The sequence below is a fragment of the Pelodiscus sinensis genome, chromosome 16 (genome assembly GCF_052426305.1).
Source record: "Pelodiscus sinensis isolate ZL-2025 chromosome 16, ASM5242630v1, whole genome shotgun sequence".
Classification (NCBI taxonomy): Eukaryota; Metazoa; Chordata; order Testudines; family Trionychidae; genus Pelodiscus; species Pelodiscus sinensis.
The window spans coordinates 1,905,840-1,974,329 of NC_143067.1; the positions used below are offsets into that span (position 1 = coordinate 1,905,840).

Below are 68,490 nucleotides of genomic sequence, written 5' to 3' on the forward strand. Positions count from 1 at the left end.
ATGTCTAGTTGGGATTCTTTTTTCCTAATGAGCATTACTTTACGTTTATCAACATAACATTTTATTTGCCATTTTGTTGCCCAATCACTGAGTCTGGTGAGATCTTTGTGAAGCTCTGCACAGTCTGCTTTGGTCTTAACTATCTTGAGCAGTTTGGGATCATCATGTTCTGGATTTGACTGTATCTGTGGGTAGAATTACAGGTGGCTTTTCTTCCCTTGTCTGAAACGTGGCGTTACTGATCCCTCTCTTTCAGGTCCCAGAGTGCCCATGTGAGCAGCCTCTGATTGGCTCCCCTGGGTCCAGGGCTTGCTGGGGTTCAGAAGCGGGCTGGGGTAGGCGCTCGGACCCTGCAATGGGAAGAGGGGACTGGTTCCTCCGCACGTCCCGTCACCTCTGGTGTGACCTTGGGAGTGCTCCTGGCTCCCCACCTGCAAACCGGCTGGGGGACACGACTCCCCTTCGCTTTGAGCTCCGCGTGAGAGGTGCGAGAGGGACCCGACGGGAAGCTCAGTGCTGAGTTGTGACGGGGCACAGGGCAGAGCTGATGCCTCAGCTGTAACTGGCATTTCTTCCCCAGGGTCTCCACGCCAGAAATAACTGGCTGCTCCCTGGCCCTCTTCTTTGCTAGGTTTAGGTCAAGCCCACTCCAATTGCCCTGGCCTGCTTCTCCTTGCACCAGGGCTGCTCTACCCTTCAGATCACCAGGGGCTAATTGTTCCTCCGTGCGAGCCGTCTCTTTCTTGGGACGGGGCAAGGAGATTGTCGCACGAAGTCTCCCCTCCGCCAAGAGCAGCCTGCGTCTCCCTCGCCCGTTCTGCGGGACTCCCCCGCATGAGCTTCGGCATCATCTTCCTGTGACCCCTCCAGGAGCCCGAGATGTCACCGCTCCTGCCGCATCCCACGGCAGCATCCCCTGAGGAAGACACGGCCCTTCAGAGGGCAGCTCTCGCGTGGGATCTGCCGTGTGCCATGAGCCGCATTCGTGGCTGGAAGGAGAGAAGGGCTATTCCCCGGGAGCTGCAGGCCCTTTGCCTCGTGTTGCAGTTGTGCGAATTCTAGGAACTGTCCGAAGGGGCCCTGCTGCGTTCGGCCAGGCACTAAGTCCAGCATTTTCCACCTGGGCCCCCTCGAGCTAGCGAGGCACTTGCTTCATTCCTAGGCCCCGAAACTAGTGGCCTGACCGAGAATCCGAACTCGTGTTTACATCACTGGAACCAATGCCTCAAAATACAACCCTCAGCAGCTGTTGCCGGCAAATTAAGGAGGGGCCTTGCTGAGCACATTGATTTCACTCACCACCCAGCCCAGTGTCCCCTGGTGAGACGCCTCCGTCTGTATTCGAAATTGACCTGAGCTGTTTGTAAATTTCCTTCTTTTACAAGATCCAGGGCATGACTCACCCAGGTTCTGTCCCTGTGGAAATTAAGGGTGTTAATGGAATCACTGCAATTTGGAACTCCCTTCCGCAAACTGGTTTTGCAGTTCTTGGGCAAGTCATGTCACAATCAAGGCGGAGTATCTGGCTATCTATATAGGTATGATCCAACCTCTCATGCTGGAGTTTTGCTAATAAACTAGACCTAGGCCGGCAGTCAGTGTTCTTACCATGAAGACGGCAGGTACCTTTGTGTTCCTAGCGCTGGCATGTCTCTGCTGCGTCTCAGGTGAGTAACTTTGGCTGTAATCTGCCCAGGATCTTAGAAGTGACACTCCGACTCCTAGGAAGCTTGGACGAAGGAAAAGGTGCTTCCTTAAGGAGGTTAAAATGTCGGCAAGCTGGAGAAATGGCGTGTCCTCAGGGAACCAGAGCAAGGTTAGGGGAAAGGTCCACCATTCTGGCTTTGTAAGAAAACTGGGGTTCTGATGAGTATGTGTGAAATCGGCAGCATGCGTGACGTTCCCGGGGTGACTGCCCTGTTCTCTGAAAATGATGGAATAACACCCGTGGCGTGTGGCTGGGGTAGGGCTAAAGTAGCTCTGCCGGTAGAATACTTTGTGGCAAGAGGACAATTGGCTGTCCAAATTACAAACAAAAGAAGAGAAGAGAAAAGAAAGGTGGTTCCATTTTTGTACATGGAACCCAAAGGCCCGAACAAGAAGTGGTTGGGGATGCTTGTATGACTTCCTGAAAACGGGAATTTTCCCCTAGCTCCGGTGGACACTGAATGTATTTTCCCAGACTCTCCTGGGGACACTGGAATGTTAAGTACAATACCGATGCAGCGGCGCTAACTTTTCTACCGTACCCCCATTCCTCGTGAAAAGGAGGCGCGGGCGGGTTCCTTGGGGGCTCACCGGGATGCCAAGGAAACAGCCGATGGCTATCAATGATGTGGCAGAGGGATACTTCTATCCTCGATTCCTAACCGCCCCTGCTGAGCCACGATCGGTTGACTTTTCTTTCAGGCAATGCCGTCCAAGTGGGCTTTGAGGAGGAATTGGAGGGAAAGGCAGTGGAGGCTCATGGGTTAGCTCGGGGGGTTCAGTGGAAGTGCGGGAGAAAAGATTTGTGGGTGAAACAGCCACATCTGACAGAGGCTGGTGTCCCTGGCAAGGTGTTGGAGCGAAGTGTTGAGAGTCTCATGCGGCTAAGCAGTAACTGAAGTGTCTTTTCTTTGCTTCTACACACATACAAATATTGCAAAAGAGAGCGAACGCATGGGGGGGGGGGGGTGCACCTAAATAGGGGTCTGGGGTGGCAAATTCTTCATGCCATGAAAAATGAAGCTCACAGATTTCATTTGTTGGGCTCCTTTGTGTACTAGATTATCCCTCATCCAATAGTTTCCGTTATTTGCAGTTAAGGAGGAAATACTTTATCTTCAATTTTCCTCAGGCTTCCTGACATTTCATGGTTTGTGTCTGCGTTTGTGTTTTTCTCATAGGTGATGCCAGCCAAGATATACAGGTTAGTCCACCTCCTGTTAGAGATGTTTCCCAAATTAGCTTGTTAACATCCCTAAAATAAAAGGCCTGGTCGACTTTAAAAGAGCCAAATGTTCCCCCCAATCATCTATACCATCCCAGTGGTGTAGAACTGAGACAAAACATCTCTCAGGATGTCTAGACTACACCTCTCTGTCGAAGAGAGATGTAGATTAGCACACCAAAATTGCTAATGAAGCAGGGATTTAAATATCCCACGCTTCATTAGCATAAACATGGCCGCCGCTTTTTTCAAAATGGCAGTCTAGACGCGGATCTGTCGAAAATAAACCCTTTTTCGACAGCTCCTGTAAGCCTCATTTTTTGATGAATACAGGATCTGTCGAAAAAGGGTTTATTTTTGACAGAGCTGCATTTAGACTGCCGTTTTTCAAAAAAACTCTTTCGAAAAAAGCGGTGGCCATGTTTATGCTAATGAAGCATGGGATATTTAAATTCTGGCTTCATTAGCAATTTTGATGTGCTTGATTTGCATCCCTCTGTCGACAGAGGAATGAAGTCTAGACATAGCCTCAGAGCTGGAACGTGCAGCATTAACAGAGGGTATAGCTCACAGCCAGGTTTTGGGATGCGTATCTGGAAATATTTGGCTCAGATCTAATGAGATGCATGTCAAAAGAGCGCGAGACACTTTTCTCATGGAATTTAGAGCTTTTGCTTCTGATCCAACCAGAGTCCCATGCTGGCGAACATTAAATCCCATAACATTTAACCGCCCTTTTTGGAATCTCCACCAATGATTTGATTTGCTATCTGAGCGGAGTCACTCAGTCCTTGTTTTACATGGACTAGTTGGCTTATCCACCGGTAAAACCCCACTTCCATATGGAGGAATCTGCCAGCATACCTAGCTGGAGTGTTGCTTTTATGCAGCCTGCATTCCCAGCCGTCGGCTGGTAAGGGCGCTGGCTGGTGCTCTAGCTTGCTGGTGCTTGGTTGCTTTGCTGAAATTCATCTCTCGGCGGTGCATCATGTGCTGGCTGCTCTGCTCTGTTAGGATAACCATGTCTGCCCTCAGCTGGGCCCTGGTTGTGCGACCTCCTCTCCCCTAGCTGCTTTTAGACCATTCCACTCCAGTGCATGAGAACTGAACATAAGACTGGTCCATCCAGCCCAGTATCCTGTCTGCCGACAGTGGCCAGTGCCAGATGCCCCAGAGGGAGGGAACACAACAGGTAATCCTCATGTGATCCCTCTCCTGTCACCCATTTCCAGACAAACAGTGGTTAGGAACACCATTCCTACCCACCCTGACTAATAGCCATTGATGGACCTAACCTCCATGAATTTATCCAGCTCTTTTTTGACCCCTGATAAAGTCCCGGCCTTGACAATCTCCTCTGGCAAGGAGTTCCACAGATTAACTGTGTGCTGATTGAAGAAAAACTTCCTCTTGTTTGTTTCAAACTGGCAGGTGGGTGAGTTGTTTGGGCCATAGAACCGCATGTGCTCATCTCTCAAAAGCGATAGGAACTGGGACGTATCCCTTTCAATAGCTGGTGGACCAGCCTTCCCGTTGCCTGCACTATGTTTGAGAAGCCAGCAGAGCCCTGCTGGAGCAGCAGCGTATGTGTGCAGATTGGCAATGCACGTTGCATGCAGTGAGGAAACCTGGTTCTCTGGACCCACTGTGCCTGTGTAGTTCTTCATATTGGCCAAGTGGCGGAAAGAGCGAACGACGGGGTAATTAGCCATCAGGGCTGGCTCCTAAGACACAGCAAGAGTGGGCTGTTGCCTCCAAAGGGCTACGGTCCTCCATCCCCGACAGAGTCATAGTCACAGAGCTGGAAGGGCCCTCACGGCAGGACCCAGCACTGTCTAGACCGGGGCTACTCAACACTGGAGATCCCAGGAGCCACAATGATACTCACAGCACATGCCGAGGGCCGCAACTTAAGTGTGGTTGCAAATACTTATGCAAATATATATGCAAATATATGCAAATAGCTTATTTCACACTGATGGGTGTGAATACGAAGATTAAAGCCAGACTACGCAACATGCAGGCCCCATTTAAGTCAGTTCTGCTGCTATTAATAAAATGCAAGTTACCCCATTTCCATTTCCACGTGTACGACAGCACTTTGAATGAGCAATGACCGTCCAGGGATTTAACTACAAAAATGCAGATCACCAGAATACCACTATACTGACTGTTTGTTTTGGCTCCCCCGCGGGCCGCGTGCTGAGCCCCATGTAAATCCAAACCACACCTTGAGCCACAAACAAATGGGCTGCCAGCCACATGCAGCGCACAGGCCATGTGTTGAGTAGCCCTGGACTAGGGCATCCCTGATAGACGTCTATCCAACTTGTTTTGAAACAGGGATAGAGATTCCACATCTTCCCTAGGCAATTTATTCCAGCGTTTAGCCACCCTGATAGGCAGGAAGTTTTTCCTCATGTCCAGCCTAAGCCTCCCTTGCTGCAGTTTAAGCCCATTGCTGCTTGTTCTATCCTCAGCCACCAAGGAGAATGATTTTTCTCCCTCCTCCCTGTGACACCCTTTTAGATACTTGAAAGCTGCTTGTGTCCCCTATAATGATAATGAAGGGAGATACCTATCTCTGAGAGCTGGAAGGGACCTTGAAAAGTCACCAAGTCCAGTCCCCTGCCTTGATAGCAGGACCAAGTACCATCCCTGACAAGCTTTGCTCCAGGTCCCTAAATGGCCTCCCCAAGGATTGAACTCACAACCCTGGGTTTAGCAGGGCAATGCTCAAACCACTGAGCTATCTCTCCCCTGTCTTGGCCTTTTCCTTTCCAAACTGAACAGCCGATGGACCCGTCTACCCGGGGGCTGTTCTAAGACGCCCGCCCAGTGCAGAGAGGAACGCCCTGTTTTCCCGTTTGCAGGAGGAGTGCAAGGAGCTGTGGCAGCTGTTCCGCAGCGGGCTCTTTCTTTGCCATCGAGATAACAACCCCGTCCGCGGCCCCGACGGCACAACGTACTCCAACAAATGCATCATGTGCAGAAAGCTGATGTGAGTACGAGAGAGAGCGCTTGCGTCAGTCGCTCACGCCGCAGCTTGTGCCGCTCGATGGGCTGTTTCCCAAGCTGCCTCTCCGGATTCAGACCTACTCTCGCAGGGCTTAATTCCCCCTCTATGCCATAGCTCCTTGGCAGAGGGACATACTGCAACCTCTGAGTCCCAGTTCAGAGAGGTTAGCTGCCAGCTCCCAAAACCGACCCCCATGAACCCTGGCACCCTTCCCTCCCACGCCAACCATGCAGGGGTAGGGGAATACAATGGGCACGCCCAGAAAAAAACCAGTGCTTGTGCTTAGCTGCCTGTTTTGCCGATGGGCCATGGAAGGGAAAGTTGCTGTTGAACGCGAGTGGCAGAAGTGTCTAGGGGGAGGAGGGGAGCAGAAAGCGGCGAGCTTTCTGGATGCAGAGAGCGTGGGCAGCTCCCTTCGGGCCAGACTCCGTGGATCATGCAAGTTAGGGCGGGTTTGCGGGATGAGAGCCGTAGGCCGTGGTGCTCTTGGCTTTCCCGCTGAGGTTGGAGCAACTCCCTGTGGCTCACTGCCTCTCTTTCTTGCAGGGTGAATCAAAGAGATGCCCTGCTGGGTGACAGAGGGAACACCAACAGGAACCTGACACAAAAGGTGAGGCTAAAGGTTACCCTGCTTGCTGCAAAGCACCCAAAGGAAGCGCGTCTTGACTGCCCTGCTGTGCCGGATCAGTGGTTCGTCGGCACAGCGCGGCAGCCATGTTTATTTTAATGAAGCGGGGATTATTTAAATTCCCACTTTGTTGCCTATGCCGAATAAACTATTTTACACGGCTCTGTCGATGGAGCCTTGTAGTCTGGACATAGCCAAAGTGTCCAGTGCTTTGAACACTCACAAGGGAGAGGGGGAAACCTGTGTCATGCAAATTCTAGTCTAAACTCCCCCAGCATAGCCAGCTGCGATCCTGAGAGTGGAAGGATGGTCCAATGGTGACAGCTTGAGGCTCAGCAGACCCTGGGTCAAATACTGGCTCTGCCACACACTTTCTGTGTGACCTTGGGCAAGTCACTTAGTCTCTGCATGCCTGAGTTCCCCATTTGTGAAATGGGGATATTGACCTGGCCCTCAGTCACAGCAGCGCTGGGCAGATAAGTACAAGAGCAATTGTGTGGCGCTCAGAGGTTACTAGTTAAGAACCTGATAGGTCTCAGAAAGCCGGAAGGATTCTGCAGCGTAATCCTCTAGTGTTGTACGTGGTGATTGTTACACCCCAGGGCAGAACAAAAGCCAGACAGGGAGTATTCTAGCAGACTGCGTTCCTTCCTAAATTCACATGCTAGAGGTAAAGCCGACTGCTCCTCTGTCAGGCGAGGCCCGGCGTGGGGTTGGTTACCTGTGGTTTCAGCTCCCCCATCACTGCGTTCCCTCGCAAGGGTGGGACGCTCTCATTTCCGCCTGACTTAGAACCCAGTCAACATTGAGGGACTTACAGGGTCTCGTTCACAGCCCGGGGTGGAGCCCTGTTTAGAAGTGACAGCCAGCGGGGAGCAATGGGATACCCCCAGAACACAGCGACTGACCTGGGCATAAAACCAGAGCAGGATGGTTGGAGGGGAGCCAGGCCGGGGTAAGATCCGCCGAGGCCCCAGGCCACGGCAAGTTTAAGAGGCCTGTCAGGGGGTGCGCTCCCCACCGTGCCTCAGTGACCCAGACTGGCTTCAGCTAGCCCATCTCTGGGCAAGCTACAGTCTGTCTGGGCCGCTCCTCACCGGCACTGGGGTATCTCTGCTGCCCCGCTTACCTGGGGCGTTGCTACCACCCTCCAAGCCGCAGGCCCCCAGCCAGGAAATGCCTTAGCCAGCGCTCCCCTAGCCTGTCCGGCCACCCCAAGTCTGTTCTCCCTCCTGGGAGCCTCCTGCTTCCTCTGCTGCCAGCTCTTCCCTGCTCTCCCCTCCCAAGCCAACTGGGCTTCTTTCTATAGCCCTCAGCTGGGCTCTCATTAGCCCTAACAGCCTCTGCTGGGGCTTTGCTTCCGGCCCCTGCTCCGGGCCTGAGTTTTGCCCTTAAAGGGCCAGTGCAGGGCCGGTGCCCTGTCACAAGGCCCCAGTGCGTGACCAAAACTTGACATTCGGAACGTCGTATTTGGAAACCCCTCGGAATCTGAGGCCCTGTGCTGCAGCTCGCTGAGTTCATGCATAAATCCGGCCCTGGAGGGCAGCGAAAGGGACCCAGCTCTGGAGACAGCAGTGGAGGAAATCCCGTGAATTCCAGACCAGCTGCAATGGCTGAATGAGAGAGGGAGATGAGGGGGCAGCAGTGTGGGTCCGTGGAGGACAAATCATGCCTGGCTCATCTACCAGGATTTAGTGGGGATGTCAGCAACAGTGTTTCAGACCAGCGGCCAGATTTACCCACCCGGCTCCATGACACCTCTTGTGGGCTTGTGCGTGCTTGGTTTGGTGGGTCGCATTGCGCTTTTCCATGGAATTGTTGCTTCTTAATCCGCGTTAATCATTTGCGCAACGTCCGGGCAGCTCGGGGACTGTTTTTAAGTTCGATTCTTATTGCCACTCCCACTGCATGTTAAAAGAGCTGGGAAAAGTGTGTGGGCAGGATCCCAGATCGATCAGATCACACGTATTTTTAAGAGGCCATCATTAGCAACACCATGTTAGTAAAGGCCCATCATGCGCTCCCAACTCAGCGAAACTCGGCATCCCTCTGACGCACCCTCCTCTGCAGATACTGGGCGTTGATTGGTATTAAATGCCCTTCTTCTTCCATTCACACCCCGGAGTTTTATGCATGATGCAATTCCTGGAAAAGAAGCCAATGTGTGCGGCGCCTCAGCCAGTAGAAGCCAGGAGCCATCTTACACAAGATGTTCTCCTCCCTTCTGCAGGCCGTTGACTGCAGTGAGTTTCTGCCCCAACTCAACGCCAAAGGAGAGCTGATCTGCACCAAAGAGAACGAACCGGTGTGCGATGCTTCTGGACATTCGCACCTCAACAAGTGTGTCATGTGTGCAGACAAGTTGTGAGTACAGAAACTTGCCTTCACGTAGCTCCAACCCAGGGCGGAGACACGTTCTCCCCGGTGGCGCCACTCCTGGGTGTAGATTTCAGAGCGGGAGCCTGTGGGACTGCGTCAGCGACACCCGTGGCACCTGAAAAGTGGCCAGTTTGATTATGGCAGGGGCGTTCATGAGCCGCCACGCACTTCGTCAGACGCATGAAGTGGAGGAAACGTGGCGGGGAGGCAGTGTCGGTAGCGTTACATCAGAGCTAATTAAACCGGACAGTCTACGGACGGACGCCAACCAGGCAGCAAGAAGGGGGACATACACACGCTCGTGGGAAAGCATTTTACCCTCCCTGGACACGCCGTTACCAGCGAGGGAGTTGCCTTTCTTAAGCAAAGGAACCTCCACACCAGACTGCCGGGGAAACGGCTGAGCGGGAATCCACGTGCCAATTGGACACCGGCAGGATGGGTCTGATTAGAAACGGGGAGTGGCTAGCTCACGCCAAGAAGCAATTCCCATGAGGTATTCTCCCCTTCTTCTCGCTGCTGGACATGGGCCGCGGCCCCCCGGATTGAACTAGCTCTGATCTAACGCTCCCCGCTCCGTATCTCTGCCGTGTTTCTTTCCCTTTGTGTCCCTCGGCCTCTGTGAAGGCGCCAGGGGCAGGCGCGAAGCAGCATGGGGCAGTCGAGTGTCAGCAAAAGCCCAGGACACATGGGCAAAGATCAAAAGGTCCCTACCCCAGTGATGGATAGGAGAGCTGGCCTGCGCCCAGAGACTAAAGGGTTAAACTCAGGTAGCGAGTGGGCGTTGGCAGAAAGCCAATGGGAAAAGGGGTTGCCTTTCCTTTGTGTGAGTGCTAAGTTAGGAGCGGGAGGCAGCAAGATGCAGTAATCAGGCAGAATTATCAGGCCTACAAGGAATACTGGGCATGGGAGTGAACTGGACCCTGAAGGACAGATCAGCCCAGAGCGCGAGTAGAGAGAGGAACGTGCGTTTAGTTGCGATCAGGGTCCCTTCGTTTGGTTTGGTTGCTCGGTTAAATCTCTCAGGGTGTGTCTAGACTACAGGGTTTATTCAAAAAAGTCGCCTTTTTTCGAAAAAACTTCCCCTGTGTCTAGACTGCTGCCTCATTCTTTCAAAAGTAAATTGAAAGAACACGGCAGTTTTTTCGACCGCGGAAAACCTCATTTTACGAGGAAGAACGCCTTTTCCCGAAAGCGCTCTTTCGAAAAAAGGCGCTATGGAACGCAAACGCCGCTTTTTAGAAAGAGCATCTTTGAAAGAGGCAGCTGCTGGACACAGGTTGTTCTCTGTGGGTTTTGGTTTTCAAGTTCTTGTGGCAAAAGAGTTTGGGTTGTCCCTTGGGAAGATGGTCACGTGATCCTTCCTGGGTCTCAGGGTTCACTTGTCTCGCAGCGCCAGTGCATCTGTGATCCCGGCGAGGAGTTGTATGCAAAGCCCAGAGAGGGAAGGTCTTTGTGGTCTCTTGCAGGCCCCCAGCTACTGCCCACAGTGCCAGAGTGGGGAACGGCCCTGACACCCCTGTTCTAGGGCAAGTTCTCTCTGCTCTTGGCAGCTCCTGGGAAGATGTCCGCTCATCTTCCGTACCGTCCAGAGGCCTTCCCCAGGGCATGTGCTATGGCAGCACTGTCATGAAGGCATCGTCTCGGTCGGGATGTAGCATGCGGGGGGATGGCGAGGAGAAACTCGGGGAGTAGGGCAGAGCCCCCGGAACCTGGGGCGTGGTTAGACGATGGTGGCATGAGGCAGCATAGACATGTTGGCGGCTGTACAGGGACCATGGAGGGATTCAAAATTGTACTAGGGGCTCCATCGGAATTCTGGGATGCCCTGACGCAAATTCTACCTGCAGCTGGAGTGCGGGGTTCCCCCGGCTCGCACCCGGCCGTGCTCACGGGGGGCGGGCAAACCTCCCGGGTCAGGGAATTGGCAGAGTTGGGATGGGCAGGGCTGGTGTCCTGGCCTCTGGGTGTCGGAGGCTGGGGGTGGGCGACAGAGGAGGGATCACAGGCTGAGTCCCGGTTCTGTCTCCCTCTGGGGCACCTGGCCTTGGCCGCTGTGGGCCGACAGGACACGGGGCTGGATGGGCCTTTGCTCTGGCCCCGTCTGGCTTGTTTGGGGGTTTTGCTCTGGCTGCGGGTTTCTGGGCGGTTTCTCTAGCGGTTTTTTGTCCCAGCTCACATCCAGCGTGGGCCCCAGGGGGAGGCAGCCCTGTGCTCACAGCCTCGCTCTGTCCCTTTCTTCCAGCAAACAAGAAGCGCAAAGAGGCGTCCTGCTGGGTAGCAATAACTCGCAGCCGCCTGTGAGTGGCGCCGGTGGGATGACCGCGAGGCAGGTGAGGCTGAGCTTGGAACCGATTGCCACCTTCCAGGGCGTTTGACACGGCACCAGAGGACATGGGCCGAGGATCTGTCCAGGGCACAGTCCTTGTTAATTTCACGACTGCGCGAAAGGAAACCCTGGTCCTTATTCTAATGCCTAGTGGCCTGGGGTTTGATTTTATTAGTTAGTTTCTTGCTGCTCTGGTAGGAGACCGATGTTCAGGTTGAAGCCCTGGTCTTAGACACTAGTTGTCACCAATGTGTGGAATACGTTTTGTTCTGTGCACCACGGCGTGTGCAGATGTGCACCAATGGTAGCAACGCAGGCTGGCGCCGTGGGCACTCTGCTAATTCGACTCTCTCCTGGGTGGCCGCCTAAGGGCTCAGCATCCAGGGAATCCGGGTTGTCACCATGCTGGGGACTCCACACGAGTTCAGAAGGCGCTGTGCCCTTCATAACCCCTGGGAGAGCCGCTCCCTAAGGCCAGTTGCAGCCTGTTTGCTGCTGGCCTGCGAGGCACGGCAGGAGCGGAGCCGGGGGGAGAGGCCCGCGTAGCTAGCAAGGCGGCTCGTGACGAGGGGTGACCTGCACCGCTAACGGCCACACAGAGACAAGGGGGAGGGAGAAAAGCGCGTGACTCCGATGGAAGCAAACGCTCGTTCACTCGGAGGCTGATTCCGCCTGCATTGAAGCCAAAGGCACAGCCCCCCCGGCTGCTCCGCACCCTGCTACCCTCGGACGCCTGAGACTGCTCCGGGCACAGAGAACCCCCTTCCCTGCTGCCTCCCGACAGGACAGGGCCAGGAGAGGGCTCTGCTGTTCCCAGGCCCCTGGGCTCGGCAGGGACAGGAGTTTTCCTCGTGCTCTGAAGCTGGGGCCTGCGGCTGGTTTTGGAGCGGTCCCGTTGCTTTTTGTCCCCCGCCTGGTTCTCGAGAGCTCTGACCCGTGTTATCCGTGCGCCTGGTGTCCTCCGGCAGGTGTATTCCCCCCAAAGCCGGTCCCTGGTCATTCCCGTCTCCCCTGCGAGGCGCCGTCCCGGCCGATGGCCCTTCGATGTCTTGCCTATCCCTGCACCAGGGTGGGTGAGACCTGCTCTTGGCATCCGTGGCCCTGCCTCAGACCGGCTGGCTGTGCAGGGCGTGGCCTGCGTACGGAGCGCCCAGGGAGAGGGAACCTCCCGCTGCTCCCAACACGAGCAAGCTGCGCTTGGGTAAAGACAACGGCATGGGTCACGCCGGGGGGTGAGAACTTCCCCAGCCGCCTGCAGCACCGACACTAGTGCGAAGCGGGTGCATTCGGACGGGACAGTGCCTCTCACGAGGGCACACGAGGAGCAAGGCCATGGTGAATCGGGCACTAGGGCTCACCGAAATCCCCGCTCTGCTCTCACTCCCAGAGCCTGCCCCGTGTGGAGTATCCCGTGCTCCGCTCCCCGCCATGTGTCACCGGACGGCAGCCGCTCTCACATTCTGACGTAACCTTGAGGGAGAATGACGCATCCATTGGAGGCTTCTTTCTCCATTAGCCCGCTGCCCCCAGAAGAGGCCAGGCAAAAGGTGGAGAACCAACGAGACTGGATGGAAGCGGCTCCGTAGACAGTTCCGTGTTAGTACTAACCAGGTGGCCTGGACACGGGATCCTGGAAGCGTTGCAGGGCCAGGCAGGGAGCAGGCGTGCGGGGCGCGTTCAGCATTGTTAGCGGCTACACTGCAACCAGCGCACACTCTGCCGCTCCCTTCCTTGCAGCACACAGGAAGGCACAACTCAGATGGCTGGAAAGTGCGGCGTGCAGCCTGGCTTCCGAGGAGAGCGCCCGGGGTCGGCAACGGCATTATCATTCCGGTAAAGTGCGCTCTTGCAGCACCCAGCAGCAAAGGAGCAGCCTCACCGCGCCTCGCTAGCTCTGGAGTGGGGCGCTGTCGTCCCTGGTTCAGGGCAGGGCAGCGGCGGCTCAGGGCCTGGCTAAGCACTCACGAAGAACGACTGTAAATACTGGGGCGGTGGCCTTAGAAAAGGAGGTGGAGAATAGGGGACATGAGAAAAGTCTAGGACGTGGCTTAGAGAAGGTAGATTCACATGGCTGGTTTCCTTCCCTGCCCTGCACGCAAGAGCAAAGACACTTTCATGTACATGGGAAGGTGGCAGATTCGAAAAGGAAACACTTTTTCACACCGTGTATAATTAGACAGTGGAACTCATGGCCACAAGAAGTCATTGAAGCCAAGAAGCTAGCAAGACGCAAAGAGACTGTATCTTTATGTGAATTCCAAGACTACCCACAGTTATCACGAATGCTAACACAAGCTTTGGAAGAGTTATAAAACACCAGGGCTCCAGCTATCAGGGAGGAGGAGAACTCATGTGAGGGACACATTGCCCCATCTGCCTGCTGTGGGGTTCGTAGACCTTTGCCTGAAGCATCCAGTGTTGGTCATTGCCAGAAACAGAGTCCTGGAGTGTATTGACCGGAGTCTGTTCAAATCGGGTGTCCCCTGTGCTCCGAGCTGCTGTGAGCAGCGCTGGGTTATGAAGAACAAGCCATGCTGGAGACAGCTCGGTTATATTTCCTGACCCAATTTCAGATCGATGAAAAGGTCACAACCCTGGATGCTCTTACAAATGAACTAGCATTGGTTTGCACACGCACAACGGCCAATATGGCCCCATGAGCCGTGACCATATGAACTCACAATACTTACTTTTTGATTGTTTTTAGTGTTGCTTGCTAGGCTCCCGTCAGGTTTCTGGTTTTGCCCTCTGGTGGGTGCTGTCTGTCAGATGAGACAGACGTCAAATCCTGTCCCCTTATCGTTACAAGAGGTCAGGACTGAAAACACCCAGCCGTTTCTTCTCCAGCAAACTTATCTGCAACAGTCCCCTGACATGCTCTGCCTGCGCAGATGAAATCTGATACATTCAGCTCGAGCTGGGGAGGCGTTGGCTGCTCTAATAAAGGGAGACCTCCATTGGCGGGTAGCAGAAGTAGACTGTTATCTTCTTTAGGTGAGCCGGATCCAGAGGGAGACCTCATACATCGAAACGTGGCCTCAGTGTAGATCAGAGGAGCCGTGGAGGGCAGGGCTGTTGTGTACAACGCTCTGCCTCAGTGGTCAGAATCGGCCGCCTTGCTGTGCGTGCTCTCAGACACGCGTCTCCGCGCCTGAGGAGCGTGCCTGAAGATGCTCCTTCCGGGGGACTAGGGCTCAAGTTCTGGTAAATCACAAAACACCGTCTCCCAGGTAAAGATGCAAAGACCCGTCAGATATGATCTCCCCTCTTTTTAGGTGGACTGCAGGCAAATTCCGCATGGGATCAAGGGCGGAGCGATTCTCTGCCAGAATTCCTGGCAGCCGGTTTGCGGCAGTGATGGGAAGACCTACAGCAGCAGGTGTTCCCTGTGCTCGGAGATGCAGTGAGTATGAGCAGGGCCAGTGCCAGTGAGGCGCCAATTTCCGCCCTGGCTCGTGCGGCGTGGCCCTCGGCGCCTCGCGCTGGAACGCACACAGAGCACGAGATGCAGGATTTACACGGTGGCCGGCCGGGGCCCAACATCTGTACACGCTTGTGCTCCACACCCTGCATTTCCCCACCCTCGTATCCCGCCCTGATACCAAATGGCGGGACTATCTAAGACCCGTAGAGGGTGGGGAACCCCGGTGGGCCAGCGTCTATTCCGATCTAATTCCGCGGCCCATCGGGGACATCAGTTGGCGGCTCCTTCACGGAGCCGTGAGCACGGGCGTGTACTTGGCGCGGTTTACCCTCATTCCAGACACCTGCCCCTTCTGCGGCGTGAGGGAGAACCTGGCGCACGCCTACCTCGAATGCGCCAGGTTGCAGCCCCTATTCCGGCTCCTCCAGAACCTCTTATTGAGGTTCTGGCTGCACTTTTCCCCCCACCTATTCATCTACGCACACCCTATCCGTGGCCCACAAAGTCGCGAGACCTCCTCGTCAACCTCCTCCTGGCCCTAGCTAAGAGCACCATCTACAATACCAGGAGGAGGATGCTAGACGAGGGGGTTCTCTGCGACTGTGGGGCCTACTTCCGCTCCTCCCTTGTGTCACGAATCCGAGCAGAGTTCCTCTGGGCGGCGTCCACTGGCTCCATCGACAGCTTTGAGGAGCAGTGGGCGCTGTCCGGGGTTCTCTGCTCGGTGTCCCCATCCGGCTCCCTTATTTTGAACCTCTAACCCGCACTCCTTGATCCTTTATTCATTCTTTGTCCCAAGCAATTAGTTGGACATGGGTCCAGTGTCCCTCCCATAAGGCTGGGGAGGGGCTTTTAGAAGTGGGCGGGCTTTGCCCGCCCACCATCCCATGTTTTCAAATAGACCCTCCCAGCCCAGCGAGGCGGAGGTTTAAAAGTCCTCGTACACTCGGCAGCACCCGTGGGAGGCAGGTCTCCTAGAAGGTGTCGCCTTCCCGAACCGCCTCACCCGCCCCACCCATGCTCCCCCGGAGTCCGCCAGACCCGCTCCCCCAGCCATGGTGGTGCCAGAGGCTGGGGCAGGCTAGTGGGGGCTGCACTGCACAGCCTGTTCTCCCAACACTGGGCCACACTGGCCGTCCAGCGCGGGGGCTCGGCGGCGGGGAGGCCTTGCCATGCCAGGCGGCTCGCCAGACCTTCAGAGCGGGGCAGGCTGCAGCCGTGCCTCCTGCCCGCTCTTCGGAGCTCTGGGGCTGGGGGAGGCTGCGGCTGCGCTGCCCGCTGGCTCTCGCGAGCTCCCGGGCAGAGGGAAGCTGAGGGTGCTACCCCGGGGCAGGGAGGGGGAAGGGCCGGCAGGCACATTGGGGGGGTGGGCTGGGCAGGGGCCTGCAGTGGCCACAGTGAGGGCAAGGCCTAGACTCTGGGGGGGGGGGTTGCCTCCCCAAGCCATGGGGTCACTCTCCGCCCAGGGGGGCACCAGCCACGCGAGGTGAATTTGCAACTCGCTGCTGGGAGGGGTCCGTGGCCTGGTCCCTGCCTGCCCGCTCAGGCCCTCTCTGCCTTCTGCAGGAGAACTGGGGCCCGCATCGCGCTGACGTCCGAGGGGGAATGTGCCGACGCCGCGCCGGTCAAGGTGAGACGGCACCGCACACACCCGGCAGGGGCACACAGCTCCTGGGTCTCGCGGCCACGGGCACAGGACAGAATTCCTGGGGGGCGGGTAGTGGTCGGGGCTAACGGCCCCACGCGTGGGTGTGGCGCCAAGTACCAGGAGAGTCCCTGCCCGGGAGGGAGAGGTCTCCTAAACCAAGCCGCATGGCGGAGCAGCAGTCACCGCTCCCCCGGCCTGCCCCACGGAGCCAGTCTCCACCTCTGCCCCATGCCTGGCAGCTGCCGCTTTGTCCAACAGGCCGGAGCCTGGACTCCCTGCAGGCTGCAGAGCAAAGGGGCCCAGCTGCGACTCTGGTTTAGACGTGGGCTGCAGACCCCTCCTGGCCTGTGCACACTGGCCCATCCCAGTCCCACCCCAACAGAGGGAACCAGACCTGCTCAGCTTCACACAGACCCCCCTACCCAACCCCTCTCCCCTCCCCGCGACTTCCCTTCCCTTCTCAACACCAAGATAGCCGGGAAGGGGGGTTCCCTCAGGCCGTCGCTCACGCCAGCATGCTGCTGTGTCATCCCACAGGCCGACTGCAGCCAGTACCCCCAAACTAAAGGAAAGATGCTGTGCACCCCGAGCTCCCCGATGGTGTGTGGGACCGACGGTGTGACACACAGCAGCGAGTGTACGCTGTGCGATAAAATCCTGTGAGTACACACCTGCTCTCCTGCACAAGGCTGCTCTCCCGGCCTATTTATAATTCTAGCGCTAACTAACACTCTTAGGGTGTCTCCACAGCACACTTAGGGTGTGTCTAGACTACAGGTTTTTTTCGAAAAAAGTGGCCTTTTTTCGAAAAAGCTTCCCCTGCATCTAGACTGCTGCCGCGTTCTTTCGAAAGTAAATTGAAAGAATGCGGCAGTTTTTTCAACCGCAGAGGAAGAACGCCTTTTTTCAAACGTGCTCTTTCGAAAAAAGGCACTGTGTAAAGCAAACACTGCTTTTTTGAAAGAGCATCCAGACTGCCTGGGTGCTCTCTTTCGAAAACGCGGCTTGCTTTTTCGAACGTACTGGTTGTAGTCTAGACTCTCTTTTTCGAAAGAGACTTTTCTAAAGTATCTTTCAAAAAAGCCTCTTTCGAAAGAGGCTTGCAGTCCAGACATAGCCTTAGCTCCAAATAAGCATGCAATTTGAGCTAAGCACATTGCATAGCTTACTTCGATGCTATTTTAAATAGCTTATTTCATAATTTTAAAATAACTCACTATTCTGAAATTCCCCACAACCCTCATGGAACAAGGGTTACCAGGATGTCAGAATAAACTGCCTGTTATTTTGAAATCTATTTTGAAATAACAGGCAGCTTCAATAGATGCAGAATACTTCCAGTATCCCAAAATAGCTCCACAGTGTAGACACACCCATATAGTGCTCTTCTGATAGATGGATCTCAAAGTGAGAGTCTCTCCATTTTACAGATTGGTAAAAAGAGGCACAAGCGAGGCTAAGTGACTTGTCTGAGGTCATGCAGCTGGTCAGTGGCAGAGCCAGGGATAGACTTCTGCTCCCTTGCCTTCTAAACAGCTGGTTGGCCATGCCTCCCTTGTGACTTTAGTAGAGTCATTTGAGTTGACAGGCAGCAAGCTGGGTAAAGGACTCCTCGCCTGGGTAAAGGACTCATGGCAAAATTGTTGAGGAAGTGACAGGAAGAGCTCCAAAGGATCTCACAAAACCAGATGATTGGGTAACAAATTGCAAATGAATTTTAATGTTGATAGATGCAAAGTGATGCACATTGGAAAACATCATCCCAATCCCATACGTACAAAATGATGGGGACTAATTTGCTAAAGCCACTCAAGCAAGAGATCTAGGAGTCACTGTGGAGAGTTCTCTGAAAACTTCCACTCCGCGCGCAGCGGCAGTCAAAAAAGCCAACAGAATGTTGGGAATCATTAAAAAAGGGATCGAGAATAAGACGGAGAATATCTTATTGCCTCTCTATAAAACCATGGAACACCCACATCTTGAATACTGCATATAGATGTGGTTGCCTCATCTCAAAAGGTTTAGTTGGGATTGGTCCTGCCTAGAGCAGGGGGCTGGACTTGATGGCCTTCTGAGGTCTCTTCCAGCTCTATGGTTCTGTGATTCTATGAAACGATCTATTGGCATTGGAAAAGGATCAGAAATGGGCAACAAAAATGTGGAGGGGTTTGGAACGGGTCCCGTATGAAGAGAGAAAAAAAAAGACTTGGACTTTTCAGCTTAGAAAAAAGGAGACTAGAGGGGAATATGAGAGAGGTCTATAAAATCATGACAGGTACGGAGAAAGTGAATAAGAAAAAGTGATTTAGTTGTTCCCAGCACATAAGAACTAGGGGGGTCACCAAATGAAATGAACAGGCAGCAGGTTTAAAAAGAAACAAAAATAAGTTTTTCTTCATGCAGAGCACAGTCAACCTGTGGAACTCCTTGCCACAGGATGCTGTGAAGACCAGGACTTTAACAGGGTTGAAAAAAGAGCTAGATACATTCATGGAGGTTAGGTCCATCAATGGCTATTAGCCAGGATGGGTAGGGAGGGTGTGTCTAGCCCCTTTTTGTCAGAGGCTGGGGATGGGCGACAGGGGAGGGATCACGTGATGATTCCCGGTTCTGATCCCTCCCTCTGGGGCAGCTGGCATTGACCGCAGGGGAGGTCAGGTCCCTTCCTGGCCAAGCTCCAGGTTTCTGTGATCCTGCCCCTGCCAAGCGTGTGCCGTTGGTGCCATCTAATGGCTGCTGCCCAGAGCGGAAGGTTGCCTGGAGCATGTTCCCTGCTGATGATCTCAGCCGCTGTGCGGTTTGGGCCCTTTGGAAAGTGGCCTTTCCCCCCCGGGGCCGTGCTGACACTGGCGTTTCTGCTCCAGGCCGGGGCAGCTTTTGAAGCCGTCTCCAGCAAGAAATCCTGGAAAGTTCCCGGTGGGAGCAGCACTGTCTCAGTGCTCCGGGTGGGCGATGCTGCAGACCCGACCCTCTGCGCTGTCCCGGCCCCGCCGGCTGAGAGCGCCTCTCCTTCAGAACTGCACCTGACCTACTGGAAAACAGAAACCCTGGTTTTCCTTTCCCCTCGCCCCTCCGGTGCCAGGATCCCCCGGAGCCTGACAAGCCTGTGGAATGGGGGAGCATGAGAGTCCCTGTCTGCAGCTGGGAAACTGAGGCACAGAGAAAGCAGCAACTTGGCCAGAAGGGGGCCCGCAGCTTCCAGGCTCATCTCCTCAGAGGCATTTCGGTGCCAGTGAATGGGAGTTAGGCACCCGGGAGAGTCCAGGCCCGGGTCTTTCCTTCCTTTTGAATTCCTTGCAAGGGGAACGTTCCCCCAAGCCCCGCTCGGGAGCAAAGCGGCACAGGCAGGAGCAGGCCGCCCTGCGGGGCGCCCCCCGTACACATGGCGAAGGGGGACGTCTCAGTATCTCCTCTCGGGTGCGCGGCCAGGGCAGAAGAGACCAGAAGTGAGGTGCGATGGCCCCGGGCAGCCGGAGGGAAGAGAACGTGGCTCGTGGGTGAATTAGTGCATCTCGGTCGCCTTGTGTTATTCTAACTGGCCCGTCACTGCAAGCCCCTGTCCCCCATTAGAGGAGTAGCCCGTGGTTTGATCCCAGATCACCTAGGAGAGTTAAAAGGAGCCCACAGAACCGGTACATTGGCTCTTGCAGCCCCGGGCGAAGTTGGCACCATGCCCACTTGCTAATCTTTGCTCCTCACTGGGTGCCGTGCCACCCGCCTGATGCTGTTCTATAACTCTGCCTGTCTGGGAAACCCTCCGGCGGCCTCTCTGGTTTCCTAATTGGGGGCCAAAAAATAAGAAAGACCCGGGTAATGGTCCCAGCAGCGGAGCTCCGCCGTGCAGCTGATCGCGGCTTGTGCTTTAAGGAACCTTCCTTTTCCGAAGAGAAGCCGGGGATTGAACGTTTGCTGCTAGCGGCAGGGGAAAGTGGAGAACAGAAAGTATCCGCGAAGCTGCTGGAGGCGACGGCAAAGGGCCCAGCAGAGGCACAGACACAAAGAGAGAGAGTGAATCCTGCTGGGATTGGGGAGCGATCAGACCCCGTCCCAAGGGCACTGGCAGGAACCCTGTCGGTTGTGTTCTCAAACTAGCTAGTGCGGGGCTGACTTCCCGAGAGCTCCGACTCCCACGAGGAAGGGGGGCCAGGGAGCACTCCCCTGTCTGATCTGATTCTCTGACTCCCCTTTCCCCAGGAAAACACGCTCGGAGATTGGCATCCGGAATATCGGCGTGTGCGCTCAGGTTTGTCCAGCTCTTTTGCTCATGAATGAAAGTGACGCCAGATGCAAGAATAGGGCCAGGTCTCTGGGACAAGGGCCGTCGCTTTGTTCGGTTTGTACAGCGCCTTGCGCGAAACCAGCTAGTGCATGGCTAAGGTCCCGGCGCACTACCACAGTGCGAGTAACTCACACTGGTCACGTAACAACAACAGAACATGAGTCTACCTGCTGCCCTAAAACTATGGGGGAGGGGGGAAGGAGAGAATTAGAGACTGAGCAAGGAGGTGCGGATTTAGATCTGGATTATGTCTAGGCTGGGATTCAGACTGTTTTAACCACCCATCACCCTCGTAGCTGGCGCCTTCCACATAAAATCACTAGTGATAGCAAAGTCCCCGTGAACATCCAGAGTCTCTGGAACAGCTCCCTTCTCAGGGTCAAAACTGGGGAGGGGAAGGGGGGGGGGAGGGGGCTGGTGGGGATTTGGGAATAAATGGGGGCTCCAATTGTGAGTGCCACTCAGGGGGGAAGGTTTTCTCTGAGGCTTCACAGCATCTCTAAATGGCCAGATCCGGGCGTCACCCGATCTCATGTGAAGATTGTTGCACAGTCAGATCCCCCAGACAGACTGGTTTGTGCCTCGTGTTCGTATGTATCACACTGGGCTCTGGGGGTCCCCGTCAGGCACAACGGTGGCGGCTTGACTGCAAACCAGGGAGCTGTTTGCATTGGGCGTTGCAATCACACACGATTAATCGTAATAGCGATGCAGCCGTGTTAGTCTGGTCTGGCTGAAACAACAGACAGGACTAGGCAGCACGTTAAAGACTCACAAGATGGTTTATTAGGTGATGGAAGTGGGTCTGACCCACAAAAGCTCATCACCTAATAAACCATCTTGTGAGTCTTTAACGTGCTGCCTAGTCCTGTCTGTTGTTTCAACACGATTAATCGATTGTTAAGAGGCATCTCACCCTCAGTACTGGAAACACCAGGCTGCGTGCTCTTGTCCTAAGGCACTGGCTGCTCAAAGTCCACTCCTCGAGCTCTCTTTCTTACAACAGGCCAGAAAAAGCCCCTTGCCAACTCCGTTTTCCTTTTGGACCCTTTTCGCACACGATGGAAAGGTTTACAGGGCTGCCCCCCGACCGTCTCAGCTCTCCTGCACAGCTGGTCGCGTCCTCAAGTCAGTTTCCCCAGCCCAACACAGGCAGACGACATAGGGAAAAAGAAAAGACAGAAATGCAAAGGAGAGGAGGTGTCCCCCCAGGAATGACTGTCGCTAGCTTCAGGCTGCAGCTGCAGGATCTTCCATTAGCTGGCAGGTTCCCAGCGGGCCCGACCCTGTTGTTGTAAGCCACGATGTTTCGATGTACAGCACCGAGCACACGTTGTTTACACACAAACAGAAGCCTAGATAATAACACCGCATGCCGATCTAGCGTGACACTGCTCCTGCACCTCGATGTTCCGATACTCCCCTCTCTCTCTCTCTCCCCAGCCGTAAAGGACTCCAGACCAGCAAGTATCCAAGCCAAAGAGTGACCCAGGTACGGGCAAAGGTGCTCGGCCGCTGCTGGGTGATTAGGGGCCTTGAGGAGACGTGCAGCCAGAAGGGGCCAGGAGGACGGTCTAGGCTGGCCTCCGGCAGGACACACACCAGCCCATTTCCCCAGGGCTGGTGCAGAAAGCCCAGCTCTCTGCTTTGTTCCTTAGCATCGGCGTGCACCGCCGGGCACCGGTCTGCAGCCCCATCTTGTCTGAGCTCCGGCGCTTGGCTGGCCGAGCCTGGAGGGAGCCGTTCCCAGCCCCCTGCACCCTGATGCTGCCTCTTTGGGGGCCGTGATGGGATTTAACACGAGGACCGGAGAATCCTTCCCCAGACAGGCAACCAGGCAGCTTGTGTTGGGGCCAGTGAGAGCACCCGGGGATGCCTGCGGAGCGGGGCGGCCCTGAGCCAGCCAGCCCGGCACGGCAGCAGCCAGCCGTCTCCCCAGCGAGCGGGGCGCTCTGCAGGTTTCCCAGCCCCCTTGGGAGGCGCTGGCCTCGGCTGAGCGTGCTGCCTCCTCTCTCCCCAGGGCAAGCCGTGGAAGAGTTGATGTGAAGCACCCAGGGAGATGCTGACTACTCGTCCTAGCCCTGTGCTCTCCAGGGGCTGTCCTGCGCTGGCTCGGGTGCAGGGGGATGGAATCAGACGGCCCCGTGGGTCTCCCCCCAGCTCTGCCTCCGATGTCGCTGCGATCCCTGTAGCAAGTGCCCGCCGCCGCTCTCCCCTCGCTACCGCTGCCATAGAGGCCGCTCCGCAGAAGCCTGTCGCTTTTCTCCACCAGGCCGCCTGGGAGGGGCGCTTTGAATCTGCACTCGATCCGTACCCTCCCCAGATTACTGGCTGGCCCCCCCACAGGATGGGCAGCTGGGCCTGGCTTTGCCCCGCTGAGACACATGAGTCCATGGGAGCCTATGTGGGACTCCCAGTTGCTGTAAGAAATCTGGGATGCTGCCAAGCCAAAAGGGAGGAAGCGTGATCTAGTGGTTACAGCATGGCCCTGGGAGCCAGGGCTCTGCACAAACTCCTTGCATGGCCTTCGGTGAGGGACTTCACCCCTCTGTGACTCAGTTTCCCCCACCTGCAAAACGGAGGTGAAAATAAAGACTTCTCTACCGTGCAGGGCTGCTGTGAGGCTTTGTGTCTGTGAAGCGCTTTGAGATCCAGGGGTTCTGATGAGGCAGGGGATTCTTTCACGAGAACCACGCCGGTCAGCTCCCTCCCTCCGCCCTGCTGTCTGCCCTCTGGCCACGGGGCAGCTGAGTCTTGTCCAGGTGCGGGTCGAGAGGCCCCGGCTTCGGATGGCGTTTAGACGCGGGCAGCAGCCGGCCCAGGGTGGATCTCCCTGCCAGGGCAGCCAGCCTGAGACGCGTTGCACTAGCGAGGCCATTGTCCGATCTGACTTTTCTGGGCGTGGTCAGCGCCAACGGGATCCGAGCCCGGCCCCCCAGGGACCCATCTAGGAGCTGACTGGACTCTGCTAATGTTCCCTTTGGCTCGTCCCGGCAACCTCGGCCCTGGCCACCCTTAGCAAGGCGAACGCGGCTGGGCAGCAAACAGGGCAGGGCCAGAGGCAGCAGGGACGCCAGGCACATGGGGAAAGACTTCACGCAGGGGGCAGATACAAGCAGGCTGCTCCGTGGGCAGAAGCTGGCGGGGAAGGGAGCCCTGCAGCCGCGGCGGTAAGATGGCTACAGGGGAATAGGAGAGGGCTGCAATTTGTTTTGTCCAAATGAAAAGGGGCTTTTGGAGCAAAAAGAAACAGTTTCACAGACGCTGGTTTCATGATAATTTTCCAGTTTTTCAGCCAGGCCAAACCCCCGGAACTGAATGTCTTTACTAAACTGTTTGACCAGAAGTGGGTTTCAGCTTCGGTTTTACACTGAAAACCTGAGAAATACTGGTAGGAAACGTGGTTCCGAAAGAATCGGCGTTTCTCAACCGGCTCCAGGCATCGGCCCTCGCTCTGTTATCGTTGGCCACAGAAATACAGACCCGTGATTCCTGCCGCCTACAAGGGACTTTCTTTGCCATTTCCCCTCTGCATCCTGTTCCTCCTCAGCCTCTCCCCCTCGCTCTTTCACGTTCTTCCCTTCCCTCCCCACTTTACTCCTCTGCACTGTGTCCCCTTTGCAAGCCTAGCGCTCACCTTGCTGCCCGAGGGCCCCGTGGGACCAGGGCGGGCTCTGGCCATGCCGGTGCTCCCGGGAGAGTGCACGGTGCAGGACAGGGGGCACCGGGAAAGCTCTTTCACACTGTGATTGGCAGGCGAGCCACATTTCCCAGTGCCGGGCCGTGGCGTGCCCGGACGTGTGCATCCTGGTCCTGCTTTTGTGCATCTGGCTCTGTTTGTAAAGTGGGTGTGTGGGAGACAAACGGATGGAGGAACGGGGTGCTTTCCGAGGCGTGGTTTTCCAGGGGCCAGCTGCTGTGCGGGATGCAATGTGCCTGGCCCAAGGCGGTCCTGGTACGTCTATGACAACCGATAATAACCAAGGGGACTGTACTTTACAGGGAGTGCGCAGTGTCTGGCAGTATCAGACCCTCGGCGCTCTGTACATCTGATGCAAAATGGCTCCGTCCCGAGGGGTGCGCGGGACACCCAACGGCGCGACCCCCTTGTCACCGCAACGCGAACGTGCAAGAGAGGCTGTCACCGCACAGGGCAGGGGCATGGCGTCTGCACGCTCCTCGTGCGTGGGACGAGCCTTTGAGTGTCTCCCGCCGCACGGCCGCTTGTGAAAGCAAACATCCCGGTGCAAGGCGAAGGGGCATTCCGGGCGCTACCTCTCTGGCGGGCGTCAACGGGCTCCGGGCCAGGCGCCCATTCCAATGGTATGCGGGGGTCTAACATAACCGGCCATGGGGAGCCTCCGGTAGCCCCATCAGGTCCACAGGGGTCTCTACACATGGCAAAGCCGCAGGGTAAGAGACACAGCCAGGGGGCAAGTTCTTTGCTTCGCTCGTCTCTCCTGTCCTGCAACCAGCACGGCTACAGCGCCACCACAAACAGTGATACCCTCCACACCATGCACGGCCAACTTTCAGCCCAGGACATGGCTCTGTGGCTGGGGGAAATAGCTGAAAACCAAGTGCCACTTGCAGAATTCAACGCTTCGTCCCTCTGGCTGCCCTGTTTCATGCACAGACACAGGCCCCCGAGACGAGGCGTTCCAGCCGGCCGTATTACACCTGGAGCCAAGCAGTCTAGCCTCCCGCCTCTGTCTGGTTCTCTTTGCGCTGGGACAGGCCGTGGCCGCAGGCCATGCCCTGCATGTTGGGAGATGAGGGAGCTACAATTCACTCCACCTGTTAAATGCAAATGAATCAAAGCCCTCCAGCTCCCGGCCACGGGGCAACCAGACGGTCTTTGGGCCAAGTCTGGTGCTTGGAATAACGGGTGGGAGCCACAGACTCATTGTCTGAGTCAATGACGACTGAAATGGACGCAAAGTGGGTCAGAGACCACGGGGATAACCCCACACCGGTGGGGCTGAGAAACGAGAGGGACACCATCGCTGGCTTCCTTCCCGCTGACTGGTCAATCCCAGTGATTACACTGTGACACAGGAAGCTGAACGTGAGCTTGCACTGGCCAGAGCCTTTCTAGGGCCACAGGACCCCTCGTTGCTTTTGTGGCTCCGCCTCTGACCGGGCGTTTCTCTCTCCCGGCGAGCGTGGTGCGGTGCGCGAGACACGCACGCCGTGCCCGCTAGAGGCTGCCTGCCCTTAGGCGTCTCAGGGCTCGGTGGGGTCGCACAGACCTGGCGGGAGATCGGGCTCAGAGCCTGGTCTCCAGATGCCTCCTCTGACAAGCGAGCATGTGGTTGTAGTTGTAGCGCGCGGCGCCTGTGAGAGGACCCTGCGGGGCCACGCTGCACAGACAGAACAGAAAGTCAGGCCCGGTCGGGCACGGAGCAACAGGCAGCTCCAGACAGGGACGCACAAGGGCACAATAAAGCAGCGTATGAGTCAGCACAATCGGCAGTGTCTCTGGGCCCCAGCCGCCTACCGGATGCCAAGTTTTCCATCTTGTAGAGTGAGGTTACCGGGAACTCCTCCGAGGGGGAGAAAGCCCCAGAGAGCGTGTTTGGAAAGGTCACAGGTGGCAGGGGCACACCCTACAGCCAGGCGTGGGCCGCGTCCCGGGACTCCGCACACGAGCCACGAAGGGCAGCCCAGACCTAGGTCCTGTCTGTCTCTTTCCTGCCGTAGTCCTACCGGGGTCATTCTGGGATTCCAGGCGGGTGGCTGGCAGGAGGCGGGAGCTGGCAGGAGGCGGGAGCTGGCCGTGCTCTCCTGCCCTCCCTGGTCCCGTTGGAGTCTGACGGTGCATTGGAGAGAGTCTCAGTCTCCCAGGACTCGTTTATTTGGTGTGTTTTACAGGCGCCAGGCCGGCAGGCAGTCTCCCTCCGGACAGTTTGCGAGGCCCACGCACCCCCTGCGCTTCCCCTACACCTGTGTCCTAAGGCAACTATAGACCTTCATTGCAATTTGCCCCCCAGAAACCTGGCAGGATGCTAGCGGATCCCCTGTAGCTGGGGCTCGGTCCGTAAATAACCCCTCCCTGCGGATAAAGTTCACATGAAGTGGCTGTAGACTTTGGCTGCATTTCACAAGTTTGTTCTGACCCCAGTTCCTTGAGGTTGCTCCAGTCTCTTCTACAATCAGGGTTCAGGAGCCCTTCTAGCAGAGCGGCGCTAGCTCCCAGTGGCGTCTGGGTGAGGCTGGGGGGGGGGGGTCCAGTCACAAGCCAAACCAAGCGCGCGCCATGTGACGGCGCGTTGGGGTTTCCCCGTCTCCTGCACCCCCGTAGTGGCACGGACAGACTCCACCAGCCAGTAGAACAGAGGGAGTTTATTGCCTCTCCAGGATACAGCCCAGCACAGATGGAATCTGGTTCCAGGGCAGGGCTAGGATGCCTCAGCCCCCTTGAGATGGGGGAGACTGGGCCCCTAAATCCCAGCCCCTTCCCTAGGCTGCTTCCTCCATGCTCCCAGACAGAAACTAACTCTCTTCCAGCCCTGCCCCCAGCCAGGGACGGCCTTCCACCTTCCTTTGTTCCTCTCCCTGGGGGGTAGCTGGTAGAACAGTTACCTGCTGGGCCGTGGTACAGGCAGCAGCCAGTGGGGGTCACCCACAGCCCAAGCCTAGCAACCAGCAAGGTACCAACACTACGGCACATGCCATTGTCTGCGCTGCAAGCTCATTCTGCCCCCATGGTCCTGGGCCCGGTGCTCGCCAGCGCTGCCTCCTGCCACTTGCGGAAGGAGCAACCACTCCCCCTGGGGAATTCACCGCTTGTGATGCCCATGCAGGGTGGAAGCCTCCGAGCCCAGAGGCCCAGCCAACGGCGAGTCACCACGTCTGCCGTCTGAGCTCGGCCGCCAGAGACGCACGCACAGCCGGCGGCAGACTCCTGTCTGGTTGTGAGCCAATACCAGAGATTTTCCACTCTGCGGAGCCGCACAGCGGTTCCCCGTCTCCTCTCAGCTTGTGCTCCAAAGGCCCCTATTTGTTTTGGTGACTCAAAGCCGATTTCTCCTGCCGTTCACATCTGCATTTCCACGTACGGGACACCTCCTGCCCACTGACCGAGCCTCGCTAACACGGGTCCTACAATTGACAGGTACTTCTGCTGATTCATAGATCTCTTGGGTGCTGTTATTTCCACTCCAGTGCATCCGAGGAAGTGGCTTTCCCCCACGAACGCTCCTGGTTCTCTTGTGGCTAGCCCCAGGACCGCGTGCTGCTTTGTTAAGCTACAGACGAACATGGCCGCTCCGCTGAGATTTGGAGGCTCCTTTTCTACAGACTGCACAGTCAATTCGGCAGTGTGACGCCGCGTTGGGGGTCCCCCGTCTCCTGCACCCCGAAATGGCACAAACAGACTCCACCAGCCAGTGGAATTGAGGGTGGTTTATTGCTCCTCCAGGATACAGCATAGCACAGATGGAATCTGGTTACAGGAACTGGGGCTAAGAGGCCTCAGTGCTCCCCTTGAGATAGGGGAGTCCCAGCCCCCCTCCCCAGCTCCTTCTCCCCTGCTTTCCAGACAGGAACTAACTCTACCTCTCCCAGCCCTGCCCCCAGCCAGGGCAGCCTTCCACCTCCCTTTGTTTCTCCCCATGGGGGGTTGGCTGGTTCAACCGGTAGGGTACCTTTGCATAATAAGGTTTTCCCTGATGGGTCTTGCTCCAGACAGCAGAGGTCACCACAGCCCAGCAAGTACCCCCACTACGTCACAGGCAGCATTGCCAGTCTTGGATGTGAGCACTAAGGAAGGGAAACGGATCCCCGGGGGCTCACTGGGCTCTGTGCAGATGAAAGAGAAGAATGAGCCAGGGGACAGGAGTGTAGATCAGTCCCGTGCCCGGCGTGGTCGTCCTTATTAGAATTCTGCTCCGTGAGATCAGTTCAAGGGCTGCCACATCGTGTGTCCCCGTGGTTGTGGGGGAACAGCCGGCAGAGACACATGCAACGTACATAACCTGCAGCCGCTTGAAAGGCGGAGTGAGCATAGCCTGTGCCAGGTGAGCGGGCTGCAGTATTTCTGGGGATTATTGTACCTTCTGTTTGCCAGAAGAGAGGAATGTGGAGCTAACAAGCACCCACGCAGGAGCGATAACAGCCCAAGCAATGCGGATTGATTAACGGCACCCGCAGTGTCCCTGGCAAACCTCCCCCGTGGCTCTGGCCTGCAAGCTCCTCCAGGCACTTCCCGTGGAACGAAACGCTAAGCCACGCCCCTGCTCTTTGGAGAAAGAGGGAGACACACACACGTTGCTGGGTGCAGTTGTAACCGAGACACCCGCCGGGCGTGGGGCACTGAACCGTGGAACGGCACCTAGCCCGCTTCCAGGAGTCTGCTCTACACCCTTCGCTGTGCTCCCGCTGGCTTTCAGCTCGCGTCCTAGAGGCGCAGGCACTGAGCGCCGGAGGGCCCGGGTTCGGTTGCGCCTGCCGGCATTACACATGCTGCGTGCATGCGGGAGACGCTCAGGTCCCACGGGGACAGGCAGGGACCATGGAGGAGAGAACAGGGGCTGGACCCTCGTCTGATGGTATCACCGCAGCTGCTCTGAGCCCCCTCTCTGATGATACTGGAGTTACTGTGTCCCAGACCCTGGAGAGGCTGCTGCCCTGTCCCCCAGCCCAGGGGGGACTGGTTCCGTGGCCAGAGGCAGGGACTGTCCCTCTTTCCCAGGGCGTCTGCTTTATTTCCTCCAAGTGATGCACATTCCGCACAATCGTCCCTTTTCCCTCAACCGGCGTCTCCTGCAGGAGCCAACCATTCCCCGGAGGTCTCCTCTGTCCAGGCCACTCACCTCAGAGGGTCTATGGGGCTGAGCAAGCTTCCCAGGCAGAGTGTCTGCAGCTGGTGGAGGACTTAGGCCCTGCCAGCGGGAAGGGGGCACTGCGTGATCCCTGAACCCCACACACCTGCTGGCCCAGGGCCTTCCCGGCAGAACGGCACGGCTCCTAGGAGCTCCTCCCAGCCCCGCTCCGGACTGTAGGGGAGCCTGGACGGCCCTGCCTTGACCCCTAAAAAGCAAAACCCGGGCCTGTCTCAAGTCTGGTGCACGTAGCACGCAGGTAAGGCTGGGGGCGGGGGAGAAGCTTTAGGAGGCCGGAATGTTTTGCACAATAATGCAGATTAAGCGGCACAGCAAGACCACGTCAAGAACACATGACAATCAACCTTGGACGGGTCCTTCTGTTTCTGATAAGTAAAAATTACAGCTGCAGCCACACAACTGTCAACTACGCAGGGATTTTGTGCAATATCCCGAGTAGCAGGATGAACCCACATAAGGGCATCAGGCAGGCTAGGTATCTTGCACAACACGTAACCAATTGGTAAATAGTATTCGAACGACCGAGTCTCGCTTTGTTATCCAGTGGGCTTCGTCAGAAGAATCGAGGGGAGGGAGGGAGCAGGATTGACCCCCAGGCTCTGCTCGATGTAAATCGGCGCTCCGATGGGTGGGACCACACCCACCTGCCTGGAACTGTAGGTGGCACACAGGTGACATGCGAGTGAACCAGGCTTTATTGTTGTATTCTAGTAGCTCTTCTGTTAGTTGCTTTTGCGTTGCTTTGCGCTGTATGAATTGTACAGTAGTGACGGGTTACATTGTACAGTGGTTGTTAAGGCTTGTATAATTTCAACAACTGTATTCACTGCTCACAGCTTGCAATAAATAAGACAGTGGTTACATTTCCCTAGAGCGTCCTGGTTTCCCTCTAAAACAAATTGAACCACACGACACAGACACATGCCTGGGTTTTGCCTGCCATGTGAGCCAGCTCTCCCCACTGCCTTCCCGCTCCTGGCAGCTGCCTACCCCATCTGGGCCACCTGCTGGCTTTTATCACCTCCTGGTCTTTTGCTGCTCAGTCTGAGCTGGCAAGGCGCTGATGCTCTAAAGAGTGAGGTGCCCTGTGGCACCCTGAAGCGCTCTGCCCTGTGGTGGTCACTGCTTGGGGGTATGGCCAATGTTCCCTCTGCTCTTTTCCTGCCATGTGAGGAATAAACTTTGTTATAGTGCACTGAGGCATGTGCACCACCACTAGCATCAAACACCCAGCTGTGGGCACTCTGCTAATCGGCAGGGCATCAGGAACTGTCCGGGTGGTTCAGCACTGGAATAAGTTGCCTAGGGAGGTTGTGGAATCTCCATCCCTGGAGATATTGAAGAGCAGGTGAGACAGACACTTGTCAGGGATAATCATTCTAGACCATGCTTGGTCCTACCATGCGGGCAGGGGACTGGACTTGATGACCTCACGAGATCCCTTCCCGTTCTAATGTTCTATGAGTCTGTGATTTGAATCTCTCCTGAGAGGCCGCACAAGTGCCCGGAGTACAGGGACCACTGGGCATTACCCGAGGGAATGAGAGCTTGATAACTCACCTGCATGTCTAGTAAGTCATGTTCTGGGTTTTCTGCACCACCAGGTGCCTGCTGGACTTTCCCACTTAGCTGCCTCCGAACGCAAATATTCCCTTTGTTTATGCAACTGCATTGCAATTTACTCGCGAGTTATCTTGGCAGAACTATGCTGACTCGCTATGTTTTAATGCTGCCGTGGGCTGCACATAATCTCGCCTGATGGATCCGAGCGGGGGCATTTCTGTGGTCTTTGGCTGAGTTTCACTCAAGCCTGGCTTCTCTGGAGAGCTCAGCACTAGCGTTTCCAAGAGTCCCTTTCTTCTTGCAGTGCCACAATCCACACACGATTTGAAATCTGCAACCCGAGCAAGGGGGAAAGCACGTGTAAGGACAGGCCCCCAATGCAGCTGGCTGGATTGCTGCTTCGGAAAGGTGGTTAGGAGCACACAGAGTCTGCAGGGAATGGAGAAAGGAGGCTGATCAGCCGAGAAAGCGACGTCGGGGAGGTTAGCGAATGCAGGAATAGAGTGAGAAACGCTGGAAGTCCAAATGGATTAGGGGGCCGGGTAAGCCAAGGGACGATGCTGGCACCTCGGCAAACGGCTGGGAACGGGCCAGGAACCAAGGCAGGCTGGCAGCGAGAAGATCCCTCATTCTCCGAGGGGGCTCTGGCTGAGCGGGGCAAACAAGGGACTGGTGCTGAGAGCAGGACACAGTCATGCGACCGGGCAGCTTGTAGTCCTGGGGCAGAGCTCCACAGCCCCAGGGCGCACGGGCGGTTTCTAGCGGGTGTTCCTAAAAGCTCAGGCTTCTCGGCTCCAAGGGTCAGGAAGGGATTTTCCCGGGAAGGGGGCAGACTGAGCCCTCCCTGCCTACGCACACCCACCTGGGCCCCCCACCCTGGGGCGCTAACCCGAGCCTCTCTGCTGCCTGCCTGTGCAAGGCCAACATGAGATGTCCCCCCCCATGGGGCCACACAAGGACCCTCCTGTGTGGGGCCAGCCCAAGCCGTCCCTGCCTCCTGATCATGCCCAGGATTTCCCTGCCTTGGGGCTGGCCCAAGATCCCCTTGTCCCACCATGTCCAGGACAAGTCCAAGACTGTCGCCCACCCAGGACTGGTCTGGCCCGACCCACCCTCTTGTGTGGGTCTGGCATCGCTGCTGCTGCTCCCCCCGCTGCACCTTCCTTGCGCGCAGCCCGGCGCCACACCCCGCTCTTCTGGCACTACTGGCCAGTTGTCCCGTTCCTTTGCCAGCTGAGGAGCCGTTGGCAAGAACAAACGGGACAAAGGCCCAGTTTTGCCAGGATTCCAGGCCCGGGCTTCAGAAAGGGCCTGTCCCGGCCAAAACGGGACGTATGTTCACACTCATTCCCCCCCCCCCCCCCCCCCCCCCCCCCGCCCCGTGTCTTCTGGGAGGTTTTTTCAATCTCTCCTCTGAAGCGCGAGGGCTGTCCGCGGCTGGAGACTGGCGGTTGGACGGGAGGGCCCAGGCTCTCAGGTGGCGCTAGGTAGGCCTTGTCTCGGGTGTTTGGCTGGCTGGTTCGTGATCCCAAGCTCAGGGTCTAACCGACCATCCTATGGGGAGATGGGAAGGGAGGTTCCCTCAGGCCGGACTTTTCCATCTTCCTCTGGGATTGTCTGCTCTTTCTCTCCTCGCCACTCCCGGCCCTTGCGGGGCCCACAGGCACACAGCAATGGAGCCTCCTGTGGGCTGGAACGCTTTGTGCCCGTGTGGGCTGCTGGGTTTAGTGTGGGGGGGCTGAGCGGCATTGGCGGCTTGCGCTGAAAGGCGTCAAACTAGCGTCGGCTGGGCCTGTCCGGCCTACGTTCGATGACTCGCTCTACCCGACATGCCCGTAGAGTCTCACTTTGCACACTGGGTCCCCAAAGCCACCTGTCGAGGTGCTCTGGTGGTGATCGAGGGGGAAGGTTGGTGAGATAATGTCTTACGGGGCCCGCTTGGGGGCTGTTCTTCGGGCCTGGACCTTGATGAGGGCTCACGTCTCTCAGCTAGGACGTGAAAACAACTTGGAACCAGCTCCACATGCTTTAACCTCCAAACCTCTCGCCCATCAGGAGAGTGTGCGCCACAAAGAGCCTTCATCCCTCTCTGGGGAATAACCACAGCTCTGCCTTCATGACCGACGCTACAATTCACTGGCCCCTCTTACATTCTCTGCTCTCTCACTAGGATTTATTTTTCTGGCTCAGGAAAATGTGTCTGAAGCTACTAACCAAAGGACAAGCCAAAATCAATTAGCTAGGAAAAGTGAATCATTAGCTGGAAAGTCAAGACCTCAGTAAATATTGCAGGCCTACCAGAGCAGTGACAGACCCGAGGGGTGTTTCACAATAAGGACGGCCAGGCTGGACACACAAGGGTATATATATGCAGTTTTAAACACACACGTCCTTCTGGTACATGATCACCATCCGAGAGGAGCCCTGAGAGAGCATCGCCGCAGCTGAGCACTAACAAATTCAACACAGATTCAACCACCCCCTCCTCTCCGCCAGGACAATGACAGGCCTCCTCGTGTTCCTCGCTCTAACAACGTGGTGCGCTTCAGGTGAGTCATTTTGCCGTTCTGCATCCAGTCCTCTGTCCCAACCAGAGAGCTATCCAGCCTCCCAAACATGGAATTGTCCTCAAACACAGTCTCTATGCAGAGCTATTTTATCACCAAAAGATGGCACTGAAAAGTCACGACTTCCAGGGCCAAATGTCAGGACAGACTTAAATGGGTTATTTTTGCACCCTCTGGGTGTGTCTAGACTACAGGGTTTTGTCAACAAAAGTCCACTTTTGTTGACCAAACTACACTGCCGCTGAGTTCTGTCAACATAACGTCGACAGAATTCAGCAGTGTTGTCGACGGCTGTAAACCTCATTCTACGAGGAATAACGCCTTGTGTCAACAGAGTTCTATCGACAGAAGGCGCTATTGCATCTACACTGTCCTTTGCGCCTACACTCTCATGTCGACAGAGCGGCTTGCTTTGTCGACAGACCTGGATGTAGTCTAGACACTCTTTGTCGACAGACCTGGATGTAGTCTAGACGCTCTTTGTCGACAGACCTGGATGTAGTCTAGACACTCTTTGTCGACAGACCTGGATGTAGTCTAGACGCTCTTTGTCGACAGACCTGGATGTAGTCTAGATGCTCTTTGTCGACAGAAGCTTAAGCCTGTAGTCTAGACGTACCCTCTGATTGGTGGGTCAAAGTAACTGCAGGTACAGTTTTACACCCATAATTAGCTGTGGGCGCCACGAAGGACGTTAAATAAGTAAGGGCTTTCTATGAGAGCACACGCAGCTGTAAAGACATCGAGGGGTTATCCTGACGTATGTTTTCTGTGATATCCTGTAACTGGCCGTTTGGATCACAAAACTCAGCGCATAAAAAAGAAAAGCAAATCCCAACAGAACACCAAGTCACATTAAAATCAAGACAGCTTAGCCTCAGTGACCATCCTGGTACCAAACTGCACACCTGGGCTACGTCTAGACTGGCATGATTTTCCGGAAATGCCTTTAACGGAAACGTTTTCCATTAAAAGCATTTTCGGAACAGAGCGTCTAGATTGGCACGGACGCTTTTCCGCAAAAGCACTTTTTGCGGAAAAGTGTCCGTGGCCAATCTAGACGCGCTTTTCCACAAAAAAGCCCCGATTGCCATTTTCACAATCGGGGCTTTTTTGTGGAAAACAAATCTGAGCTGTCTACACTGACCCTTTTGCGCAAAAGTTTTGCGGAAAAGGGACTTTTGCCCGAACGGGAGCCGCATAGTATTTCCGCAAGAAGCACTGATTTCTTACAGTAGGAAGTCAGTGCTTTTGCGGAAATTCAAGCGGCCAGTGTAGACAGCTGGCAAGTTTTTCTGGAAAAGCGGCTGATTTTCCGGAAAAACTGACCAGTCTAGACACAGCCATGGTGTTTAGTTTAAGAATCTGTTCAGGGATAGCCACTGGGTTAGAAACGGCAGGAAATTATTCCACAATGAGATCTGCACATTTCAGATCTGCTCCTGTGAGTGGTTTGGGTCAGTTTCATGTTTCTGTCTCTGCTTTTCTTTCAGCTGTCCCCGTTGGCAGTGAGGTGAGTGGCAGAACTGTCCATGGATTCACTTTCTGACCCAAGATAAACGGGTAGTGACCACACTGGGGCTGAGGGTATGAAAAACACTGCAACCTGCAGCTCTTTGTAGAATAGTCACCAAACCATTACTGGGGGATTTTTGCAGAAAACGATGAGAGGTTTGGAACGGCTGCCATGCGAAAAGAGATTAAAAAGACTGAGGCTGGTCAGCTTAGAAAAAGAAGAGACTAAGGGTATGTCTGCACTACAGAGCTTTCTCGGGAAAACGGCCGTTTTTCTGAAAAAACTTCAATTACATTCACACTGCAATCGCGTTCTTCCAAAAGGAAATCGAAAGAACAGAGGGTTTTTTCCCGACATTGGTAAACCTCATTCTACGAGGAAGAAGTCTTTTTCTGAAAGAACTCTTTCGGAAAAAGGCGCGTGTGGATGGGGAAGAGGGAGTTCTTTTGAAAGAAGAGCAAAGAGGGAAAAGCACAGGTGCCCTGGTGGCCATAGTAATCACAGCTGACATGTGAGATAGTGTGCATTCAGTGTGGACGCTCTCTTTCGAAAAAGCAGACCGCTTCCTCAATGTGCTTTTGCAGTGTGGAAGCTCTCTTTTGGAAGACGTTTTTCCAGAACATCTCTTCAGGAAAAGCTTCTTCTAAAAGAAGCCTTCAGTCTAGACATAGCCTTAGGGGGGATAGGACAGAGGTCTATAAAATCATGACTGGTGTGGAGAAAGCGAATAAGGAAAAGTTATTTCATTGTTCCCATAACATAAGAACTAGGGGTCACCCAATGAAATTAATAGGTAGCAGGTTTAAAACAAACAAAAAGAAGTTTTTCTTCACACAGCACACAGTCAACCTGTGGAACTCCTTGCTAGAGGATGTTGTGAAGACCAGGAATATAACAGGGTTCAAAAAAGAGCTAGATAAATTCATGGAGGTTAGGTCCATCAATGGCAGCCAGGATGGGTAAGAATGGTGTCCCTAGCCTGTTTGTCAGATGGCAGGAGAGGGATCACTTGATTATTACCTGTTCTGTTCACTTCCTGTGGGGCACTTGGCATTGGCCACTATCAGAAGACAGGACTGGGGGCTAGATGGATCTTTGGTCTGACCCAGACTGGGCATTCTTATGTTCTTATCAGATCATTTCAACAAATATTTTTGTCATAGCCAGACAATCCTAGACCTGAACTATCTGTTCAACAAACAACGTGATGAATATAAGCAATAGACACAATATTTAGTCCCAGAAGGGCTATTTGTACTCAACCAATTCTGTAGCTGGGAGAATAATTCAATAGTCATCTGCCTGCAAAGTTCTCGCAGCGCTTTATATCTGAAGAGTAAAACCTTGACCTTCAGATATTCTGTTTCCAAACAGTGGAATTGTGTTTGTTATTATTATTTGACCTGAGACAACCTCTGCTTGGACCTTGAGAGGTCCTTAGAACAGCGCGTAGACCTAGCATCGGAGAAACTGGACCAAAAACACAATAAGGGACCAGATCGTCAGTCAATCAATGTCGGTGACTTTGAGTTACATAAGCTGGGAATCTAGCCGAAGGGTTTTCTTTATATTAAATGCATTGACTGCATGTGCCGAACCAAACTTCTCCCCTCAGAGAACCCTCTGGAAAGCATGTTTCAAAAACGCATTTGATTCTGAAGCTTCGGCTTAGCGCTGGATTTGTACCAGCTCGCTGGTCTCAGAGGGGCGTGGTTGCTTCGCCCAGCACACAGAGAATTAATGCTTTGGTGCATTCCCCCTCCAGAAAACGACCTTAGAGCAGGCTCAGCCCATTGGGGGAGGACGAATCAGGGTAAATATAACCGGACTTTGCCTTAGGGCAGACATTAGAAAGGCCGGAGTCGCAGAACAGGCAGATGACTCAGGGGCACCATGTCGCACTTGAACGGCCGCATCACGCCCATTGCTTGGCATTGCTCTCACAGGTGGACTGTAGTAAGTACCCCTCGGGCACTGCTGAGGATGGCCAAGTCCTGACCGCCTGTCCGTTTATCCTGGCTGAGGTCTGCGGCACAGACGGCATCACGTACCCCAGCGAGTGTGCGCTGTGCGCTCACAACGCGTAAGTCCTGCTCAGAGAACATGCCTCCCGCGTCACTAGCAATCGATAGCGTCTGATGACAGCCTTTGGGAATACCAGCAGCCTGCAGAGCTCGGAGGCCCTGGCCCTACTTTCTGCCCTGCCAGACCTCCCTGCGTTCCCGGGATGAGTGCTGAGCCGGGCGCGCAGGGACGGGCCAGGCAACAGCGTCCCAAGGGAGCGGTGAGGTGACGGGGCTCAGAGCAGGACGGGTCACGGTGTCACTCCAAATCAGTGATTCTCACAGTGGGGTCCGAGGATCACTAGTGATCCGTGTCCATCTTGCACATGGGCCACAGCTCGGAGCTCACTTCTCCTGCAGCTGGGAGCCTGCTCTGGCACTTCAGCCCTGTGACCCCCCGCCCCGCCCCCTCGTGAGGTTGGAGCACCAGCGCCGGCTTCCCGCTGGGGGAGGTGAGCCCTGTGGGCTGGAACTAGCTTGTGGGGGGAGCAAGCGGCTCTGTGCACTGCCCCTCCCCCTCCCCTCCCGCCAGCTAGGGGAACAGCTGCAAGGAAAACCGCTCACCTGGAGGCTTTCTCCACTGCTCCCATTGGTCAGAATCGCAGCCAATGGGAGCAGCGGGAGGGCGGTGCCTGGGAGCAGCAGAAGGCACAGAGCCTGGTAAATGCCCCCCATCTCCTTCATACCCAGACCCTGCATCCCATCACCCTCATGCACCCCCTCTTGCTCCTGCACCCTCCCTCCCTCCCAGACCCCCCCCCAAGCCCGGGCCTGCGTCCAACCTCCCAGCCAGACCCTGCACCCCCATCTGCACCCATTTTGCCATCATGGGGGTCCGTGGAAAGGTCTGCATTGAGCAGGGTGGGCTGCGGGCCGAAATGCTGAGAGCCGCTGCTCTAAGTGGTGCACCGTAGGGCGCTGTCACGCCTGGGAACTCGAGGAAGGATGCTGCGCAGTGTGGTGACTGGCTGCCGGGCAGTCGAGAGAAAGGGTGAGGCCCTGTCTTCTCCCGGACTAACTTCTCTGGGGAGAGAGACAGGCTTTGGGGCCGCACAGAGAACTTCTGCAGCGCAGCTCCACGCAGGGCCGGCTTTAGGAACTGCAGGGCCCAATTTGAACAGCCAGGATTTTTTGTTGAGCAAAAAAATAAAAAATAAAAAAAAATCACAGTCCTCCTTTAAATCCCCAGCGACAGGGCAGAGTCATGTCCCTCCTTCCCCTGCACTTGACTCACCCCTCCTGCGGCGCAGGGAAGCTGTCGTGCTCCTCCTCCGGGCCGACGCCCCCTCCCACAGCTCGCCCAGCTCGCTTCTGGCTCTAGGGCGTGGGGCTCTCTTAGGCGCGGGGCCCGATTTGGGGGAATCGGTCGAATCGGCCTAAAGCCGGCCCTGGCTCCATGCAGCTGGAGAGCAGGTCTCTCCCCCGCCTGGTCTGCGGGATGATGCTGGTCAGCGGTGCTGATACTGCCCTGCGCACATGAGCCCCGCCCCATCCCACACAGTACCAGCCCCTCGAGTATCACGTGGAGAGTTGCTTCCCGAGCTCCTTAACCCCCATCTCCCTCTTCCAGGGAGCATCGGACCAGCGTGGGCAAAAAGCACGATGGGAAATGCAAGCAGGCAGATGAGCCGGTAAGTGTCACTGGGGCACAGGAGGGGCCCGATCCTTCGCCAAGCGATGTCAGTGGAAAGACAGCTTTGGAGCGCAGTCAGCGGGAGACGATTCGGGCACCAAACACATGGTCCTACGTGGTACCTAGACCACATGCTGTCCCTTTTCCTAGGGCAGATCTTCAGCCCAGCTGTGCAAAACGGCCATTTGCCAGCGATCACATTCTAGAGAGCGCTGGCAAAGAGGAACAGGGCATGAAAGAAGGAGCAGAAATATCCCAGTGCTTCAGGAAGTCCTGTTCCCCCAGCTCAGTCTCAGGACAAGCCCTGAGCATCCTGACGTAGGGTTTAGGAGGGGAGACTCAGGGTTCCTGGATTTATCAGTGCATTGGCTCCTTTGGAGACTGGGATTTTCCAAGATGACACGTTGTGGAGGCTGGAACACAGCCCATTTTCTGACCTCCAGCAGGGCGTTCAAAACACCCTCACTGCCGTCCCCAGACTCAGAAATAATTTCAGGAACGTGAGCCACAAGCAGGCATGCTAGTTGGTTAAACTCGTTGGAGTGTTGGACTAGCTCTAAACCAGTGGAAATAGTTTGGGCCGGCAAGACACAAAAGCATCCCAGGATTAGAGACTTGAGAAGGTAAAACTCTGGGATTCAGAGGCTCCATTTCTGCCCAGTCAGCCTGATAAAAATTCAGTCTTCAGTTTCCCTGAGACAAGCGGCATGTGTGTAACGCCCACAGGTGGAATTGAACCTGGGGGCTTTGCGCACAGGCTGAAAGCCAGCTGGCTCTCAGCTAAGGCTGCAGAGCAGACTCGCTAGTCTCCCCCGGTCTCGGTGCCACTAGCCAGGACCCCTGGGAGATGTGGGGGTCCCACAAGGGCTGGCGGCGCAGCGTGGGGAGGCCGGCCAGCAGCACGGGGCTGGCTAACAAAGGCGGCATGCGCCCTGTTACTGCGTTGCCGTTACAGTCTGACTGCAGTGGGTACAGAACGATTACGGCGAAGGATGGCACAGTCGTGATGCCCTGCCCTCGGATCCTGGATGAGGTGTGTGGCTCCGACGGCGTCACTTACGCCAACGAATGCATGATGTGCGCCCACAACCTGTGAGTACCCGCCACCACCGTTCCCTCCGAGCACTGACCAGAGCCACTGGCGCTGCCTTCGTAATGCTTCCTAGGCCTATTTCTGAGGGTCACTAAGTCCCTGGTCCCGCCAGTCTGCCCTGACGTTCCTCCCTGGCCCCTCTACGTGCTTAGCGGGGGATGGTCCAAGAGCCAGATTTCGGCGCCCGCGTGTGGCAGGGGCGCAGTGGCGTGGGACTGGCGGGAGGAACACGGCAGTGTGAGTCCTGAGGAGTCGCCAGACGGAGGCCTGGCGTTTCTGAGAGCAGGTCCTGCCGGGTTATGCTAATCGGTGACGCTGATCCGCTGACGCCATCAGAGCCTGCCGGTAGCCCTCCCAGAACGTGGGAGTTTGGTTCGTCATGCCAGGCAGAGGATCTCGCGAAGGCTCCTGACGCCCCTTTCTCCCTCTTCCAGCGAGCATCAGGAAGCCGTTGTCAGAAAACACAAGGGGAAATGTGAGCCGGAGAGCGTGTCGGTAAGTGAACCCCGACGCACCGGGAGGGCCGAATTCGAATCCCACCGACCTCAGCCGAAAGGCTCCTCCTGTTAGCAGGGGCTTCACGCATGGACCTTCACGGAGCACAGACTTTGCATTGGCCTTCTGCAGAGGGACGAATGTCCCCCCGGCTACACAACGGCCATTGTGCGTACCCGACGCTGCAGCGTCAGAGGAACGAAAGAGGGCTCGGGGGAGCCGGGGGGCGGGGAGTGTGAGACAGGGAACAGAAATGCACCAGGTCTTGGAACCGCAACATCAATCCTTCCAGAGCAGCCGCCCCTCAGTGGGTCAGGCCAAGCGCCCAGTGGGCGGTTTCAGGACGAGGGGAAGGAGAGGCACAAGACCCCTGCGTAATGCATTCCTCTCTTTGGCTTCCCAGACTGGCCTGGCCAGTCCCTCCCCCCCGCGCCGATCCAGGCGGCCGAGCACCCGTTCAGCTGTAGACATGCGTCTCATCAGAGCAGCGGAGGGCCATGCCGGGGGGGGGGGGGGGCTTTAAATAGATTGTACTGAATAAAACGAGACGCTCTGGTAGATTGTGTCTTTCCCCTGTTCGGCCTGGGCTGAAACCCGTCCTGAGCCTCGTTTAGCTCCTTGGTGACGGGCTCAGAAATGAAAAGTCGTTAGATCTTGATGCCGGGGCACTGGGTGAAGGTCCCGTTTTCAATGGGGCATGGCTGCCTCGTGCCGAACACGAGTCTGCAGCACCATGGGGGGGGAGGGGAAAATGGGACAGTTTGCCTGGAGCTCCCATTTGAAAAGACCCCAAACACAGGGGCTTTACCACATGGTTCAAGGGGTATAGGGCCACCCCAGTGCAGCCCACCTCTGTGGGGCTGGAGCGGTGGCTGGGCCAGCCCAGCGTACTGCTGAAACCTCCGGAGCCCCAGGACTGGAGCGTCCTGTGGAGTGGGGGGGGGCTCGCTCCCCCTGGGGAGTTTGTGGAAGGGCGGGGGTCTCGGTTTCACGCTTTGCCGCAGGCCAACCGAAGGCCCGGTGCAGCCCTGCAGGTCTGAGGTGTGGTCCCCGCCCGGGGCCTTCCTTCCCCGGCAGCCTGCCAAGCGCCGGCAGAGCAGCTCTGCCCACGGCTGAGGGAAGCAAACGTTTTCAGCAGCTCCCTCCTGCGCCTGAGGGCTGGCGGTGTGGGGCAGTCCCTGCCCCGGCGGGTGCCCGGGCGCTATCCCTCTCTCACTTTTACAGATCGACTGTAGCCAGTTCCCCAGCTTTCAGACTATAGAAGGCAAGGTCGTAATGAACTGCCCGAGGAACCTGGCTGAGGTCTGCGGCACCGATGGCGTCACGTACTGGAACGACTGCATGCTGTGTGCCCATAACCTGTACGTCCAACACACAGAGCCAGCCTTCTGGGCACGGAGCGCCTCAGGACAGCCTTTGCAGAGTCCCTCCTTGCTCCAGAGGCCTCTGCCGGCTTCTAGCTCTCCCGGCTGCTCTGATTTTCTCCTCTCCTCCCCCACTCACCGTACGTGCTGCAGTGGGGTATCAGGTGGAGCGACTGGCCTCTAACTCCCAGGTCCTCTTTAAAGTTAGATACTTGGCTTGTGCCTCTCAAGGTATGTCGACACTGCAGAGTTTTCCTGGGAAAACGACACTTGCGTCCACACTGCAATTGCGTGCTTTTGACAGAAAGTCTAAAGAATGCCGGGGGTTTTCCATCAGCGGTAAACCTCTTTCGACAAGGAAGAAGCCTTTTTCCGCAAGAACTCTTATGGAAAAAGGCGTGTGTGGATGGGGAAGAGGGGTTTTTTCGAAAGAAGAGGCCTCTGGGAAAAAGCACAGGTGCCCCGGTGGCCACTCCATCCACAGAACTTAAATGCGAGATAGTCCAATGAATGTGGACGCTCTCTTTCGAAAGAGCACATCGCTTTTTCGTTGCGCTTGGGCAGTGTGGACGCTCTCTTTCGAAAGAAGTTTTTCTGGAAGATCTCTTCTGGAAAAGCTTCTTCTGAAAGAAGCCAGCAGCCTAGACATAGCCTCAGTCCTGCTGCATCTTGTCCAGACCATGAGCTCTTGAAGGCAATCTGTCCCGGCTCAATGATGGCGTCAATTGTGTTCTTTCCCCCGATGGTTCATGCGGAACGTGTGAAGCATCTGGTCACAATTTATCTCCCTCGTGAAGACTTGTGTCGTACAAGGAGAAGTCGTACTGACTCACAGACAGTGACACGTTCACTCAGTAAGACACCGCCTGTCTCCCATATGCTACTGGTGCAGCTGTGCCATTGTACTGACTCTTGGGGGTAACCGGTACAGTTACTCACCGAGTTCTCTAACTTGTTTCTCCTTCTTCCAGACAACAGGGAGGAAGCATTAAGAAAAAGCATGATGGGGACTGCAAACAGGAAATTGTCCCGGTAAGTGTAACCTGAAGCAAAATAACAGCTGGATCCTATTCCCACTGATGTCACTAGATAGATCTTTGTTGACTGCAACGAGCGAGGGTTCTGGCATTGGATGGATGGACTCTTGGGCGGATGTCCTGCCCTATACACAGGGATTCATTCCATCCTCAATACACAAAATGGCCAGTGTCCAAATACTTCAATACCCCCTCAGAACAAAGGAGCGAGAAGAGGAGCAGTGTTTGAGCCAAGCAGCCGGAATATCCTAGTGCTGCAGAGCTGGGCACACATTTGCTCCCAGAGCCGCCTCATTTCTCAGTAGCGGGCAAAGCAGATTGAGGGCCCTGCGAAGGGGAGACACAGGACCCCTGTATGCATCAGTGCAGCACCCTCTTCGGAGACTGGGATTTTCCAAGATAATACTTGGGAAGATTGAGAAACGCCCCCATTTCTGATCACCGGCAGGGCCCCTGTGTGCAGTGGGGTTCTAAACACTCCAGCTGTTGCACGTAACCATGACAATGATTTGATGAATGGCCACAGAAATCATTCCCAGGCATTGGATTAATTCATCTTGTCTATATCTGACCCACTGGGAATAGGTGGGGCCCTCATGATGCAAGACACCCCTGTGCCGTCTATGGGTACGTCTGGACGATAGGCTTTTGTCGACAGAGGCTTTGATACCATTGACAGAGGTTCTGTCAACAAAGAGAGTCTAGACTACATCTAGTTCTGTCCACAAAGCAAGCCGCTTTGTCAACATGAGAGTGTAGACGCAAAGGACAGTGTAGATGCAATAGCGCCGTCTGTCGATAGAACTCTGTCGACAAAAGACGTTATTCCTCGTAGAATGAGGTTTACCGCCGTTGACAAAACTGCCGAGGTTTACGTAACGTCGACAGAACTCGGCGGCAGTGTAGACACAGGTATCGTTTTGTCGACAAAACTCTGTAGTCTAGACACAGCCTATCTGAAAGAGGAAAACCCTGGGACTCCACTTTCTCCATTTAATGGTGGCGTTCTTTCCCCTGACACCGTCTGTGCTCAGTCTGCGTGTGTTGCCCCGAGCATCAGCTCAACTCCATATTGTTGGGGGGAATCCATTTCCAAAGACGCCCCTTTGATTCACACGGGGGAGGAGCCGGCCTGAGGGTTTCTCTCTGGTCCAGATGGGAGCAGCATGATCTGCAAGGCTACTTGTCTGTGCGTGTACGGCTCGCACTGGCACAAATTCTTGGCCTCATTTAACCCTCTGCTGCCTGGATCGCACATGGCCATGCCTTCGATGCTGAGTGTCGGGATGCGGTGTAGGGATCCACTTCTAGTGCCTAGCTCTGTTCGTAAAGCAGGGGTGCCTCCCAGAGAGGGGGAGCCTGAGGGAACGGGCCTTCCCGGGGCGAAAACGCCTAGAACCGACTCGCCCTGTTTCCAGCCCAAGAACACGCTTCATCTCGAGCCCCGGCGTGTGAGATGGGAGAAGCGAGGGGGTCTGGGGGCCCACCGTGGGGGGGCTGCTCATGGGCGCTATTTCCAATCGCGAGGGCTGCACCGAGCCTGCCTCTGCGCTGTGTTTACAGGTCAATTGCAGCCAGTACTCCGGCAGGCTGAGCGCCGAAGGCAAAACCGCAGTAGGCTGCCCAAGGATCCTGGCTGAGCTCTGTGGCTCCAACGGCATCACTTACTCCAACGACTGCCAGCTGTGCGCCCACAACCTGTGAGTGCTGCCCGGCGCCCATTCCTTCTGAGCAACCAGCAACGGGCCCGCGGGAGCCCTTTCACCTCATGCCTCCCTGGCCGTGTCTCCACAATCCCCTCCTCTTCACCCACCCAGCGTGCTCTGGGCTTCGTGCTCGGGGGCTGGCATAGAAGGGCCAGACCACAGCCCCAGACGGGGGCTGTCCGGTGCTTAAGCACTGAGGAAAGAATGGGCCAGCGTGTTACTCCAAAGGACGCCCTGTAAGGAGGCCTCGCCTGCCTGCTAACCAGCGGCATTGCCCCAGTCCGAGGGGCAGGTACCGCCCCGGAGCAGTCAGAGGCCTCCTCTCCCCCGTGCAATGGGGGGGTTCATTGCACCAGAGCTGTGAGGGGGACAGGACTTCACTGAGTTCCCTCACTCCCATCTCTCCCTCCTCCAGGAAACTTGGGACCAGTGTTTGGAAACTGCACGATGGCCCGTGCAAAAAGCGAATAGAGGTGGTAAGTGAGCCCTCTTGCACAAGAGCCTACTTCCAGCCGTGCAAATGGAGCAACTCCTAGCTAGTTGCTTCAGAGAGAGACGGTTCCCTGCTATCCCTGCAGGGACGTGGGCGATGCACAGACTACGTGCCGCCCTAGTATCTAGGGGCCAGTTTCATCCAAGTGGCCGCTATCCAGATCCTGGAAAGGGGAAAGGGAGACAGAAGGGGAATAGGGTCTGAGACAAGGAACCAGAAGGCCCTACCGCTGCAGGACTGCGAAAGCCAGCACTGTTCACAAAGCAACCTCGTCTCACCGTCTCAGGCAACGTGTCGCCGGCCTGCTCCGGGACTATGAGAGGAGGGCCCCCGAGGTTCCTGGTGTGCATTCACCTTGTTGGACACTGGCATTTGCTGAGTGACTGACTGGGGCATATAGTAAAACACCTGCATTGTGACACCAGGCGGGCGCAGAGGAATCCAAACAGCTGCTAGTTTTTCAGCAAGCATCAGAGCAAATCACTTGGATTCATTTATTTGTTACCTACTTGACTAGCTTTAAACCTAAAAGTGTGAGATTCATAGAGCAGCATGCAGACATCCTGGGGCAGAAAGTATGAAATTTACCTACAGAGAGCCATATACTTGTCTGTTGTAAGTCAACTGTTGCTGACATCAGCAGAATTTGGTCAATTTACAGTAGCTGAGAATCTACCCCCGTTTTTCTTGTATCACAGATTAGACAACAAACCTGATAGCGTATTTCTCTCTGGTTGTTCTATGTGAGCTGACAAATTCTTATCATTTCACTCTCTGGAGGCTGGATCATAAATGAAATCTTATTAGATTTTGAGTTCTGAGGTTTGACTAAATGTGCCACTTGTAATACCTATTCTGGCCAGGTCTACACTTACCCGGAGATCCATCTTCTGGGGTTTGATTTAGTGAGTCTAGTAAAGACCCACTAAATAGACTGCCGATGGTGCCCCCAGTGACTCTGGCACTCCACCAGGTCATGAGGAGTAAGAGAAGTCGACGGGAGAGTTTCTCCCATCGATCTCCCATGGTGGGGATGCCGCAGAAATTTGATTTAAAGGCACGTTAACTCCAGCTATGCTATTCTCATTGCTGGAGTTGCATATCTTAGGTCAATGTTCTTGGGTAGCATAGACCTGGCCTCAGTTTCAGTACATGGAGGTGTCCCACAGAGTTCAGGTCTAAGGGTCCTTCCTCCCAATTACTCATCCTTCCCCACCGGCATGAGCGAATGAGCAAAAGCGACCGTAGAACTGAACAGGCCTCTTCTCGGTGGCAGAAGACGTTTAAAAGGCAAGCCTCGTTTCTCCTGTGATAACCGCCAGCGAGGCTGGGGGCCAAGGGTGGGGGTAGGCCAAGGGGGCCACCGTTTCATACATCCAAGGCTGTCACAATTCCTTTGCTGTTTTCCTTTCCCAGAGGGAGTGTTCCTTGGTCCGCAGGACACCTTCTGAGGGCAAAGAACTGATCGTCTGCCCCCGGATCCTGCAAAAAGTGTGTGGCACAGATGGGGTCACATATGCCAACGCATGCGAGATTTGTGCCCATAACTTGTAAGTACCACACAGAGGACACATTCGTCTGAGTAACCAACCAAGGGCCGCGCTCCAGAAAACACCTTCCTGAAAATCTTCCATGGCTTGTTTCGGAGGGGGAGGGGGAGGGGGATCTCTTAGTCCTTGGCCCTACTTCTTTGCCCTTTAGTCTGCCCTCAGTTTCCCCCCTGCACCCTTCATTGGCTCCCTGGGGAAACAGGGAACAGGCAGCCCCTGGACTGCAGCAGGGGGTTAGTACGTGATGGCTGAGCAGACAGAAGAATGGGTCAGAACATTACTCCCAATGGTACAATGTAAAGAGACGGCACTAGCTTATACAAGTCAGTCACGCCGATACCGCCTTGTAGAAGGAGACAGACTAATTCAATCCCATGCCTCCTCTCCCCCCGCCATGATGTGTGGGAGTTTGGTTCGCTCTGCCAGCAGCAGGAGGTAGCAGGGAGATTCCTGTGACCCATGGAGAGTCCCCATATCGGTCTCTTTCTCTTCCAGAGAGCATGGGACCACTGTTTCCAGAGAGCACGATGGAGCATGCAAGCCGAAAGCGGTGCCGGTAAGTGCAACCTGATGCAAAGCCAGGGCCGAACCCTGGCCCCGTACGGTCAGTGGAAAGCATTTCCTAACTTCCGAGAGCAGCTTCCGAGGGGGAGCCGAGTGAGTGTAACTGAAAAAACTTAAAAAACAACGACTAGTTCCACAGCACCTTAAAGACTAACAAGCCATGTAGATGGGACCGTGAGCTTTCATGGGCACCGCCCACTTCTGCAGATGACTGGAGTATTAAAAGTCCAGTTCCAAAATAAATAAGCGTGGGGGGGAAGAAAGGGAAAAAATACTGAATTCGAGTGTTTATGTTACATGAGGCTGATAAAGAAGGTGCAATTGTTTTGAAGTCCCCATTGTGTGGTTGGACAAGTCACTAGGCTGTAGAAGGGAGTGTGCTAGCCAAGCGATGTCTTTGTTCAGACCTTCGGGATGGCTCCCAAATTTGTGAATGAAGTGAAATTCCAAGGCTTCCCTGTGTATTTGGCTAGTGGAATTGGCCTGAAACAACACGGTGACTTGGAGATCCACTCATGAGTGCCCGGGCAGGTTCAAGTGTGCTCCAACAGGGTTCAGAGAGCAGTTCAGACACAATATGCCTGGATTTTAGTGGTGCCCACCGCTTGTAAGGATCTTCTGCAGAGGGGTGAATTCACCCTAACTACAGGAAATGGCCATTGTCTATAAACACCCACACACTGTCAGAAGGAGGGCTACAAGAGGAAGGGGCTTTGAGACAAGGAGCAGCAAGAAATGACCCTTTGCTGTGGAAATATGAACAAACATCCTATTCCCACAGAACCAGGGGATGCCCCGAGCGACCAGTTTTTGGAATACAGGAAGGGGGAGACGTGTCCATTGTGTTGACTGATGCACATGACCACTACAAATAAAAATGATTGGACGGGTTTATTATTACAAGTCTGGCCAGCTCTAAACATGCCCACCATGAAACAAAACTACCCAGGGCCATACATGTGAAGGCGTAAGCCTGGGATTCAGAAATGCCTTTCCTATCCACTCCATTCTTATGTCCTTATGGATTCCCCCCACCCCCCCCAGGGCCGGACCGAGCCATTCTGGCACCCCGAGCAGATAGTTTAATTGTGCCCCGGGTTGGAGGAGGGCGCATGCGTGGCCCCACCCCTGTGCCGGCGCGTGGGAGAGGGCGCGCGGAGCTGGTGGTGGCAGGACGCATGTGCCCAGCCTGGCCCAGCTTGGCTACTGCCGCTGGCATGCAGCCCAGGGCTGCTCGAGGTGGGCTAAGCCTGGCCATGCAGGGTCCCGCAGCCATGGGGGGAAAGGCGCTGCTGGCCGGCGCTGCGGGGGTTAATGCGGCCCCTCCCCCGGGTGGCCGCTGGGAGCTGCTGCAGCCAGTGATCCAGGAGCCGGGCATGCGGTGCCTGATGGCAGTTGTAAGGAGCGCTGTGTGCCCCTTACAGCTGCCATCAGGTGTCCCCCCAAAAGGTTGGTGCCCTGGACAGCTGCCCGGCTAGCCCCCCTTTAATCTGGCCCTGCTCCCCCCCGAGTACAATCTGGTGTGAGATGCGCAGTGCAACGGGCAGACACCTTGCTGGAGAAACTACAAAATATGACACTAAAATATGACACTAAAATATGACACTAAAATATGACACTGACTTCCGCTGACGTGCACAGAGCTCCAGGGATTCACACTCACCGAGGCTCAGATCAATGTAACAGAACACAGCGAGATCGGGTGGCTTATTTCTCCCTCCCCGTTTTGCACAGACAGAAGCCATTTCTGAGCCTCACTGAACCCCCGGGAGATGGACCCTCAATGAAAACGGGTTCGATTGTGAGGCTTTAGTTTAAGGCTACACTTCTAATTCCTATCGAGGTTCTACAGGCTCTGGGTGTGAATGCGGCTGCGTGATCCCGTCTCCCTGCTGCGCCTTCCTTCCCCTCCAGAATGAAAGAAACCCGCTGCCCTGTTTTCAAGGGAAGCGGAAGTTTGCAGTAGAACCCTAGTCTGCTGCTGGGTAGAAGCTACAACAGCCGGGAGGTGACGCACGGGGCCTAACGCTACTGCTTGCCATTGCTGTTACAGGTGGACTGTAGCAAGTACCGCCGGGTAACCACAAAGGATGGCCAAGTCCTGACCGCCTGTCCGTTCATCCTGGCTGAGGTCTGCGGCACAGACAGCGTCACGTACCCCAGCGAGTGTGGGCTGTGCGCGCACAATGCGTAAGTCCCGTCCGGAGAACACGCCTTCCGCGTAATTTACCCGATAGCAGCCTTCATAACAACCAGGGGTTCTTCACAGGCCTATTTCGGCAGGTCCTTTAGCCCTGGTTGCCTCTCCGGTCTGCTCCGAGTTTCCTCCCCCACCCCTGGACTCTCAGCCGGGCTCTGAGGGAGGAGACAAGCACCTCCAGGGTTCAAGGGGGCTGAGTAGTGACTGGGCAGAGGAAAGGATGGGCCGGCCTGGTCTCAAACGATAGCAGGCAGGCTTGCTGGGCAACCGAGGCTAGTGAGGGGGCCGCAGGAGTGGCCTCCTTCATCTCGGGCCGCACAATGGTCGTAACCAAGATGGTCTCCCAGGAGAGGGGAGTTTTGCTCACTGCCCTGGCGTCCCAAGAATCTGCAGGGGGGGCTGATTGGCCCGTAGCAGCGCAAGGCTTGGCTGCAGAGGGGGTGCACGGCTCTTGCACTGGCGTGTGCAATCGACATGCACCTCCCTGCACGGCCCTGGCTTTACATGCATGATCCCTCAGTACAACTGGTAGGAAAAAACCACACGGACAGAAACCAGCAGAATCTGGCAACCCTGCATGTGGGCGGAGGTGAGCGACATGTTTCGCGGGCCACACATCAAACCCCCAGGGCCGCAGGCTGGCCCCCTGCTGTGAGGAGACGTCACATGCCTGGTTCCAAATAGCGACGTACTTGTAAGCGAAACTCACGCTGCCTTGCCTCAGGAAAACTAACTCGGCCAGGTGCCTTCCGGATTCCAGACCACATGCGTGAGGTCACATCCTGCCGGTCCGGGGCTCCTAACTCCCGTCTCTCCTTCTTTCAGCGAACATGGGACCAGCGTGGCCAAACAGCACGATGGGAAATGCGAGCAGAAAGCTGACGAGGTGAGTGACACGGGATGCAAAGTCAGGTCAGATCCTGCCTCCAGCGAGGGCACTGAAGGACTCCTGGACTCCAGCGAGGGATGGCTCAGGCACTTGCTCAGGGGAGGCAATAAGAGGGCGGCAGTTCACCAGGGTTAGCCCCTGGCGGGCCACTGCCGCTCTGTTTACCTGAAGGCACAGGTGGGGCTGCTCCCATTGGTTGCAGATCGCCGTTCCCAGCCAATGGGAGCTGTTGGAAGAGTCGCCAACCATGACATCGCTTCCCACGGCTCCCATTGGCTGGGAACACTGCTCCATGGCCAACGGGAGCTGCGATTGCCTGTACCTGCAGAGATGCAGGTAAATGACCCAGGATCTCGCCTGCAGGCCAGTGTTTGCCGGCCGCTGCACCTTCTGCATTGACTTGCGAGGCTGAATTTCAGCGCACTACACGGAATGGCCATTATCCATCAAGCGCACTGTGCGGACAGGGGGAAAAGGGGAGAGGAGCAGGCTCCGAGTTCCCGCAGAAATGCCCCAGTGCTGCGGAAATAGAACTTCCCCACGGCAGCCTCTGCTCCCAGGACCAGGCTAATCTCTGAGCATTTAGGACTATGGGAAGGGGAGACACACGCTCCCAGTATGTCTCAGTGCAGCGACCTCTTTGGATACTGGGATATTCCAGGGTAATACGTGTTCTGCTCACAGGCAGGGCAGTCTAAACGCCGGGTGCTATCTGCACACCGGGGGCCAGCTGCCATTACCAAGGCCACAGAGGGCAAACCACTAGAGAGCCGTCCAGTGAGTGAGAGGAGAGGAGATGCCTGCAGGATGAGAGTCCTACTGCGGGAGCACCCAGGGCCCAGATGTTGCGGTGCACTTTCAAACACGCTCTTCCTCTTCTGTTTGCAGGTTGACTGCAGTGACTACGTTGAGCCCAGCCCCTTGTGCACCATGGAGTATCAGGCCCACTGCGGCTCTGACGGCCAAACCTATGGCAACAAATGTCAGTTCTGCAACGCCGTCGTGTAAGTCCAGAACTAAGTCTCTTCCTCTGAGTAATGCAACGGAGTAATCCATCTACCGGGGAGAGGCGTGGGTGGCATTCCTGGACTTTGCACTGGCCCGTGTCCTTCCATGTGCGGGGTGGTGATTTTGACCGACACGGCTATCCAGAGGCCACGAATTGCAGCCCTGAGCAGTTGAGCTTTATGTATTTCCCCCTCGCGTTTCAGTAGGTCATGAGAAATATTTCACACGCTTCTTGTTCCTATGAACGAGTTAAACCTGTCTCCTTTTTTCACGCTATTCGTGGATGGGACAAGCAAGCTGTTGAGATTGTTACTTTGTTCTTCCCTGTTGTGTTAAGATTCTATCAAAGACCTTCCGTGCTGCTTGAATGACAAGACTTCTATTACAAAACACAGGACGATGCAGCAATTTAAAGACTAACAAAATGGTTTATTAGGTGATGAGCTTTCGTGGGCCAGACCCACTTCCTCAGATCAAATAGTGGAAGAAAATTGTCACAACCATATATACCAAAGGATACAATTTTAAAAAACATCTTGATCTGAGGAAGTGGGTCTGGCCCACGAAAGCTCATCACCTAATAAACCATCTTGTTAGTCTTTAAAGTGCTACATAGTCCTGTATTTTGTTTCAGCTACACCAGACTAACACGGCTACATTTCTACCACAAGACTTCTATTAGTGATAGCGATGCAGCTGTGTTAGTCTGGTCTAGCGGAAACAAAATACAGGACTATGTAGCATTTTAAAGACTAACAAGATGGTTTATAAAGTGATGAGCTTTCGTGGGCCAGACCCACTTCCTCAGATCAAGATGTGGCAGAAAATTGGCACGACTATATATACCTCAGTGATACAATAAAAAAAAAAGTGAACACATATAAAACTGACGAATCCGATTTAAGAAAGAGGAGGAGTAAGGGGGAACGGTTAGTGTCTGTGAAGTAATAACATTAGGGGTGATAATTGGGGAAGCTCTCTCTTAGCATCCTGCATGCTCTGTCTCTGATCCATTTCCTTCTCTCTCCCCCTCCAGGACAAGCAATAGGACTCTCACCTTTAGCCATTATGGAGAATGTTGAATTCTCATTGGTGCCGAGCTCTGAGGGAGAGCCTCCTTTGCTTCCTGTTCCACTGGCAGATCTTTGAGGAAGACCCATCCTCAGTGCAGCCGGCCCTTGGGGCTGTTGATTTCCCCTGGGTGTCTTGTTCAATAAAGCCAACTCGCCAGCATTTCTTTGTCTTGCTTTGTCACCAAGTTTCTTTCCGGTTTGCTGAGTGATGATGCCAGAGAGAGCAGAAAGCGTGCCCTCTGTGCTAGAAACAGGTTGGTTGGTTGTTTTATTGTGGAGCGAGTAGCACATCAATGAGCAGTCCGGTGGCACCTTAGAGACTAAGGGCATGTTAACACGATGGAGAATATCGACCCTCCAGAGCTCAATCTTCCAGCGTTCCATTTAGCAGGTCTAAGGTAGACTTCTAATTCCTATGCCAAGGGCAGCCCCTGCTGGTGTCCAGTCTCTTCGTTCTGAGACTGGCTTGGCATTTTGACGGCTCTGCTTAAGGTAAACTGACCCCAGCTATGCAATTTATGTAACTGGACAACGTCTCTTAACCCGACCTGCCTGGTCTAGTGTAGACCAGTAATAGAGGTGTAGCCGTGTTAGTCTAGTCTAGCGGAAACAAAAACAGGACTATGTAGCACTGTAAAGACTAACAAGATGGTTCTGGCCCACGAAAGCTCATCACCTAATAAACCATCTTGTTAGTCTTTAAAGTGCTACATAGTCTTGTCTTTTGTTTTAGTGTAGACCAGGCCTAACAGATTTCTTAGGTCATGAGCCTTCGTAGGTAAAACCCACTTCATCAGATGGGTTGGAGTGAAAATAACAGAACCTAGGGTATATCTATCAGCAGAAGAAGTTACCTGTCAATAGCAGGACCTGTGTTAATCATAGAATCATAGAACTGGAAGAGACCTCAGAAGGTCATCAAGTCCAGCCCCCTGCTCTAGGCAGGACCAATCCCAACTAAATCAACCCGGCCAGGGCTTTGTCAAGCCGAGACTTAAACACCTCTAGGGATGGAGACTCCACTACTTCCCTAGGTAACCCATCCCAGTGCTTCACCACCCTCCTAGTGAAATAGTTTTTCCTAATATCCAACCTGGACCTCTCCCACCACAACTTGAGACCATTGTTCCTTGTTCTGCCATCTGTCACTACTGAGAACAGCCTTTCTCCATCCTCTTTGGAACCTCCCTTCAGGAAGTTGAAGGCTGCTCTCAAATCCCCCCTCACTCTTCTCTTCTGCAGACTGAACAAACCCAAGTCCCTCAGTCTCTCCTCATAGGTCATATGCTCCAGCCCCCTAATCATTTTGGTTGCCCTCCGCTGGACCCTCTCCAATGCGTCCACATCCTTTTTGTAGTGGGGGCCCAGAACTGGACACAATACTCCAGATGTGGCCTCACCAAAGCCGAATAAAGGGGAATGATGACATCTCTGGATCTACTGGCAATGCTCCTCTTAATGCAGCCTAATATGCCATTAGCCTTCCTGGCTACAAGGGCACACTGTTGACTCCTATCCAGCTTCTCATCCACTGTAACCCCCAGGTCCTTTTCTGCAGAACTACTACTTAACCGGTTGGTCCCCAGCCTGTAACTATGCTTGGGATTCTTCCGTCCCAAGTGCAGGACTCTGCACTTGTCCTTGTTGAACCTCATCAGATTTCTTGTGGCCCAATCCTCCAATTTGTCTAAGTCATTCTGGACCCTATCTCTGCCCTTAAGTGTATCTACCTCTCCTCCCAGCTTAGTGTCATCCGCAAACTTGCTGAGGGTGCAATCCGTCCCCTCATCCAGATCATTAATAAAGATATTGAACCAAACCGGTCCTAGAACTGAACCTTGGGGCACTCCCCAAGTGAATTATCACTTAATGAAGATAATTCGGTCAGGGTGGGTGTGTCATTCACAGTATTTGGGGTGGAGAGGCAAATATTAAAGATGGGGAAATTGCCTTTGTAGTTATATACATAACCCCCGATTCAGTAATCTCCACTCCATCTAGATCCTCTCCAGAGGAAGAAGAGCCACAGAACAGGGATAGGAAGAGGCAAGTGGGTGGAGACTAGGATTCAGAGGTGCCCCAGATTTTGGGGTGCCCCCTGCAGCTGTGTATTCTGCATATGGATAAGGCTGGCCCCGGCTCCATTCCACTTTCTTTAAATGAAATGTTGTCGAAAGCAACACGTTTCTGTGAAACATTCACACTTCGAGGAGCCGGCATGTTCAGACAGAAAAAATAGGGGTGGGGAACTTTTTGACCAGCTCGAAGGCCTTACTGCTTGCGGCAGCCCCCTGTAATCCCGGCAGCCCCCTGTAATCCCGGCGACTCCTCAGCTGGAACCGCAGCGTGAGAGGTGGTGTCCCAGGCAAGAAAGCGCATTGTTAACACGCTGTAGGATACCCTCTCTCCTGGCTCAGGATCAAAGGCTTTCTCTGTGGCTGCAGCTGTTCCCCTCCCACTGTGCTCTAGGCTGTGGGCTTTGCAAAGATGCCCTTTGTTTGCCGAACTTCTTTGCTGTTTACTTTTGAGCTCTCTTGGCAGAGCATGCGGCTTCCACACACATTAACCCCCACGTAGCCTGCCAGTCACCCCATTGCTGAGTAGGGGAGCGGACGGTTTTGCAGCCGCACTCTCGAGGTGCCTTGTCTAGACTCACAGCAACACCATCACGCTGAGTCCCTTTCTCCGGGCAGTTCTGCACGGAGCGATGTCAGAGTCTCGGTTTGGCCTAGTGGTGAAAGTCACGCCACATTTCTTACAGGCACTGTCCTACTGCAACCCGGGGTCCTGCCAGCTCTGTAACTAGCTCCCTGCTGGCTTCTGCCGCAACCCAGCCAACTCTTGCCGGAGCTGGGCGCCAGGGCGCGCCCACGCACTGTCACCTCTGGTTTGGCCACTCCAAAGCCAAGCTCCGCGTAGCCGATTAGCCCTTCTGAAGCCAAAGATACATCCAGCCGTGAGTGGTGCACAGCTGGGATCTTGTCCCAGAAAAGAAATGAAAACAAATTGGAAATCACAATGGCTTAGCGCAGTGGTTCCCAACCTGTGGTCCGTGGACCCCTGACGGTATTGCAGGGGGTCCGTAGAAAGTTTAAAAATAAAGATCGGGCCCGCCACAGCAGGCCCAATCCTTTCTTTTTCTTTTTCTCTCTCTCGCTCTTCCTGTTTCCCTCTCTTTTTCTTTTTTCTTTCTCTCTCTTTCTCTCTTTTTTCTTGTTTCCCTCTCTCTTTTTCTTTCGCTCTCTTTCTCTCTTTTTTTCTTTTTTCTTTTTTTCCCCTCCAGCAGGATGGGGGGGAGGGGTCCATGAAATTTTAATAAATTGAAAAGGGGTCCATCTGCTACAAAAGTTTGGGCACCACTGGCTTAGCACAACACAGCCAACCACCCTTCTTTCCTGCCCACCCACGGGCCAGAGGGGCAGCATACTCTACAAAGGACAACGAAGGCTCCAGTGCCAGCTCTGAGGTTCTAGTCGGTTTCCTTTCCCTATGCATTTCTTTTCAGATCCAGGTAGTAAAACCCATTTTCAGCTGCAACCTAAGGACCAGCCAGAAATCCTTTGCCTCAAGTGGATCATTAACTGAAGTTCGAGGATCCAGGGAATGATTTAAACTGGTCACTTACTAGAGGAACTCCCGGTGGGCCCCCCTCCTTCATACGTTTCCAGCCCCAAACGTGTTATGACTTACGTCTGGTAATGGAGCTGAAGCAGGAGAATGAAACTGGCCAAACTGAATATTTGGGACTGGTTTGGGGGCCTCCAGAGGTTGCTTCTTGCATAAAGAGCCTTTGTTAACCAGAGCAACTCGGCTGTTTGGCAACTTGGGTGTTTGTGTGAGCATTCCTCCCCGATTAGGGCTGACCTGAATAAACATTCTCAGGCACACCGGGCCAATGACAGATGTGGAGGGTTGGGTCAGGAGAAGGATGGCTGAGCGGTGTGCCTGCACGGGTGTATATATGTGTGTGAGCTACACCTGCGGAGATGCATTCACACACCAGGCAACCACCCACCATGAATGGAACAGGTGTCCTTGTGCTCTTCGCTCTGGCTCTTGGCTGCCTCTCGGGTGAGTAACTCAATAGCCCTGACCATCCTCCATCTTAACAGCCAGGGCCAAATTTCAGCACAGCCGTAAATGGGCCGTTCCTTTCCAGCCTTGCTCTTGTGTGTGGGGGAAAATCCACACCCGGAATTATGGGCTCAGTGAAGAACTTTACATGCTTTTAGGAGAGGAGGGGCCCGCTTGGTGGTTGCACGTCCATTGTTGGCCTGTGCACGCCCTGCAGGGACACACGTTAACTTTGCCAATAGGATTTTCTGTTTCCATTGCTTGAGAGGCACCTCACAGAGGACACCTGAGCAATTTCAGAGGCCGGCACAGTTCCTAAATATTCAGAAGGGGTAAAATTCAAATAGAGAGGCTCGGAAAGAAATTGTCGATGGCCTATGCTTCCATAGTAGCTACAGGCAAAGTTTAGGAGGTCTGCTTTTTAGTGCGCATTTTGTAACCCTCATTTGTCATAAGAACATAAGAACGGCCGTACTGGGTCAGACCAAAGGTCCATCTAGCCCAATATCCTGTCTGCCAACAGTAGCCAGCACCAGGTGCCCCAGAGAGGGTGGACCGAAGACAATGATCCAAGCGATTTGTCTCGTGCTATCCATCTCCAGCCTCTGACAAACAGAGGCCAGGGACACCATTTCTATCCCCTGGCTAATAGCCTTTTATGGACCTAACCTCCATGAAATTATCTAGCTTCTCTTTAAACTCTGTTATAGTCCTAGCCTTCACAGCCTCCTCTGGCAAGGAGTTCCACAGGTTGACTACGTGCTGTGTGAAGAACTTTATTAGTTTTAAACCTGCTACCCATTAATTTCATTTGGTGTCCTCTAGTCTTCTCTTATGGGAACTAATGAAGAACTTTTCTTTATTGACCCTCTCCACACCACTCATGATTTTATAGACCTCTATCATATCCCCCCTCAGTCTCCTCTTTTCTAAACTGAAAAGTCGCAGTCACTTTAGCCTCTCTTCATATGGGACCCGTTCCAAACCCCTAATCATTTTAGTTGCCCTTTTCTGAATCCTTTCCAGGGCCAAAATATTGGTCTGAGTCTGTCTGAGTGTGTTTGTGTATATTTTGTGCACCTGTTTGCACCTTTATCTATATAGCCTTAGGTATATTTCTGTGATCTCCTGTAATTACAGAGCACAGAGTAGGGCAGGTAAATAAAGAAAGGAAACATCTTTTATTTCTTGATGAATATATTTTTTCTTCTTTCTCCCCGCAAAACCCACCACCAAAACACCAAAACATGGTGTTACGTCCTGCCACACCACTTACCAGCTTGGCACCAAATTCCACACCGGGTTTGTTTGGTTTAAGAATCCATTCCCTGACAGTGCCATCGAATGATTCTCCAAGCACACATTTGAATGCTATGCCTGTCAGCGGTTTGGCTGTTTCATGTTTTCTGTCTGATTTCCTTTCAGCTGTCCCCCTGGGCGGTGAGGTAAGTAAGAGGTAGCCCGTCCCATTTATTCTCTGTCACTTTCTCCAGGTCTCTGACCAAATCTAAATGGTTTTTTTTACAAATTGGAACAAGAGCTGGGAGCACGTTTCCATTTGGCTTGTGCGGCAACAAATCTTTCACGTTACTCATTGTTATTTGTAATGGCATAACGCAGGAGCCCTAGTCAGAAACCATGACCCCATTACGCTAGGCGCTGTACAAATAGAACAAAATGACAGTCCTTGTTCTGTGGCGTTTCCCATTCAAACTGCCCCATTTAACCCTCTGGAGAGTGAAGTACAGGGGGAAACTCATTCGCGTTTGGGTTTGGGGCGCCAAGCCAAAACTCGACTAAGTTTCAATGGCGTACAGGTGTCTCGGCCAGAACGCCGGTCTGTGTGCACGGTCCTTTCTTCCCGCACAGCATTCCTGACTCTCCCGCAGGAGAGACAAGGATTATAGATCTCTATCGCCCCGGTGATGGGACAAACATTTCAACCCCTACATACTTCCCTCGGAGGATGGGGACGCACTGGGATGGGTCCTTAGGGAGGGGGTAGGATCTCCATTCCTAGCGGTTGGTAAATCCTGGGATGGGACGATCCTAAGTCAGCTGAGACTCCCTCACACACCCAGCAACTGGTCCCAGCCCTGCAGACAGTCCCGCCCCCTCCTGTGTCCAGCTTCCCAGGCAAAAGCTGTCTCCTGGTTGCTCCCCCTCCCAGGCTCAGGTTAGAGCCTCAGCCATTGTGAACATGCTGGGGCTGGGCCAGCCTTCCTCAGTGAGTCACACCCGAAATTCCCAGCCCTAGCTAGGTATTGGCTTAGTGCCCAGGGAAACTGAGGCACACACGCACGGGGCCATTACAGGGCAGCAGAAAGGACATCCCATCCCCGCTTCGCCCCAGACCCCCTGAGGTCTCTTCCCATCCTACGATTCTCCAGACACAGACCCTAATGGGCCCAGCGTGGGGAGGATAGCGAAGGAGCCCTATTTCCTGCAACAAAGGCTGCCCCAGGCTATGGCTGTGTTACTGTTGCAGGCTGATTGCAGCCAGTACCGCCTGCGCACTACCAAAGATGGGAAAGTCCTGATCGCCTGCCCCAGGCTCCTGGAGAAAGTCTGCGGCACGGACGGCGTCACTTACCCCAATGAATGCATGCTGTGTGCCCACAACCTGTAAGTTCTGCTCTCAGGCCACGCCGTCCGCGTCACTCGCAATGGGCAGAGCTGCAGAACAGCCTTAGAAAGGCCATGAGTTCTATCGGCTCCTTAGCCTCTGCCCCTCTAGTCTAGCCGAGTTTTCTCCCCATCCCTCTGCGCGGGCTGGGTCGGGCTATCATGCAAGAGCCAGACCACAACCCCACACTGCCGTAGGGGCCTGGCTGGGATTGAGCAGGGGAAAGATTGGGCCAGAGTTAGATCCCAAAGGATACGCGGTTGGATGACGCCACACGCCTGGCAGCCAATAGGATCCCACTAGCCAGTTGTTGTGTTCCTGGGTGGGTGCCGGCTGGTGTCGGTCTGTGAATTTAAATGGCAGATCAAACCAGATCGGGGTGGGCAATGAAACAGCAGCGGTTCCCCAGGGTTAGCCCCTGGCAGCCGGTACCAGTATATTGACCTGTGCTTCCACAGGTACCATCGACTGCAGCTCCCATTGGCTGCAGGTCACCATTCCCAGCCAATGGGAGCTGTGGGAAGCTGCGCAGGTGGGAAGTCCTCTTTCTGCAGCTCCCATTGGCTGCAGGTCACCATTCCCAGCCAATGGGAGCTGTGGGAAGCTGCGCAGGTGGGAAGTCCTCTTTCTGCAGCTCCCATTGGCTGCAGGTCACCATTCCCAGCCAATGGGAGCTGTGGGAAGCTGCGCAGGTGGGAAGTCCTCTTTCTGCAGCTCCCATTGGCTGCAGGTCACCATTCCCAGCCAATGGGAGCTGTGGGAAGCTGCGCAGGTGGAAAGTCCTCTTTCTGCAGCTCCCATTGGCTGCAGGTCACCATTCCCAGCCAATGGGAGCTGTGGGAAGCTGCGCAGGTGGAAAGTCTTCTTTCTGCAGCTCCCATTGGCTGCAGGTCACCATTCCCAGCCAATGGGAGCTGTGGGAAGCTGCGCAGGTGGGAAGTCCTCTTTCTGCAGCTCCCATTGGCTGCAGGTCACCATTCCCAGCCAATGGGAGCTGTGGGAAGCTGCGCAGGTGGGAAGTCCTCTTTCTGCAGCTCCCATTGGCTGCAGGTCACCATTCCCAGCCAATGGGAGCTGTGGGAAGCTGCGCAGGTGGGAAGTCCTCTTTCTGCAGCTCCCATTGGCTGCAGGTCACCATTCCCAGCCAATGGGAGCTGTGGGAAGCTGCGCAGGTGGGAAGTCCTCTTTCTGCAGCTCCCATTGGCTGCAGGTCACCATTCCCAGCCAATGGGAGCTGTGGGAAGCTGCGCAGGTGGGAAGTCCTCTTTCTGCAGCTCCCATTGGCTGCAGGTCACCATTCCCAGCCAATGGGAGCTGTGGGAAGCTGCGCAGGTGGGAAGTCCTCTTTCTGCAGCTCCCATTGGCTGCAGGTCACCATTCCCAGCCAATGGGAGCTGTGGGAAGCTGTGCAAGTGGGAAGTCCTCTTTCTGCAGCTCCCATTGGCTGGGATTGGTGACCTGTGGCCAATGGAAGCTGCAATCACCCGTTCCTGCGGAGGGACAGGTAAATACAGAAGCGCCGGCCGCCAGGGGCTAACCCTGGGGAACCGGATCTGCCCCATGGGCTGGTATTTGCCCAACCCTGCACGAGATGATCGGCTGGCCCCTTCTGGCACTGAGGGTTGTGGCTCCGTGTCTGCAACCCACGGTGCTGACCCTGCCTTGTAGAAAGCGCTTAGTCACCGCGACCAGATGCTGCCTGGGTCCCGGGCCCTCCCCGTGGGCTTGGTTGGTTTGACCGGCGGGGGCAGTGTGGCCGGGAGAGGTATTCGCTAACTCCAGCCTCCCTGTTCCAGAGATCGGAAGGCCAGCGTTGGCAAGCAGTACGCTGGCGAATGTCGACGGGAAACGGCGCAGGTAAGCGAAACCTGGGGCCCAACAAGGGGCGGGTTTTAATCCCATCGATGGCAAAGCAACGACTCCTCTTGGCGTCAGTGCAAGATGGGCCAGGCACCAGGTACATGGATTTAGAGGGTGCGGCTGGAGGTAGCTTTACACTGAATACACAGCATGGCCCCGCTCCATGTACTGCATGGTACCGTCCGAAGAGCGACCGGGGGGGGGGGGGGGGAGAAGAATGGAGATGAGACAAGGAGCGGAGATACCCCAGTGCTCCAAACCTGCAAATCTCATTCCTTTCCCCCTCACCGTCTCTTCTCGCAGTGTCAAACTGGGCACGGAGCCGCCGGAGCTAGGACTATGGGGAGTGTAACCCTTTCGGCTCCAATGCCGCCACTCAATATTGCGTTGTAAGGACAGGAGTGGGCAACAAAACCCAGCTTAGTTTTCCAGTTCAAGCAGCTAGCTTGGTGACAGACAATGTACGTGGCAGAGGGCCCCGGGACACGCAACGAGTGTTAAAACCAACCTGTGTTCTCAAGGGAAGTGTTGAGGGACGCAAACGGGTGTGCGATTACTACTCATGCTACAGTCCTGTGACACCTGGCGATTGCTCCCCCACCGCAGAGGGACGTGCCGTCTTACCACGCGGGAACCTAGCAGTACCCTTTCAATATTCGTTCAAGCTCTGCTGCATCATCCTTTATAACACTAATTAACGTGAAACTGCCCTAACAGTAATTATATTTCCACCACCTCCTTACGGTCTCTTCACTTTGCACGATTTAAATCTCCATCTGCCCCCCAGGCCTCCCCATGCTGTCAGTATAGATCACATTTTAATAAAGCATTTGCACATCTCACACACTCATTAACCCCTTTGCTTACACTAGATATAGCCAAAACACAGGTGCAGCATAACTTGGGTCATGTCCTTGCTCCCTTCGAGCTTCCCATCTTACTATCTCCAACGAAGCTCTAACCTTTTTCACGGTAGTACCCTCAGTTTCCCATACTCCCCTGTTCAGAGGCTTGGGCCTAAAGTTAGCCTTCTTTCTACTTAGCACTCCATGGGAGACACAAGACCCGGTGTGTAGCAGAGCCCTGATCTCTTTCAATATGGGGATCATCCACAATAGTACACTGGGCGGGTTGGAACCCCCCTTTGTTCTGAACACACGTGCAGGGATGTTCAAAACACCCAAGCTCCTGACCAGGTCTGTGTTCTGGTGGGAAAATAAGCAAACATGGTTCTGGGCGGCATTAACAGGAGTGTTGTGATCAAGACCCGAGAAGTCGTTCTTCCGCTCTGCTCTGCGCTGATTAGGCCTCAGCTGGAGGATTGTGTCCAGTTTTAGGCATCACATTTCAGGAACAATGTGGAGAAATTGGAGAAGGTCCAGAGAAGAGCAACAAAAATGATGAAAGGTCTAGAGAACATGAGCTAGGAGGGAAGACTGAAAAAATTGGGCTTGTGTAGTTTAGAAAAGAGAAGACTGAGACGGGACATGATGGCAGCTTTCAAGTACCTAAAATGGTGTTACAAGGAAGAGGGAGAAAACCCGTTCTCCTTGGCCTCTGAGGACAGGGCAAGAAGCAATGGGCTTAAACTGCAGCAAAGGGCGGTTTAGGTTGGACATGAGGAAAAACTTCCTGCCTGTCAGACACTGGAATAAATTGCCTAGGGAGGTTGTGGAATCTCCATCTCTGGAGATATTGAAGAGCAGATTGGACAGACACCTGCCAGGGATGGGCTAGACGGTGCTGGGTCCTGCCGTGAGGGCAGGGGACTGGACTTGATGACCTCTCGAGGTCCCATCCCGTTCTATGATTCTGTGAACTCCTCCTGTCAATGACTGGGGAGCCTCTCGGGGAGAGAAGTTAATTCTTTTAGTAGGGGATAGATTAATATCAAAATTATTGCTTCCAGAAGCCCGAGCCCCATTTCTTGCTGTGTGCTGTATGCTCTTCCTCTTCTGTTTGCAGGTTGACTGCAGTGACTACATGGAGCCCCGCCCCTTCTGCACCCTGGAGTATCAGGCCCACTGCGGCTCTGATGGCCAAACCTATGGCAACAAATGTCAGTTCTGCAACGCCGTCACGTAAGTCCAGAACTAAGACTATATCTACACTACAGCAGGAAGTTGACAAACTATGTAACTCCAGCTACATGAATGACACACCTGGAGTCGATGTACCTTAAGTCTGGTTCTATACCACAGGCAGTCAATGGGAGAAATTTTTCCATCAACTTCCCTTACTTTTCTCATCCAGAGAAGAGTAACAGAATCAACCGGAGAGCCATCTGTGGTCGATTTTGCGGGTCTTCATTAGACCCACTCAATCAAACTCCGTTGAATCAATCTCAGAGCATCAATCTGGGCTATAGTGTACATGTAGCCTAAATCTCAACTTCTGAATAATGGGAGTGATTAACCACACTGTCTGAGAGACGGAAGTGAAGTCCTCTACTTTGCATTTGCCTGTTGACACTCCAATGGGCGAGGATTTGGTTGACAAAAGAGGTTGACGGATACATGTTTTTTTATGGGAACTGTGTTCATTAAGGCAAAAGTTCAAGGGGCCAGATGTCTAGTGATATAAGTAAGCTCAGCTCCAGTCACCACAGTGAGTTTTCACCTTTTCGCACCAGCAGAGAATTTGATCCAGAGTCTCATTACAGCAGCACCAATATTTCACAAACACTGTTGGTTCCTGAAGAACGAGATACAATTTTTCACCTTTCTTTTAACTGGACTCCTGGATGGAAATAGCTCTTGAAACTTTGTTACTGTGAATGTTCTGTTTTTCCCGCTCTGGAGTAAGATACGTATCGATCAGGTACCTCCTGCGCTAGTCCAGTGAGGAACACGTATTAGCACCCTAGTGCTCTGTGTCTGATCCATTTCTTTCTCTCTCCCCATGCAGGAAAAGCAAGGGGATTCTCACCTTAAGCCATCTGGGAAAATGTTGAATCCATGTTGGTGCTGAGTCCCGAGAGAGCCCTTTTGTTCACTTCCCATGGATCGACCCTGAATATAACCGCGTCCTCAACTCACTCCAAGTACTGGGGCTCCTGATTTTCTTGCTCAATAAAACTAAACTCACCAACACTTCCGCATTTTGTTTTATTGCCAAGTCTCATGCAAAATCTTTCTCTGGCTGGTGAGTGACGATGCCAGAGAGACGCCAACAGGGTACATGGACTGGTTGTTGGAAGCTCTGCTCTGTCTAGGATCCACCATCGTAAGTGGCCACAACTGTTCCCATTAGTCATGAGGCAGCGAAATACAAACTCATGAAATGCATCGTTTCATGATCATGCGGGGAATTTCAGTCTAGGAGCACGACAGAGAGACACTGCTCTGGGGCGCTCATGCAGGCACCGGAATTCATCCACGTTTTCAAAGGAGGAAGAAGGTGCAGAAATGTACCCCGGAGTGATAGCCTCTGGTTGATTCATCTCGACTGCTGCACCTCTGGGTGAGTCATTGGCAGAGGCTGTCTGGACCTTGGGAGGGACCAATTTGGGAGGCCTCATTGGTCAGTGGTCACGTAGAGTCCTTTGCCCTCCTTCCTATGGACCACTGGAAGGGGGGGCAAGGGACATGTGCAATTTTTGGCCAAACTAAGTTCCACATTCTGCATCTGGGATGCATTAACAGGTGTGTTGTGAGCAAGACACGAGAAGTCATTCTTCCGTTCTACTCTGCGCTGGTTAGGCCTCAGTTGGAGTAGTGTGTCCAATTCTGGGCACCACATTTCAAGAGATATGTGGAGAAATTGGAGACGGTCCAGAGGAGAGCAACAAGAATGATGAAAGGTCTAGAGAACATGACCTATGAGGGAAGACTGAAGGAATTGGTGAAGCAAAATGCAGGACAATGTAGCACTTTAAAGACTAACAAGATGGTTTATTAGATGATGAGCTTTCGTGGGCCAGACCCACTTCCTCATTGTCCTGCATTTTGCTTCAGCTACCCCAGACTAACACGGCTACATTTCTATCACTACTCTGAAGGAATTGGGTTTGTTTAGCTTAGAAAAGAGAAGATTGAGGGGGGACATGAGAGCAGTTTTCAGGGATCTAAAAGGGTGTCACAAGGAGGAGGGAGAAAACGTGTTCATCTTGGCCTCTGGGGATAGAACAAGAAGCAATGGGCTTAAACTGCAGCAAGGGAGGTTTAGGTTGGACATTAGGAAAAATTTCCTAACTGTCAGGGTGGGCAAACACTGGAATAAATTGCCCAGGGAGGTTGTGGAATCCCCATCTCTGGAGATATTTAGGAGTAGGTTAGAGAAATGTCTCTCAGGGATGGTCTAGACAGTATCTGGTCCTGCCACGAGCCACCATTTTTGCGGAAGAGGCTCTTGCGCCAGGAGCTGTCTGCACTGCCCCTTCTTGCACAAGAAAACCCCTCGTGCGCAATGCCGCTACGCTGATTATTTTCAGGAATAACGGCATCGCGCAAGAGGGTTTTTCTTGCACAAGAAGGGGCCGTGTAGACAGCTCCTTCTGGCACAAGAGCCTCTTCCGCAAAATGGCAGCTCATTAGGTATGCAAATGAGGCTCGGCGATATTCCACACTTAGCTTCATTTGCATACTTCTGGCGCAAGAACCCTCCAGTGTAGACATAGCCGGGATGTCCTGCTCTCTCGGGAAGTTTATCCCACGTGAGGGCTGATCTGCTCCTCAGATTTCAAATGTGCCCAGGGCCTGATTATCCAATAGGCACAGGGCCTCAGGTCTATAAAAACTTTAGGGCAGGGCTACTCAACACACGGCAGCGGGTGGGATCCTTCGAACACGGCCTACAGTGGGAACACGCTCCACAGCAGCGTAGCATCTCCCAGGTAGGGAGAGCACTGAAAGATGCAAGCGGACGGGTTGACTGGAACAGACGGGTCCATGGTATCGGCATTTCTAGCCCCCAGGGAAGAGGTGCCGGGAGCACTAGGGCATTGTGGGAAGTGCTTTATATTCATGCCCATCAGTGTGAAATAAGCTATTTGCATATATTTGCATATACATTTGCATGTCTATGCAATCACACTTAAGTTGCAGCCCTCGGCATGTGCTGTGAGTATCATTGTGGGGCTTCTAAAGCTGAGTAGCCCTGCTTTAGAGCCTAAAAAAAATTCATAACTGACTCAACAATAAGAAAAGAAAAATGCTAAATCAAACTTCACACTGGGCTATCTTCAGTCAGCACACACCACACAGGTACAACATGCGGTTAAATATTAGGTGCACAAGCGACAGGGCGTTGCTCCCGTATGTATTTATAGATCATCTCGTTTCAAGGCCTGCCGTTATCAGAGTGCCTAGGGCCTGCAAAGACCTTGATGTGCCAATGCTATTCTGAAATGGCCTATCTGAAATGCGTTTTGTTTGCTGATCAATCCAGCCCAGGGAAATCTCCTACACTAAACCATGAAAAGGCCTCTTGCTGTTCACCAATGTCGCTCCCTCCAGGGCCCGTTGGTGCAGGAAACAGTCTCTGTCTGTCTGTCTGTCTGTCTGTCTGAGTGTTTTATGCCGCACTCATTACACTAGTATCTTGTCTGCCATTCCCTAGTGTTTCCTGGGTTAAAGATCATTCTGCAAGCCCATTAGCGCGTGATATGTAATTATTTCCATCATTCGGCGTCCTTTTATGTTTACGCTTCTGTTGTGGTTCCAGGTAGTGCTAAGCAAACCAGGAATCCGGGCAGACCAGTTCTGTCTGTTCGTTCCTCATTACTTTATTCCAGTGCTTTGCTCCGGATACATGGGGTGTAACCGCATTGTTCCCAAGATCGAGGTGTTGGGAAAATGAAGACAATCAATGATAAAAGGAAAATGGCTCCGCCCCTTTATGGCTCTGAGCTAGGCACATCAAACTCTGCAGAAATGCAGTTCAGAGGGGGCAAGCCCCGGAGATTCACACCGACTCCTGCTGGTGATGCTGGCTGAGGATCTGGCCCATGGTTTCCAGACTAACGAACTCCCGACATCACTGCATCAAACACAGGCTGTGGTTACAAAAGACAGAAGTATGTAAAAGACTAACAAGATGGTTTATTAGGTGATGAGCTTTCGTGGGCCAGACCCACTTCCTCAGATACATATGTGGAAGAAAATTGGCACAACCATATATACCAAAGTGATACTGTGGGAGATGCAGAAAGGAGCAGGGCAGCTAACTTGTGCTGAGCAAATATTGGGCAAACTTACGCTTGTGCAACAGGAGGAGAATTTTGTCTTGCTCCATTGTCTTAGTAAAGTTTGCCAACGCCAGCTCTGCTCTGCCTCCAGGGCATGTCTCCAGCGCACATTTCGGGTGATGGTTTTGCAACACTGCGCAAAATGTGACCGGATAGAATGCGGCCAAGTAGGAGAATGGGCAGGAAATGCACTTTGTAAACTAAACACAATTGCACACACAGGCGTGTAAATCACTCACTGTGTGATCATATTGTCTAGAGACGCACTGTCAGAAACACTGGCATCAGCACACGGCCGTCTGGAGATGTTCGACCGTACATGTAATGTCAAACCTGCGCTTATTGCCAGCCATCGCCAAAGCATACACCCTCTCTGAGCCTCTGGCAACTTCGAAATTTTACATCGGGGAAGGTTGGGTTTCCCAAGAACAAAGAAAGGCTCCGAAAAAATTCTTATTGGGGGAAAAATGCTTCCTTTGGCCTTCTGAGAAGTTAGCTGTATGGATTTCTATGAAACTGTCACAAACTAAACAATTGCTTTCAGCCGTGAGACCAACCATGAAAATGTCAGTTGCTGAAGGCATTTTATTCAGAAACATAGATACAGGCCCATCGGGGAAGGGGGCAGTTATCCCAGGGCCGGAGGATACCAAAGGGCCGAAAGCTCCCCATCACTGCTACTGCAGCAGCCGGAGCCCCGACCCCTTTAAATCGCTGCTGGAACACCACCCAGCACGCTCTGAGCAGCACTGAGGACTGCCTAGTCCCAGCTCCGCCCCTACCTCCTGATGCCCCGCCCCTTCTGGAGCATAGAGCAGGGCCCTCCTCATACCTTGCCCACAGGCCCGGCGAGGCTGTTGGCCCCGCTGCGTACACACCTGAAAATAAGGCTACATCTATACTGTAGCTTTCTTTTGGAAAAGCTTATGCAAATGAAGCGTGGCATGGAATATCGCTGCACTTCATTTGCATAATTAATTAGCAGCCGGTTTTGCACAAGAGGCTTTTGCACAAAAACGAGCAGTGTAGATGGCTCCTTTCTGCGCAAAACCCCCCTCTTGCTCCAGAGCCGTACTTCCTCATTTTTTCAGGAAGAACGGCTCTTCCTGAAAGAGGGGTTTTTTGCACAAAAAGGAGCCGTCTATACTGCTCATTTCTGCGCAAAGGCCTCGTGTGCAAAAACGGCTGCTCATTACTTATGCAAATGAAGTGTGGCAATATTCCACGCCGCGCTTCATTTGCATATGCTTTTCCGGAAGAAGGCTACAGAATAGACGTAGCCTGTGGGGTTAGAATGAAAATGATACCCAGAATGGAGACATCTCAGAATCCTAGAACACTAGGACTGGAAGGGACCTCGAGAGTCATCGAGTCCAGTCCCCTGCCCCCAAGGCAGGACCAAATACTGTCTAGACCATCCCTGATAGACATCAATCTTAGAGTAG

At 54.2% G+C, this 68,490-nt stretch overlaps 3 protein-coding genes across 4 annotated transcripts; all 3 read left to right on the plus strand.

Annotated features, from left to right (window-relative positions):
- Positions 1–1,531: 1,531 nt before the first annotated feature.
- On the plus strand, positions 1,532–23,248 carry LOC102458311 (ovomucoid-like). Of its 2 annotated transcripts, XM_006110212.5 has the most exons (13): positions 1,532–1,667; positions 2,889–2,911; positions 5,806–5,933; positions 6,498–6,561; positions 8,810–8,943; positions 11,204–11,291; positions 13,025–13,120; positions 14,563–14,690; positions 16,278–16,341; positions 16,897–17,018; positions 20,554–20,602; positions 22,082–22,130; positions 22,659–23,248. In XM_006110212.5, the coding sequence occupies exons 1-12, from the start codon at positions 1,610–1,612 to the stop codon at positions 22,085–22,087; spliced, it is 960 nt and encodes a 319-aa protein (XP_006110274.2). In that variant the 5' UTR covers positions 1,532–1,609; the 3' UTR covers positions 22,088–22,130; positions 22,659–23,248. The 2 variants fall into 2 exon arrangements, with proteins under 2 accessions (XP_006110274.2, XP_006110275.2); XM_006110213.5 differs by lacking the exon at positions 13,025–13,120.
- Positions 23,249–33,428: 10,180 nt separating this feature from the next.
- On the plus strand, positions 33,429–52,458 carry LOC102457814 (ovoinhibitor-like). The gene is made up of 16 exons (XM_075900663.2): positions 33,429–33,596; positions 35,108–35,127; positions 37,077–37,213; positions 38,764–38,824; positions 39,782–39,918; positions 40,354–40,414; positions 41,639–41,775; positions 42,750–42,810; positions 44,379–44,515; positions 44,937–44,997; positions 46,431–46,564; positions 47,060–47,120; positions 49,182–49,318; positions 50,154–50,214; positions 51,106–51,221; positions 52,262–52,458. The coding sequence occupies exons 1-16, from the start codon at positions 33,548–33,550 to the stop codon at positions 52,305–52,307; spliced, it is 1,416 nt and encodes a 471-aa protein (XP_075756778.2). The 5' UTR covers positions 33,429–33,547; the 3' UTR covers positions 52,308–52,458.
- A 3,771-nt stretch (positions 52,459–56,229) lies between these two features.
- LOC142818760 (ovomucoid-like) lies at positions 56,230–63,950 on the plus strand. Its single transcript, XM_075900665.2, has 6 exons — positions 56,230–56,369; positions 57,798–57,817; positions 58,861–58,997; positions 60,795–60,855; positions 62,824–62,939; positions 63,766–63,950. The coding sequence occupies exons 1-6, from the start codon at positions 56,285–56,287 to the stop codon at positions 63,809–63,811; spliced, it is 465 nt and encodes a 154-aa protein (XP_075756780.2). The 5' UTR covers positions 56,230–56,284; the 3' UTR covers positions 63,812–63,950.
- Positions 63,951–68,490: the final 4,540 nt, after the last annotated feature.

What these genes read in the sequence shown, in the direction of transcription:
- LOC102458311 (XM_006110212.5), top strand. Translation starts at nt 1,610, where the DNA reads ATGAAGACGGCAGGTACCTTTGTGTTCCTAGCGCTGGCATGTCTCTGC. An exon ending in ATGCCAGCCAAGATATACAG is followed by an intron (nt 2,912 to 5,805) that starts GTTAGTCCACCT and finishes TCCCGTTTGCAG; the next exon opens with GAGGAGTGCAAGGAGCTGTG. An exon ending in CCGACGCCGCGCCGGTCAAG is followed by an intron (nt 16,342 to 16,896) that starts GTGAGACGGCAC and finishes GTCATCCCACAG; the next exon opens with GCCGACTGCAGCCAGTACCC.
- LOC102457814 (XM_075900663.2), top strand. Translation starts at nt 33,548, where the DNA reads ATGACAGGCCTCCTCGTGTTCCTCGCTCTAACAACGTGGTGCGCTTCA. An exon ending in GCAAGCAGGCAGATGAGCCG is followed by an intron (nt 38,825 to 39,781) that starts GTAAGTGTCACT and finishes TTGCCGTTACAG; the next exon opens with TCTGACTGCAGTGGGTACAG. An exon ending in GAGATTTGTGCCCATAACTT is followed by an intron (nt 46,565 to 47,059) that starts GTAAGTACCACA and finishes TTTCTCTTCCAG; the next exon opens with AGAGCATGGGACCACTGTTT.
- LOC142818760 (XM_075900665.2), top strand. Translation starts at nt 56,285, where the DNA reads ATGCATTCACACACCAGGCAACCACCCACCATGAATGGAACAGGTGTC. An exon ending in CTGTCCCCCTGGGCGGTGAG is followed by an intron (nt 57,818 to 58,860) that starts GTAAGTAAGAGG and finishes TTACTGTTGCAG; the next exon opens with GCTGATTGCAGCCAGTACCG. An exon ending in CAGTTCTGCAACGCCGTCAC is followed by an intron (nt 62,940 to 63,765) that starts GTAAGTCCAGAA and finishes CTCCCCATGCAG; the next exon opens with GAAAAGCAAGGGGATTCTCA.